The sequence below is a fragment of the Chenopodium album genome, chromosome 5 (assembly GCF_948465745.1).
Source record: "Chenopodium album chromosome 5, dcCheAlbu1.1, whole genome shotgun sequence".
NCBI lineage: Eukaryota > Viridiplantae > Streptophyta > Magnoliopsida > Caryophyllales > Amaranthaceae > Chenopodium > Chenopodium album.
The window spans coordinates 53,488,342-53,560,430 of NC_137838.1; the positions used below are offsets into that span (position 1 = coordinate 53,488,342).

Genomic DNA, 72,089 nt, shown 5'->3' on the forward strand with positions numbered 1-72,089 from the left:
GGAACACCTACTTGAGTACGAGAGGTGACCTCCTTAAAGGGAATCTGTGTTGTTGTTTACCATAAGTACTCATGAGAGCCCAATGTGTTGGCCAAGACTGGAGGAATTGCTCAAGCTCAAATGGTGAACTATGTGATACAAGTTCCTTCCTTGCTCCTGGGAGTTCAAACCTTTTGATACTCATCAGAAGAGTGTTGAATACATGTGTCAATAAGGCACGCATTAGGTCAAACCTTATTGATACTAGTGTTTAAGTACCTAACCTTTCATTTTGCTGGTCAGATTTCATGATCTCATGTCCGTTTGCATTAGTGGGGGATTGTTGGAGTTGGTAATGCTACCGGAGATATTTGTTCTCATTTGGTTGTAGAATCGTTTTGCAGTAATTAATACATGGTCGTGTGTCTAATAGTACACGATCGTGTGATAGCTCTTGCATATAAACCCGACTACACGGCCGTGTGTTATTTCCTACACAGACGTGTTTTTCAGAGGACAAGTATTTACTACACGGTCATGTACCCTCACCTACACGACCGTTTAAGACTGCAGCAAAGAGGAAGTTTATATTTATTAGTTTTCTTTTGGAGACTTTATAAATATACTACTACTACTACTTTTCACGTACGTTCTTTTTCCAAGGAAAAAAGGAAAAACCTAAACACAAAAACACAAACCTACCCTTTGAGATCTAAACAGTTCTTGAGTAATTACACTCTTCGGATTCGGGTACACAAATTACGAGGAGAGTTGTGTTAACGTTGGGGGCGTGCGTTATTAGGAAACATGTACCAATGGTGGCGTATTTCGCTTCTAATGCAGTAGATTTTGTTCTGCGACACAAATGTGTTATTGAGATCTTCAATAAAGTATTTTCCTTTCATCTTCTTTATTTTGTTATTGGAATTGATAGATATTTTACCAACATTGATAAAAGAATAAGGAGATTCATTTGAAGTGGAGACGAAGAGAAAAGAAGAATAAATCTTATTTCTTAGGAAAATTTACAAAATTTGAGAGAGTTGGGGGCTAAGTATCAAAACGGCAAGGCCAAGCAAGCTAATTCGGCCTTCTTGACCAAATTGGGGTGGAGAGTCCTTACCGAACCTAACGCTTTATGGTTTAGAGTACTCTAGAGTGAGTATTGCAAGGGGATTGGAGGTAGGTGTGATGTTGACATGTTTAAATCAAAATGAAATATGTCTAATTTTTGGAGGAGAATGCTCATGTAATTGGTAAAGAGGCAAGAGTGGCAGTAAGTGATGGCGCATATACTCTATTTACGGATCATCATCGGGTTGCTCTAAACCTTTAAGAGAGCTTATAATAACTCACATTCCTCTTGACATTGATGCTTTTTTTGGATAGCAAAGAATAAAGGAAAAGAAGGGGAGGGAAAATGGAGGAAGGGAAGGGAAAAGAAAGGGAGGGGGAGGTCAGCTCCATTTTCCCTCCAAATCTCTCCAATTTTGGAGAGATTATGCTTATTAAAGAGAGAGAAAATGGAACCATCCCTCTTCTTCCGCTTCCTTCCCCCAATCCTTTACCCAAACAAGAGAATTTATCCCCCTCAATTTCTCTTCTCGTCTTTTTCTTCCATTTCTTCTTATCCAAACAAAGTGTGAAGGCGCCACCGTAGCAGAGATGTGAATGAAATAGAGGCCTAGAAATGGGTAGTGTTCGCTGACCTATTACCACAAGAAACATTGCGTGAAATCAAAGCTCATGCATGCCTTAATTAAAAATCCTGACAGAGGGGATCTGCTCTACTAGAATGGTGGCTCTAAGGGCAGGTCTACTACTAAGTCAAATACAAAAATTATAAGGCAATAAGAGAGTGAACAAGATGATGGTTTATGGAGTTTGATTTGGAGGCTCAGAGTTGAGCAAAGAGTAAGAGTTTTCCTATGCATTGTGTTACACGATAAAATTATGTGTAACACTAATAGGTTCAAAAGATCTCTTACTAATGAGCCTTATTGTAAGCTATTCCCTAAGGTTGGAGAAAACACGCTTCAAGTTCTAAGAGGTTGCAAGGTCGTAAGGGAGGTTTGGCGTCAGGTTGGAGGTCTAGCTAATGCATCAGATTTTTGCACTGGTTAGTTCTTTGAAGCAATGGCTAAGAAGGAACATAAAAGTACAAAAGCATAATGGAATATCCTTGAAAATTTGGCGTACGTATTTTGATATTGCTGTTTTGTGGATATGGAGATGGAGAAATGAAGTGGTCTTCAATAGAACAAATGAGATTCCTATTGATGTTCGACAATTCTTGTTAGAAAGGTTTGAAGAAGTGTAGACGAGTAATGGGGATGGTATTACAAGTTCCACACAACTACCTATTGTTAGGAGGGAGTTATTTATTAAGTGGGAAGCACCACCTACTAGATGGTTCTCTGTGAACACCGATGGAGCAGCTAAGGGTACTCCAAGGCCTACTGGAGGCTAATGAGAGGTTTGATCAGTTATTCTACAGGGAGGCTATGCTATGCCTGTTCACTCAAGCTAGAAAGCTATTAAGCCTTAGTTCTTGAAGTGGAGTATGGGATTAAGTTGGCCAGAAGAATGGGTGTGAAGAAACTGCAAATCCAATAAGACAATCAAGCAATAGTACATATTCTCAATAGCTTGAAAGGTTACAATGGTGGGTGCATCCACGATATTCTTTATTGCTGAAGCCAAATTGAAAATCATGATTGGGAGGTAGAGGTGAAGCATATATTATATATATATATATATATATATATATATATATATATATATAGGAAAGCGAACCAAGCGCGGCAAATTGGTTAGCCAATCAATGAGTCCATAAGAACAAAAAATATTAGTTGATTTAAGTCACCCCCTTTTCTTTAGGGTGTGTCTTACTTAATGATGTTATTAGTGTGGCTTAGCCACGTCTAGTTCCCCCTTTGTTTTGTTTATTGCTTTTTCCTTGTGTGGAGACACACACACAAAAAAAAAAAAAAAAAAAAAAAAAATCAAATCAAAAAATTACTTTATAACATATGAATTTTATACATAAGTAAGAAAATGTGGTTGAAGTTAATACACCAATAAAATAAAAGAAAAACTATTTCAGGTACTTAGAAATTAAGGGAAAATAAAAGATAATTTATCACATAACAAACCTTATTGGAAAAAATAGCATGCATATAACATAATGTTCTTAAAATTTTCAAAATATAGCATGCCAAACATTGATCGAGAATGAAAAGGACAAATTCTTGTGCCTGGGTAAAGTAACACTATTCTTGATGGTTAGACTTAAGTAACACAATACATAAAAAAAAGTTTAATGTTCTTGATGAAATATTGCACAAGTTCTATCCTACATTTCGAGAATATATTTATAAATACTCGAGTATAGAATGACACCCTGCACTAATCGGATCACCATAGAGAACCATGAGTATTTTAATGGCGCCCTCTGCCAGGGTTATGAACAGGGTTAGCTCCGGTTTCATAGTCTTGAGTTGTAAAAGCCATCATTTTGCGTGGAGTAGTTCCATCAGGTTGATTTTCTAATTTCATATTTTCTTCCACTGCCAAGTCCATGTTCGCTTCCTGTATAGTTGTCCATTGATTATTTTCGTAAATATTAAATAAAATGGAGAATCCTTAGCCTATAATATATTTGACTAATAAATACTAACATAATTCTTTACCTATCAAAAAATTTTCAAAAAAATTATTCTAAAAAATAATAATTATGTGAAAGTAGTCTTATTATGTTTTTAAGAAAATTGTAACACTATACATTTGTGTCGAAGAAGCTAAGAAAGTGAATCTCACCCGATGTTCTTTGCATGATTTTCATGTTTTGGAGCCCATGAAAACTAAAAGCTTTGTACTATGAACTAGAGCTGTCAATTCGGGTATTCAAGTTGGGTTCGGGTTAGGTTAAATCAAATTTCGGATTGAATTAGGATCCGGTTATGTTGGGTCAATTTAGCCTCAGATTAGGTTCATGTTCAGGTCGGGTCAAGTTTGGTTTAGATTATTCTGGATCGTTTACCTTTTCGGGTGTAGGTCGGGTTTGATTCGAGTAAAATTCATATCAGGTTCAATTTCAGGTTCGGGTTGTGTTGAGTCAGGTTAATAGATTGGACATTCGGGTTCGAGTTAGGGTTGAGTCAAATAATTATTTTGTCGGATAGTCTTAATGTTAGATCATTCTTGGTTTTGGTTCAAGTTCAATTCGAATAAATATCGATTCGGTGAAGCTGAACCTATATAATTACGCCTTTTATAATTAGATCAAACATTATCAACATTTTATTAAGCCTATGTGCGACGAAATAGAGAACAAAAGGTATATAAGCTGAACAAATTGTACCAATATTTTGTTACAGAACTGTACAAGCTGAACGAAAGGTGTGCAAAATTTTATTAAACCTTTCATGAATCGAGTCAATAGCAGGTTGTGTTGGATTATAACCATTTTAAGGCTTTAATTGGGCCGAGTACTAGTTCGAGTTTGGATTATTGTTGGGTCGAATTAAATCGTTTGGATTATTGTCTGGTCGAATTAAATCGGTTAACGGTTATCATCAAATCGGTTGCAGCTTCGGGTTCAGGTCATAAAGTATTGGATCAAATCGGTTGTTGGTTAACATTAGATTGGGTCCAGGCCGAAATACAGGTCACTTGTTTCACCCCAATGTTCGGGCACATATCAGGTTAAGGTCGGGTTCTCGGATCTGGTTAGTTTTTGACAGCTCTACTATGAATAATAACTTTTGTGCATGTGGGGATGGCCTGGGAAGTGGGAAAATGGTGATGGGTTTTAATTTATTTTATATATGTCAAAATTATTCTAAATGAATTATCATTTTTATAGCTAGAACCCTAGGTAATAATAATAGAACATAATAATGGGAGTAACATTATAGTAAAGGGAATGAAAAAATAATCAACAAACAACGAGTAAGCTAGAGAATTATTAGAGAGTGAGATGTAGCTCAAGTGATTAAAGCATCCCTTCCGATTTCAGGAGATCTTGAGATCAATTCTCATCACCCGCCGTTGTGGCTCTCTTAACAAAAAAAAAAAAAAAAAAAAAAAAAAAAAAAAAAGGTAAGCTAGAGAATTAGGAGTGTTCTTTGCTCCTTTGTTAAATACCCTAGACTAAAGGCCTACTAATATCTTCTACCCTTTCCCACATTAAGGAAAACTCATCACTTGTCGTTCCTCAAATCACCCAAGAATATAACATAAATTATATCTATATCACCTATACTAGAGTCTTGGAAACTTAATTATTGAATTATTTATTATTATTATGATTAACTTTTGTATTACATTTTTCTAAAGACTTATACAATTGTATTTCAATTACCATTAGTTATAATTTAAAAATCGAGCATAGCTTGGAAATCATCTAGTTCTTAACAAATGTATTTCAACAAAATCTCTCTAAACTTGAAATTAATATCTCAACTTCCCACCAAAAATATCACAGATCCTCAACCCAAAATACAACGATTAAAAATAAAGATTATCTGACCTGCAATCAACAACTAACTTTTTGAATCTCAACTGATTTTAAAATAAATTTTTTTAATTTTTTTTTTATAAGATTTAAAGATTTTATTCTCTAGAGCATAATTGAAAATTAATCCTTACAATTTTGTTTCCAACCTATTTTCGTGGATCAAAACTCATGAAAGTGAAAGGAAAGCGTCCTCACCTAGGCACTTGTCGTTGAGATTATCTAAATTCGTGACCTCAATTTTTCATAAGTGGTATATAAAAACGAATAACATCAAATTCTTGTTAATTATCAATATAAGTGGTGTATTGCAAGTAATTAAATAATTTAATTTAAACGAAAGAAGTGTATAGACCATCATCAAATTCTTATTGTTTCACTTGAGGAAAAAAAAAAAAAAAGTATATAATGAGTTTATTCACACACAATCATACAAATGCATGTTCATGTAATACTATTCTATCTAATAATCCCACCTTTGGCTCGTTCACTATTTATAATAACACCTTTAGATTATTATTTAATAATCCCACCTTTATAGAGGATCTTCTTCTATTGGTTCCTACGTGTCACAAAATAATTAGTAAAAAAATAGTCAATTTTTTTTTTTAAAAAAAAAACTTAATTTTTTTTAAAAAAAAACCAAGCCAGCCTCAAACAAACACCCGAAGGTCCCTAACCCCAACTCCGGCAGCCCCTCCTCCACCGCCGAACCCCCATCCCCACCGCCGGAACCACATTCCCACCTTAACCCAACAAAAACCGGTCCGATTCCAACCCTCACAGGCTCACACGGTCACACCCACGAAAACCATCGAAGCCCTTAATTTCAATGAACTAAAAAAAAAATTCAATTAATCAATTTGAAGGGATGGCGTGAGGTTGAATTTGGATAAGAGTTTCAGGGATTTTCGGTGGCTTTTGGCGGTTAGAGGGAATTTTCGGCGATTAGAGGGGAGTTTCGGCGGTTGGGTGGGGTTTCTAGGGTGGTGGATGTGGTGGTTTTGGGAATGGTATTCGAGTTAGGGGATAATCTCGGAGGTTGCTTTTGGTCGGTGGGTGGTTTTCGGTAATGGAGGGTTCTGGCCGGCCATTTTCAGGGGTGTAGCGTGGCGGCCGGCCGGTTTTTGTGGGGCTAAGGCAAGGTTAGGTTCATGGTGGATGGAGGTGGCTAGTGGGTTTTTTTTTTTTTTTTTTTTTCAGTTTTTTTTTTAGGTTTTATTTTTCAACCAATTAAAAAACAACACATAGCATATTAACCTATCATAACTGGTTAGCAACATGTTAGAGACCAACAGAAGAAGATCCTTTATACAGGTGGGATTATTAACAGCAAACACGTCAAAGGTCCATTATTAGAATCAATTTTTCTTAAATTAAATTTAGGGTTACTAAATTGATTAATACTTTTCGTATACAAGTTAGACTAATTATTCTAATATGCAATGAAATGAACTTTAAACAAACTAGCATAAACAATAAACAAAATTTGATGGGGGTAAAATGGAGATCATAATGAGTAAATAATACCTGGGTATTTAACACTCCATCTGACGAATCTTCCTCAATGAAACTTCCACTTTCTAAAATATAAAAGCATTTCATTAGAATAACATAATTAGGAAACAAATTAAGCTTCTTTATCAACAATATCGATTATTCGAAAATTATAAAAGTATGTAATACTAGCTAGTATTAACAGTATATTTATCATGGATGATTAAGCAACAAATAATTTAATTTATAAAATAAAAACTTACTAGAAGATACAGAAACTATTGTTATTTTGCAAAGAACAATGGCCAAACCAACAAATAGGAACACAATCGTAGCCTTTTTCTCCATCTTTAAGATCATATGAATACAAATATGATCGTTTTTGTAGATTTTAGTAGACAAATATTAGCTAACATTACATAATAAAAGTTTATAAAAGGAATTTTACTAATGAATTTTATTAAAATTATATATGTAGCATCGTAGTCAATAATGTTTGTCCAGTTGTAAAAACAAAGACATAGCTGTATGTGTTAGTAATATAATTATACCCATTTGCACTAATTTAACATAATCATACTAAAATTCAACCATGAATTTCGCATTCATTATATTGTTTGTAAATTTTAATGTAAAGTTGCATCATATAATAATCTATTATTCATAATCAACGATTTCAATTAATTATTATATGTTTTTTATGATAAACTTCAATTAGTCAACTAATAAGCTAGTTACTTGATCTACTACGTGGACAACACAACTGCACAAGTAATGCATGTTTTAAACTATTAAAAATGAAGATACGGAAAAAAGTGTGGTTATAATAACCTTTTGAATTGTCAACCCTTACAACTGAGTTATTAGAGCCTTAGAGGGACAACCTCATATATGTATAAATGTATAATAGTTTACATAGAGAAAGATGTCATATATTCCATTGTTGTGGATAGTTTGACTAGTAAAATAAACCTGTTTTGATAGCGTAGTCCAATGATAATAGAGTCAATGTCAAGTTTTAAAGACCTTTAATGTATAAGTTTTGTGACGGACATGGCCTTATTATGTAGTGTTAATATAAAGCTAAAATATTTATCCAATTTGATTGATAATTAAATATTTTTGTAATAATATATATACTTAATTATGATTTTGTCCTTTACCTTAAAAACAAAAAGTTATGACTTTGTCCTATATTCTTTTTAATTGATCAATTTATTGGCACATCCATTATCAACCTACAACCCACATTGCTTGACCCATTTTAGGCCCTATAAAATGTGACCATCTTTGACCAGATCCACCCAATAACTAGGTCTAATTAGATGTTGTTTAGGGTAAAAATACCCTAGACATGTGGACCAATTAGAGAGGACCACAAATCAAGCCTGGATAGGTCCACATGGGCCACTCAGCAGTTAACATGTGTCAGCCTCAGATATCAGGTGGAATTGCGGCCTTCAAGGCCCAATTTCTGAGAATGCCGTAAAATGGCGTAGCCCACCAAATCTAGGCTAGAGTGACCTAAGAGGGGGCACTTTTCCCAATGAGCCTATAAATAGGGAGATATCCCCCATATTAGGGCACGTTCATTTATTACAATTACCCTACATTCTCTCACATCGGAGAAAACACCTGATCTAGGAATCCGAGAAGATCTCACTTTATTTTCCACAGCTTTTCACATTCTCCTACGATTTCTAACTTGATCGTCGGAGGTTGAACTCTAACCACCCGGAGTCCCCCGTTGTCTTGCAGGTATAGGCCGCATCAGACAAGTCATCGAGCTGTAACTCGATCTCCCGAGGGACAAAAACACCCAAAACATTTGGCGCCGTCTGTGGGGAGAGTACCTTAAAGATGGTTCAAGAGTCTGTACCAATTTCTGATCCCAAAGATCACCAACCGGATCATCAGTCGGAGGTCTTTACAGACCAGGATGACGACAACCCTCAAGTCGGAACGTATGTGGCCAAAGATGGGTCATTCATCTCTAAGCGTCTCCGTCCCAAGGACACAGTAGTGGAAAAAAGGCCATCCGTAACGGGCAGCGTCTATTACGTATGCGGCCGTTACGGATGGCCATTATTATTCGTAATGGGCACCGCCCGTTAGGAATAAGTACTTATTCGTAACAGGCAACTGAAATGCCCGTTACCTATCTCATTATTTGTAAGAGCATTTCAAACACCCGTTACAAATAACCCCGTTATTCGTAACGGTCACATGTTTTGTAGGTTCTGCCCGTTACGAATAACGGGGGTTATTGTAACGGGCAGAACGAATACTGTGAGATCTAATTAAAAAAAAATCCAGCACATGCTGGACAGCTAGCTAGCTTACACAATTATGTGTGTATAATATATATATATATATATATATATATATATATAACTAGCTAGCTTACACAATTATTTTATTAGTCAATTATTACATACCAAGGCTTTCAGCCGGTGAGATCTTTGATTGCTCTTCTAAAATTAAAAATAAAAATATAACCAAGCATACAATATCAATATTGAATGACCGAGCTACGACAATTACGGTGTGTTTGGATTGAAGGAAATGGAGGGAAAGGAAGGGAAGAGAAATGGAGAGATGGAGACTCTTTCATTTTGATAGCAAATGAGGAAGGGAGGGAATTGGAGGGGAGAGAAATGGAAGGATTAAATTGTAGGAAATTGATCCCTCCAACAATGGAGAGATTTGGAAGGAAAACTCATCCTTCTTTTCTCCCCTCCCTTTCCCTCCGCTCCTCTTCTCCTCCCTCCCCTTCTTTTCCTTCCCTTTTCTTTATCCAAAAAAACCATTAAAGTCAAATTCTTAACCACTACACGAAAGGAAACGAACCGGGATCATGAGGCGACCAATTCATGGCAATTAAGTTCTTGAAATGAATACTAGCAACCTATATCACTGCCATATCGTAATTCCCATCAACTATTATCTGTAATAGCCTGACTGTATCATAGATAGAATGACTAACATTGCAATAGGATCATAGATAGAATGACAAACATTGCAATAGCTTAACATATTATCTGTTCTTGAAAAAAATATAGAAATGCATAGATAAGATCATAGATAGAATGACTAACATTGCAATAGCTTAACATATTATCTGATATCATCTATTTCAAGGACTAACATATATAGTAACATTTCATTAGCTTCTATCAACTACAGAAAATCGATCTACTAGTGATTAAGTTGACAAGCGACCATTAACTACTACAAGGAATAGACATAATTCACATAAAATAAGCCTTTTATTCATCAATACCTAGAGATGAAAATAGTAGTACAAATTTGACACATACCCAAATCCAAATCGAAGGCAGCCTCTAAAGTTCTTTTTTTAAAAAAAAAAAAAAAAAAAAATCAGAAACTAGTGATTCAGATATGTGCAAGGATTGAAAAATGCAAGTCATACACTTAACAAAACTCGAAGAACCCTAGAATTAATCAACATGCCACATCGGATTTCTTAGTTCTCTCTATAAACAAAAAAAAAATTACAAAAAAATTCGGCAATCAGGTATTAATCGACAAAGATTATCAAAATTCATTACTGATTGCATGTATTACCCGTTTCAATTGAAGAACATATTGTTTTTAGATTTATCATTTGTTTAGACATTCAAAGGATAATCGAACCATACAAATGCCAAAAATGAATTAAATACAAATTGCATGTTAAAAAAAATAAAGCAAATTAGAATTCACAAGAACAAATTCAAGAATTTAAACAATTAGATGCTCAGAAATCAATTCAAGAAGAGGAAAAAACAATTGAAGGAATTCTTACCTCACTATCTAAAATGGTTGATGTAACACCCTAGAAATTCCTTTCCTTTAAAAATACCTATTTTACTCTTTAAAATACGATTTAGGAATATCTAAGACATTACCGCCATCGTGAGAACGGCTATGGCAATTATCAATGACACACAGCGGAAGACTTAAATCAAAACCATTCAAAACGAGTCAACTTAAAAATCAACCAAACGAAAGTAAAGTTATAACCAAAGTCAAACGAAGTCAATTAAAATCAACCTACAACTTGGAACCATTGAAGACCCTTATCAAAACCAATTAAATTACAAAAAACTTTGCGTTAGTCTCATAAGCGTAACATAATATAATATTTGAAAGCAATAAACCGCATCACAACTAATAGAAACTAGCATGATTCGCTCTTCACTCACCCCGTCATGAATATGCTTCAACACCTGAAAAGATTATCTCCACTTGTCCCCACTACTCTCCATTAAAAATGGGTCATCATAGGGCCCAGATAAAGACATGGCCAAACACACAAACACACACAATCAGCAAAGTTGAGTACATAAGCGTAATTAAACACACTAACATGCTTTCACCTATCAACACACACCTACCTCAATGCACCTGTTTACAAGCACACACAACAATCAACAAGACACTTTAACTAGACACTAAATAATTCATTTAGCGTTGATTACACATCGAACGGGTTTCCAACTATACCTCCCCCAATAAATTGAGGTTAACTGACACGGGAGCTAACCGTGCTAGCGACAAACCTGTGCCACACATAGGTGGCGGAATTCCAGCGCATAATAATAATAAAAAGGAATATACAGCGTCTTGTACTCCGTTAGAAGTTATGATCAAATATAAAGTCACATAACTCCCCCCATATGTTCATACTCAAGGTATATACGTTCCAAGAGTTTTGGTGCGTAATCTCTTTCACTTTACGTTATTTACATATTATTAGACTTGGTGATGACTCACAAAGCATAACTATTCAATCATCAATAATTATTCAATCAACAAACATACCAATTTAATTCTTGAATATTTAGTGACCACATAATATTTAATGTTGAGCCCTTTTTAATTCTACCTCAGTGTCAAAGACACCTTAAACGCATAAAGTGCCAAAAATCCTATCCCTCGGTGTTAAAAACACCTTAAGTGCACAAAGGCACCAACATACAATTTATTCCTCGTGTACATAGACACTTATATAGCTCCATCCTCATGCTTAAAGCATCAATAAAATTTATATGAACCATAATAAAATTCCTTTTCAATATTCCAAACACAATTAAACAATTAGTTTGATTAAACATGCTCTCTATCAAGCCATAAATAAACATGTGGTTCATAAATAATATTCTAAACTATAAATTTCCATTCAATAACTCATCACAAGTAAATCATGCTTCTCAATTCAATCATTAATAACATCCAAATCACAAATTTCCATTCCAAACCTAGCATGATACAATTTTTAATTAATCAAACACATTTAGCATGCTACTTCATCAACATAACTATGCTAAGTACGCGAATGTACCTCAATAAAGCCCTTAAAGTGGCCGAAAACACTACAACAATTCCCGAATCAAGTCTCCTACATAAAGGGACAATAATACTAAATTAATTACCCCTGGATACACAACTTCCAGCAACTTAAACTCACTTTAGACTACTTAAAATAATCTGAAAATTTATTTAAAAACCCCTAATTAAACTCTTCTTTATTGGGTAATTAAACCCTTTTCATAAAACCATCAAAAGTAGTACTTTGGGCAAAAATTCCAGCATTATAGTTTAATTAAAAACTCATCAAAACTCCATAAAGATTCAATCTTTAAGCTTGATTAATACTTCCAATCAATGGGTATATAAAACCCCCAAATTAATTGCAAGTTAGAGCCCTAAAAATCAATACTTTAATAATAAAAACCCTAACTTTCAATGCTTTGTAAAATCTGAAATTAAAACACTTCACACTCTAAAATTTACAATCTTTAATTATCAAAACATAATTATAAAACATACTAATCATATTTAAACAATTAAAATCAAAAACCCAAATACAAATTATTAGAACAATAATTAAAACAAGAGGAGAGAGAAGGCAGGAAGAAAGGTGGTGCGGCGGTGCAGTTTGGGCGACCACCGGCAGGTCGCCGGCGACAGCAGGTGGCTGGCCGGCGACGAGGCTGGCCGGACAGCAGGGGGGTGGGGCTGCTTGTTTTTACGGGAAGGATGAAGGGGAAAGAAAAGAAAGAAGAAAAAGAAAAAGAAATAAAAGAAAAGAAAATTAAAGGAAAATAAGATAAAGAAAATAAAGAGAAAAGAAAAGTAAGACTAACCTCTTGTGTGGGAAATTTTTTGGGGATTAAAGGAGTATATATAGAGTAGGGTAGATTTAAGATATTTGGGCTTCATAAAAGATGATAGGAGGGAGAAACAATTGACCCAAATAAATAAAAGAATGATTGGGCTTGTTATATATATATATATATATATATATATATATATATATATATATATATATATATATATATATATATATATATATATATAATTGTAATTTGGTAGAGTGAGTATTAATCAAATTAAAAACTCAATTTATTTAAATCCCATAATTAAAACAAGGTGACCCCAAAATATACTTTATAAATAAGTAAATAATTTATAAAATACAATAAAAATACGGGGTATTACAGTTGAAGTTTTAGGCAAAGATATCCCAAATTATCTAAGAATTGTTCTTTAGTAGTTTTTGACAATTTGTCGCTATCTAGATCCAATATCTGGAATTCCCTACAAGAGGAATAACAAATTAACACTGATTTCTTTTTCTTCGCACTGTGCACCGCCCGTAATAAAATCTTCGAACACTTTTTCACATGCCCATCAACCATAATTTCTCTGTAAGAGCTTAAAGAGAGAGGAGGAACAAGGGATAGGAGGACGGAGGAGGAGAGAAAGAGCACAAGTGTTTTGAAAACTCAGATTGATGGAGGAGAGGAGAAAGAGGTCAGTGAATGACGAGGAGGAGAGGAGAGGAGAGAGAGAGGGAGAGAGGGACTGATGAGAGAGAAAGAGGTGTGACGGCTATTATGTGGAACCTTCAAGAGCCAAGTATAGGCTCCTCTCATCAGTTGGGTTTGTTACTTGTAATATAGTATTCGTAACGGGCAAAATAGTGTCCGTTACGAATACTTATTTATTCGTAACGAGCACTAATTATGTCCGTTACAAATACATATGTATTCGTAACGGACACTATTTTACCCGTTACGAATATATAAGTATTCGTAACGAACACTATTTTGCCCGTTACGAATATCTTAATTGTAAGGGGAAAAGCTTTGCCCATTACAAATAGCCAGTTACAAATGAGACTTTTTTCCACTACTGACACCCTGGAACAGGGCGAGGGTCAGGCGGGTCCAAGTAGCCGACCTGACCAACCGTCTGATACTCAGGCGACAGGATCACCTCCCGTCACCCGGGATGAGATCATGAAATTCATGAGTAGCTTCAAGGGTGAGATCAAGGATCTGATCAGCAAAAACGAGGCTGGCTCAAGCAGGGGTTAGTCGGCTAAGAAGACTCCTCAAGCTGAGAGGAGGAAGCCAGTTAGGGACAGGCAGCCCACTCTACATCCAAAAGAGAAGGTCTTCGCAACACTTGACTTGTCTAAGATCCTTCTATCCCAGACGGTTCCAAAGAGATACCCCAAGCAGGACCAGTCGGGTAACAACAAGAAAATAATCTCTTACGCTCGAGAAATAATCGAGCGCAAGAGAAACAGCAGCTGTCTGAGTCAACCTCTACTTCGAGCTAGCTAGACAGCTTCAAAGCCACATCCGCCAGGAATACTCAATCCTTGCATGAGAGCCATATAGGCGGCAAGTCCGTCCATACTGTTCCTCAGATGATTGGGTCAGCCCCGTATGCGCCTCAGATGCCGAACGGGCAATATGTCCTTTAATATATGCAGCCGCCCTTCTATGGAGGTCAGGCGGCATACAACAATGTCCAGCCACTAGATTGGCAGCTTCGTTTGCTCAGACTTGGTGAACAGCCTTATACGTTCACTAGGGAAATAACCGAGGCGGCACAGCCGTTCGAGGTTAAGAATGTGTTGGTTGGTACTTATGATGGTACAAACAACCCTAAACACCACCTCATGGCATACACCAACCTCATGTATTTACAGGGGTTGGATGATGTCGCGTGGTGCCGTTGGTTCCCGGCTATATTGAAGCGCACCGCCCAACAATGATTAGGTAACTTGCCAGCCGGTTGTATTGACAGGTTCAAGAAGCTTGCGTTTTTGTTTGCGTCCAACTTCTTCATGGACATCCCTGCGAAGATAACAAGTTTAGACTTGAGCACCATTAAGTAGGGGGGAGAATTCAAATTTAGGGGTTGTCTGACGACGTAGCTTTTGCAGACTTCTTCAAGGGTCTGAAGGACGAGTCAACTTTCAAGTTCGACCTCGTCAAAAAGAGGGTTTCACCCTACAAGCAGCGTTGATAGAGGCGTAAAGCTTTATCCAAGCTACAAACTTCTGCACTTCGGCAATCAGTCAGACTCGTAGAATTTTAACAAGAAAAAGGATAGTCGGTTTGCTCAGCCGGCTAAGAAACTAGAAGAGAACAAAAAGAGAAAAGAAGTATGGACGGTCAATGACTCTGATCAGTTGTCCTAGAAGAAAAAGAAAGAGTTTAAACCGTACCTCCCCAAGTACGAGTATAATAAGGACTGCAACTCCATCCTCATAGAGATCAAGGACCAGCTGACTCTTGAGAAGCCGAATCCTATGAAGAGTTCCATCTAGTAACGGAACAAAAATAAATCTTTCCAGTACCATGAGGAGGTTGGCCGTCACACCAACAACTGCTTCAATCTTCAGCGGGCGTTGGACCGTCTTGCTGACAAGAGGATGTTGAAGTCCTACATTACTAAGTCCAAAGGAACTAATAAGAACCCGGGACAATCATCCAAGACTTCCCAGCATAGTAGTAGCTCGGACACTAAAAAAGAGCCGGTCAACACCATAGCAGGCGGGTTCTCATGTGGTGGCCCGACCATCCGGGGCACCAAGGATCATCTGAAAAAGATGGATAAGGCTGCTAATGATGAGCAGGAGTCTGCCTACGGTAACTTCCCAGACGTCCTTATTACTAAGAAGGACCGAGGCAGTGTCCGCCGTCTGCATGACGACCCGTTTGTCATTGAACGTAAGGTCGACAATCAACTGGTTGGGCGGATCCTAATAGACACCGGTAGCTCCTCGGACATCATCAGCTACAAGTGCTTGCAAAAGCTCAAGTACAAGCCTAGCAGCATGCTCCCGGTTACTCATCCCTTAGTTAGTTTTGGGGTGGAACGGTGTACCCAGTTGGCAGGATTGACTTACCTATCCGGCTGGGAGATAAAGGAGAAGGGCGGCACCTAGTCGTCAAGTTCTTGGTAGTTGAGGAGCTGATCGCCTATAACATCATTTTAGGTCGTCCAACTCTTAACGAATCTAAGGCTGTCATTATCCCTTCCCTCATGCTATTGAAGTATGAAAGGGATGATGGTTCTGTTGGTTCCCCGAATGGGGATCAGAAGATAGCTCGAGAGTGCTATATCTCAACCGTCATGTCCACTGTAGCCCCAGCCGGCCAAGGGAAGGAGCCAATAGACCTTGACAAAGTCAAGGATCCCAATCCAGCCTGACCAGCTTCCGGAAAGAAAAGAAAAGATGATCAGCTGGTGAAGGTAAAGAAAGAAAAGAAATAGCAATCACTAATTGGAGAGCAGTCAGATGAACTCCGTCCCTAGCCGGCTGGTGAGCACATTGATCTCATTCTAGACGACAGCCATCCAGAGCGTATTGTTAAGGTAGGGAGGCTACCTATACTAATTTGGGTGCAGACTTACACCTTCTGTTGAAAGAATTCAAAGACATTATTTTAGCCTTTGAAGTGGAAGAGATGCCAGGCGTCAGCCTAGATCTCACTGTCCACAAATTTGTCGTGGATCTAAAAAAGAAGCCCATCCAGCAAAAGAGTAGAAATTACGGCGAGGAAAGAAGTCAGGCGGCAGCTGCAGAAGTAAAAAAGTTGTTAGACGCCGGGTTCATTCGACCATGTAACTTCCCTGATTGGGTTACAAACGTTGTGCTCGTAAAGAAATTTAATGGTACCTGGCGCATGTGTGTTAATTACACAGACCTCAACAAGGCATGTCCAAAGGACAAATACCCGCTTCCAAAGATCAACAGTCTAATCGACTCTACAGCCGGTCATGCCTTGATGAGTTTTATGGATGTTGTAAGGAGGGTGTTCCCATCATAGGGGATCCTTCTCCTAAGATGCTCATGGCCCTTTAAAAGCCTAGGACTTTACACTTTTTTAGGGTGTATTAGGATTTGAATTCCTGAATGTTTAGGGGACCTTGAATTAGAATCTATTCTATCATCACACTTTTTTATAAGAAACAAATAGGGAGTTGCCAATGAGTTTTAGGAAAACTCATAAACCTCGTTCATGCCTTTCTCCCATGTGGAGTTCATGGGATAATTAGCACAAATTGTAAGTTTACCCATACCCAAATTGGTTTACATAAACCAGAAATGAGTTCAGGAGCGAGGGTACTAAAATAACATTCCTTTAGGGGTGAATCGCTATCCTAGCCCTAGTGCGGCCTCTACTAGCTCTTCCTTTTTCACAATTTCATCACCAAACAATATATGCAATGTGATACCTAAAACTAAGTTAGTTGATTTTATTTACATTAATCACGTAGGAATTACATTGCAACGTCGTTATTCTTTATTTAATCAAATTCGTGAATAGGACAAGAAATAAACAATATTCGTCTTTGCTTAAGTGATCGACCAACAATTAATTATTCAATTCTAATCTTATTTAATGCAAGATACTATGTGGAATTTATTAATTAAACCTTTTAAGCTGATCAAGCTACACTAATTAATTAATTAAAGTTCTTTTAAGCAAGATTACTTCACCAAGTGGGTGGAGGCAGAGGCGGTTAAGAACATCAAAACAAAGGATGTCATCTCTTTCATCTGGAAGAACATCATCACCCGGTTAGGGGTACCTATGTCTATAGTGTTTGACAATGGCACTCAGTTTGAAACACCTCAGCTCAAAACTTGGTTGGGAGACCAAGGGATCTCAATTTGTTTTGTATCAGTCGGCCGACCCCAAGCAAACGGCAAGGTTGAAGCCTTCAACAAACTCATCTCAGACGGAAACAAAAAGAATATGAAAAGAGCCGATGGTTTATGTCGAAAGAGTTAATTCATGTCCTATAGGCCATCCGGACAACTACAAAAGGGGCAACCAATGAAACCCCATTTCTCATGGTATACGGTGTTGAACTCATCTTGCCCATCGAGCATTATGAGTCGACTCTACGTGTCATGCTATACGATGAAGAGGCAAACTGGGAGGCCATGCGGCTAGCATTAGACTAACTCCCGCAACGCAGGGGCAATGCCGCCTTGCGTCATGAGAATTACCGTCTGAGAATGACAAGAACCTACTGAGAATGACAAGAACCTACAATAAAAAAGTACACAAGCGCCCTTTGAAAGTTGGGGACTTTGTGTTACGAAAAATAGAGGCAATCGGTAGAGCCAATGAGCTTGGAAAGCTAACTCCTAATTGGGACAGACCCTACCGAATCTATGATAAAGTACAAGACGACACCTACCACCTGGAAACACTAGACGGAAGGAATCTGCCTAGAACTTGGATTGTAGATAACTTAAAAAGGTACTACTTCTGAGAATTGTAAATTTTTTTAAACATGAAGTCTATCAATAAAAAGTTGCCTTTTGTTTTCAATTATATTATTTGTTGCTTTATATTGCTTGAGTAATTTATCATACACCGCCTGTGAAATGCACAAACGGCCCATCTCTATCCATAAATGATTAAGCTAAGTTAAAAACTTAGTGGCTAAACTAATGTCGAAGTGACGAGAGGCTGATGACTGGATAATAAACTAAGGTTAAAAGCTTAGTGGCTATACAACCGTTTTGAAAAAGACATGAGGCCAATGGTCGGATGGTTATATATTTTATAAATTCGCCTGCTCCAATGTGAAATATGGAGTTCGACGACACCTCTACGGGTGTTATTGTCAAAGTGGGCATTCTATCGTTTGCTCTACAAACGCATGCAGACAGCAAAAATTGAACGACCTAATTTGTTAACTCATATCCATCTAACCAGAATAATCTAAAGAAAGACCAAGTTTTTGAAAAATCGGATGTCCAAAGACATCAACCAGTGACCGACAGATGTTCTTACTTAGATTATTTATTCAAAAATTATGCAGGTCCTCCCTATGGGGCAAAGGGACATTGAGCGTAATTGTGATGCAAACTCCCCTGTAACAATGGACGGATATGCACTTGGTTTGGAACAATCACTATTGTGATTGATTGACTTAGGAAACATCTCATACTCCTTAAAGTATCAAACGTTCCCAAGTCAATCAATCAATCTAACTTGAAACCAATCACACAGCCACCTAGGGGCAAGTACAGCCGGATAATTATTTGCCGCATGTTATTAAAGAGTTTGGAAAAAATTCAGTCGGTAAAATACAAACATACTTGACACACAGGCCGGAGAAAAAGAAGTAGGCATACTGCCGCAAAAAACGGAAGGGTGGCTGAACTAGGGGTGCTGAGTCTGCTCCGGTTAGTCCTGGCCGGCTAAGAGGTTCGCTTCGTGATCGGAGGTTGAATTAGGTCGTTGGGACTACTAACCCTAACCAAATTAGAAATTTATAATACCTAAACTTACACTAAACTAGTTAGTGGCAAGAAAAGGGTTGAACCCAAAAGGACTAAGTGTATCAATTTGTGCTAATTAGACTACTAGGAAAGCTTGTGAGATAGAGAGAGGTTCAACTAAACACAACTGAGAACAAATAACTAAAACTAGGGAAAGTGGAATCCAATTACATTAATACATTCAATAACATCATACAATTAGATGAAAATGATCTTGATTAGGAACAATCAACACATTTAACTCACTCTCGCACAATTAAGCATGTTAATTATCCTACTAAACTAATTCACTCTCATGCAACTAGCCTAGCAAAGGTATGGAAGAAATTAGGGTTCTCAACCAACTCACTCTCGCACAGTCGATTGAAAGCACAATTAAGAACATAGAATTCAATTAGCTAGAAAGGTTCTAATCCATAAAAGCATCATCCCTACACAATAATCAAGAAACAATTCCATACTAATCACAATCAATCATTCAATTTATTAACATAACCTTCATCCATTTCCCTAGAACAAAATCTAAGCTAACATAATGAAGAAAGACATGGAAAACAAGGTAAAATAAGAATAAAAACAAGATTAAACAAATAAACTAATTAATCTACTCAAATCAATAAACAAAAAAAACAAAAACTAAAAATTAAGAAAGAAATAAAGATGAGAGAAAGTTAGAAAATGCACATTGAATAGATGAGAAGAAGTTCCACAAAGTTGCTTCTTCAACCTCTCAAAAACTCCATTGAAATCCAAGCTTTCTCTCTCTACACTACTCCTAAACTAACCCTAAGAGAAAGAAAGTAAAGGCTAAACTAATCTAATCTAAAATAAAATGTTCATTGATAGTCTTTTTAGAAAATAACCCAAAGAGGGTATTTATAATACAAGCTAAAGTAAAATTAAAATAAAAGAAAGAAAACTAAAAAGAAATAAAAACTAAACTAAAACATTTAAAATAACTAAACTTAAAAACCAAAAAAAAAAAAAAAAAAAAAAAAAAAAACTTAAAATAAAATAAAATAAAAAGGAAAATGAAAAGGGAAAACAAAAACAAACCCCAAAACCCCCAATTCCCGTACAAACCCCACGATTTTAAATCAGACCCCCAAAACTCCTTCACTTTCGAATTCCTTGGCTGCTTCAATCTTGGGATGTAATCCCCTGCTTCACGCCACACCAAACTCCATCATCAATCATCACGCAACCATCATCACCGTTCATCAGCATCATCGCCATCTAGCATCCAAAATCGTGGCCGTCCAATTCTCATTAAAAATCACGTGAAAAGCTCGTGATTGACCCACGATTGCGTGCCCGTACAGAAGACGCACATAGGTCGCGCAAAGCTTCTGCCTCGAATCTGATTTAGGACTCCATTTTGTGCGCTTTCTGACAGGGTTGTGCGTCCGCGTTTGAGGCTTGAGATGGTGAGTATGGGTGTGACTATGAGGTAAGTAATTTAGTGGCTGCTCTGTTCGAAATCACTGCTCGCAGGTGGTTGTTGATGGTGGTTCAGTGGCGGGGAAATAGCCGCGGTTTGTGAGGGCTGAGAGGTGGTGTTGAAGGTGCAATTGGTGGTGGTTTGGTGAGTGTGTGACGGTGCTGTGTTGTGCTGCTATTGGTGGTAGATTGAAGGTTGTGGGTAATTGATTGGGTTTTGGTTGTTGATTTGCGTGGGTGAGTTGGGTGTTTGTTGCTGAGTTGGGAGCAGGGCAGTGTGGTGTAGGATAGGGAAATGGGGTGGTGTAGGTTAGGGTGGCAGCAGGGGTTGGCTCAAGTTTTGTGCCTCAAACCTTGGACCTCCGAACACGAATATGACTTCGAAACCCGGAACACCTACAACCAAAAACACGAGGGTGAATTGGAAGATAAAATAAAATAAAATAAAATAAGAAAAATAAAGTAAAATAAAATAAGATAAATAAAGTAAAATAAAATAAAATAAAATGCTAAAACTAAAGAAATAATAAATTAAATGAAATGAAATAAAATAAAATAAAATAAAACAAAACAAACTAGAAACTAAAAGAAAATAAATAAAATGAGAGAAGAGGGAAATTATTAACTAAAACTACAAAAATAAACTAAAAACTACTAAAATACTCAAAATAAAGATAAAAGACGAGAATAAGCAAATAAAAGAAATAAAGGACAAATAGGGTTAAATTATTGGAAAATAAGCCGAAAAACGACTCAATAAACACCTTAAAAGTGACATAAAAGTCACTTATCACTTCGCTCTACCTAGCTAGGACCTGATCAGTAGGGACTTGATCAGCTTCATCCTTATCCGTCTCTTCCTTACCATCCGAAACCTCATAACCTTGTTCCAAGGCCCATGATTTAAAAGGAGGCGGGGCTTGCTCATTCAAAACCTAAGCATCATACATCGCAGTGGCGTAATCGTATCTCAGTTTGAACACCTTAAAGTTGACGGTTGGGTGGAGAGGCTCCAGGCAATCCTCAGCGGAGCTTTAGTGTCTCGTTCGTTCTCATCCGGCTTTGCTCCTTAGAAATCTCTTCTTGGTGCTTGAACCTCATTTGAACAAGCTCAATCCCCAGCCGGCTAACATCCTCCCTTAGTTTAAAATTCTCCTTATCATCCCTCTCCAATGCTTTGAGGTTGGATTGTGTATTTTTCAGTTCCAGCTCAAGGTTGGACTCTCGGTTGTTGGCGAAGTCATTAGCAATCGTCAGGCTCATAATCAGCTCCTCCTGTTTTAACTCCACTACTTTAATTTCAATATCACACATAATTTTACCATATTCAGCAGAGTCGAGAGCTTGAGTGGTGATGTGTCTATTTTATATAGTATTTTACCCCCGTCCCTTGGTCATAATTAGTAGTGTTTTTGTCTCTTTAGAGCCACTTTTATTACTAATTGGTGTTTTCTAGTGTTTTCGTAGATTTGGTTGACTTTTGCAGGGATTTGCACTTTTGGAGCATTTTCCCGAGATATTATGGAGCAATCACGAGCATTGAAGAAGCACGACCAGATTTTCTAGCCCAAGGCCGGTTAGAGCCATCGAACAAGTGATTAAGGGCTCGGTATAGGTGATACCGGGGCATTTGGACCAAGTATTCAAGACTTGAAGAGGAAACCCAAACCCGAAGAATTGGAGCCTAATCGTAGTCCAATTAGTGGCCCAAGAGAGCCGCCCGGCCAAAAAGGCTGGCGCCCAGAGGCGCGCCTGGCCGGGCGCGAGATTCAACCTTGGAGGAAAAAGGCGCGCCCAAACAGGTGGTGCCTCGCCCGATCGGGCGCGTGTTATTGTTAGGAGACGATTAGCGTCGTTTAAGTTTGTTTTAGTTTAGGATTTGTACGGAGCATAAATACTCCTCCGTAAAATGATTTTAGCATCTCTCTTTTTCTTTTACTCTCTTAATTATTTTCTTAGATTTTCTCTCTCTACTTAGCTTTTAGATTAATTCTTCCTCTTATACTTTTGTTCTCTACTTTATTCTTAATTCTAGATTTATTTTGGTAACTATTTCTCTTCTCTTAATCTTAGTTGTTTATTTTATTCTTTTGATCATGTCTTACTTTATTGCTTTGATTAGTTTAGTTTTTATTATGTGTGAGTAGTTCTATTTCTAGGGTTCATAGGGATCCATAAATAATATGAAGGGGTAAATTATTGTTGTTAATTGTCAATGCTAGATTAATTTCCTATTGATTGATTTAATGCTCTGTGACTAGATTAGGCCCGATCTTTTATGCACGAGTTTGACAATATTGATTCGAGATTCGACAGATGAGAATTGATGTTTAGGTCTAGTTTCAATAGGCAGGTTAATTTATAAATGATTAAGTCGAGATTCGAAAGATGAGATTTAATACCGGTAAATTAATTGTGTGATTATAATACGTAGAGAAAGCCCTTTATAATCTGATTAATGTATGCATTGATGAATGATTATTTTATTCTACCCTGGAATATTATTTACTGGTGAACCTATGCCCTAGATCATTTTATTCATTGTTTTCTCCCTACTCTTAATCTTCGTAGTTTAGTTTCATATTCAAATTCACATATTGGTTACTTTATAATTTAGATTACATTAGTTAATTAGGAATAGAAAGACTTGTTTCTCTGTGGATACGACCCTACTTCCCTATCTAAATTAGTTAGAGGATTTAGGAATTACTTTTGGTTTGGGGATACGACTTTACCCTGTCAAAATTTGGTGTCGTTGCCGGGGAAACGGTTTTATTTTAGTTTCTGATTATTATTGTAGTCTAGGTTATTTCTTTTTGTCTGAAAGAACGTTAGTTCTTTGAGGCAAATCTCATATTTGCTTTTAGTATTTTTTGTTTATGCCCAGGTGTTCCAGATCAGGGTACATCCCATTCGATCCTGAGATCGAACGTTCCTTCCATAGACAGAAAAACCTTTACAAGCAAATCTTGGCGGACTCTGGTGATAATAATAATCACCGAGATCCTCTAACTGGTTCTAGCGATTCAGAGGTATCATCAGATCCAGAATTAGAGATGACGGCTCCAAAGAAGCTTAGTGATTACTCACAACCAAAGCTTACAGATTTTCCACATCCCACTCCCACTCCGGCTCTTGATGTGGTACAATTTGAGATTAAACCCCAATTTATAACGATGATAGAGAGGAAGCAATTTAGTGGAGCTAAGGGTGAAGACCCAAATCTTCACATTGCCGACTATTGTCAATATTGTAATACCATCAGGCAAGATGGGGTCACACAAGACCAAATCAGGGAGATTCTCTTTCCTTTCTCTTTAACTGGAAAAGCTAAATTGTGGTTTAATGGACTAAACAGAATTGCACTTGGTATAATTGACTGGGAAACTCTTGTTTTGAATTTTTATAGCAAGTATTATCCTGCAGAGAGAACAGCCGTACTACGGAGTGCAATTCAGAACTTTGCCCAAGAAGCCGATGAATCTTTATATGAGGCTTGGGAGAGGTTCAAGGACCTACAAAGAGAATACCCCCATCATAATTTAGCACAATGGAAGTTAATCCAAGCCTTTTACAATGGCATTGGAAATTCATCTAGAATAATTTTAGATTCTGCAGCTAGTAGGAGATTTATGAATCTTAATGTTGATGATGCAGGTTAGGTTATTGAAGATATGGCGATACATAATTCCCAATATGGGAATCCTAGAGGCTTTGCTAACAAGGGGAAGCATAGTGTTGACTCTGTATCCATTTTGCAAGCTCAATTGACCTCTATCTGCCTAAAATTAGATAATCTGAGCACTGCTAATGTAGCTAATGTTTCTGCGATTAATAATAATGCTAATGAGACTTTCTCTGAAAATTGTGGAATTTTAGGTCATTGGGAACAAGATTGCAGGAGTTCCGTGGAGCAAGTTAATGCCTTCCAAGCTTATAGGCAAAATAACCTATACTCCAACACCTACAATCCATGGTATCGGAATCATCCGTACCCTTCCTACCGGAGTACTAATGTTCAAAATCCACCACCACAAGAACCACAGGCGCCACAACAACAGCAGTAGAAATATTACCATCCCAATGCCGGCAAGAAGAACCAACCACAACAACCCTCCTTATCTTCCGATCCTGCTCTTGTAGAGATTAGAACGATGCTGGTCAATATGCAGAAGCACATGGAGAGTAGAGATGCACAAATTGATTCAATTCTAGCACATAATAAAATTGTAGATAATCAAATTGCGCAACTTTCCGCTACTCTGCAAGCTCGCCAACAGGGAGCTTTGCCAGCACAGCCGACCAGGCCTATAGATCAAGCCTATGCAATTACTCTAAGGAGTGGTTGTTTTATTAAATAATGCTAATCTTGATTCCGTTAAACCTTACAATGTAGCTAGTAGCCCTGCAGGGCTAAAGCATAGTACTAACATATCTAATTCTACATTGCAGGGTACGACTCCAGAGAAGATGGCCACTCCAGATAAGAGCAATAATGTTTCAAAGCCAGTTATCAAACTTCCATTCCCCAATCATCACTTGAAGACTAACTTGGATAAGCAGTTTGGTAAGTTCCTGGAGATGTTAAAAGATTTGAAGGTAACAGTTCCCTTCACTGAATTAATCACACAAATTCCTTCATATGCAAAATTTATGAAAGAAATATTGACAAGATAAAGGTCTATTAGTGAGGTAGAGACAGTAGCTTTCACTGCAGAGTGTAGTGCCGTACTTCAGAATAAATCTCCACCTAAATTAAAAGATCTGGGTAGTTTTTCTATCCCTTCTCATATAGGCAATCTAATGATTGATAATGAATTGTGAGATTTGGGTTCTAGCGTTAGTGTCAAGCCATTATCTGTGTGTTCCAAGTTGAACATGGGTAAATTAAAATCTACTAATATTACTCTACAAATGGCCGACCGTTCTTTCAAGTATCCCTAAGGTGTTTTAGAGGATGTCCCCGTTAGAGTAGGTTAATTTTATATACCTGTTGATTTTGTTGTTCTTGATATGGCTGAGGATATGCAAACCCCAATTATTTTGGATAGACCATTCCTCAACACTGCAGGAGCAATCATAGATGTGAGAAGTGGCATGTTAACACTATCAATAGGGGACGATAAAATTATTTTTAATCTTAATAATACCCCTAAAATCCCCATGACATAGGAGAAGTGCTTTAGTGTTAATGTGGTTCATAATTATTCTGACAAGCCCGAAGCTCTTGAAAAAGATCCCTTGGAGGCGGTATCTTGTGTTGCATCCCTTTCACATGAGATAGAGAAATGGCAGAAGGAAGTTGATGCAATAGAAAGAGCCCTCTACATTGTCGGTCTTGGCTCTGAGGACGAAAAGGTGGAATCAATCAAGCAAGTTGTGCAATTTGAGCCTACGGTAAGTGTTCCGCCAGATGGAGTTGCAAGTGTTGAATGCAATGACAATTCGAAGCAACCCTCGATCAAAGAAGGATCTTTGGTGCGTAGCATTGAAGAACCCCTAACCAAAGTTAAGGAGGATCCGCCAGATAAGGTGAATTGGCGTCCCAAAGGGCATGTTAGGAAGCCGCATCATAGCCAAAACACCGCTCGACCGGGTGAGAAACCGCCCGATCAAGCGTTAGGCCAAGGATCCTAGCTCTTGTACTTGGTAAGAAGGTCGTGCGGGACCTAGATAAACCAGCGCTTTGCGGGACGCAGCCCGTATTTTTAATGTTTTTTTAGACTAGTTTTTTTCTTTCTTTTTCTTATGGGAGGAGAGATGAGGGAATTTAATGAGTTTTATGAGTATTTGTACAGTTTTGAAGGAAAAGAGTTAGCAAAAAAAAATGAAGAAAAGAAGAAAGCAAAAAAATCGAAAATTGGCCTCGGGCCTGACCGGGCGAAGCTCGCCCAACCGGGCGTGAGAGCTAGGGTCCAAAAATCGAGTGTTTTTGCCTGACCGGGCGATAGGCACCCAACCCGGCGTGAAACTCGTCGTATACGGACATCTTTGTCCGCCCGATCGGGCAAGACTTGCCCGACCGAGCGCGAGAAGAAGCGAAAATTACATCATCAGATAGCCCGATCGGGCAAAGGGCGCCCGACCGGGCGCGAGAGTTGAGGAAAATCGGGCTATTACATCGCTCTATCAGGAGAATGGTGCCCGACCGGGCGCGAGAACCATTCAAATAAAACGCCCAGATCGCCTGAACGGGCGACAGACCGCCCGACCGGGCGCGAGATGCACGTCCGCTTCTTCTTCTTCTTTCTTTTTCTTTCTTCCTTCATTTCTTCTTTCCTCCATAATTTTCTCTCTCTAAAACTTAAATTTCCTCTAACTTCTCTCTAAGTTTTCTCCTTCATTCCTCAACCAAATTCAAAACTTTTTACATATTTTTAATCCCCTCTTCATCCTCTACATTTCTATATCAAAATTTTCGAATTCAATTCAAATAAATTTACATACCCATTTTTACCATGGCTTCAACGAGGGCTCGGTCTATTTTCGGTAGGAGTTCTAGTTCGAGAGAGGAATACGATCCTGATTTGCAACTCCCGTACTGGCCGACGATCCGTATCGCTAGCCAGAAGCAAAAGGAGCGGCTAGAACACCTAGTCGAGCGCGAGGTAATTCCTTCACGGTGGTTACACCGCCCTACTTTAGAATCGTATGATTTGTATGATTTTGTGAAACGATTTTTAAATGACATAGGCATGAGAAAATTCATTGATATGCACTATCCTACATATCGTGAATTAACCTGTGAATTCTTGTCTTCTTTAAAAGTTGTAAATAGTAGAAATGGGCCGAATTTAATTTTTAGGTTGAACAATAGGAATATTAGTTTAACTTATGTAGAATTTTGTAAAATATTTGAATTAAATTCTGAGTTACCTCATCAATGGCATGCGGACTATAAAATGGGTGACATTTATTTTGCTTTGACTAGTTTGCCTACTCCCGACCCCCAACATGCTAGTACCAAACCTATTCATCACCCTATCCCAAAAATCTGGCAAAGATTTGCGGGTTTGTGTTTTTTAGGTAGGAACGAGCCCCCATAACGCCCAAACTAACGAGTTAGCTGTTATAGGTCACTATGTGTATGGGTTTGGGAAATTGAACATAGGTAGGTATATTATTCACCATTTGAGAAGACATGCCAAGGCCAGTACCTAATCTCGCACCCCCATTCGTATAGGAGGCCTTTCATTAGAATAGCAGTGAAAAAGGTCGGCTTTGTTAAGGATGGACCCCACCAACTGACCAACTGTGCACCAGATACCTATATGACTGCTAGGTATTTTGAGGAGTTGGGGTGGGTATGACCGGATAGTGAGCAGACACCCTTCTGGTGTATTAGGACGGGGACCGAGCATCCTTTGCCCATTTTTCCCCTACCCAGTCCTAACTTGACCGCCTTTCCCCCAGGGCAACCATCCTACACGTATGACCTATTAGTTGCCAACGCTAGGGGACAAGAACCACCACCACCAGTTCCACCACCCCAGCCTCAGCCTTAGCCCGAGGTGGCGTTTTCTCCACCTCGCATGTCTCACTTCGTCTCTCATGCTGACTCTGACCTAGTTTGGGACCTTCAGAGTAAAGGTCAGGCCTTAAGACGTATCGAGCATTCCCACACTGACCTTAGGATGATGGTAGGCTCTATAGACCAGAGGTTAGGGTACCTGGAGAGGAACCAGGGTTGAGCTCTCTACCCTATGTACGATGATTATGCTTGTCGGGGCAACATTCTCGACGACGCTATTTACCCTGACTGGTTTCAGCCTCCACCCCAGGGATAAGATAGGGATCCCACTGCCCATGGTATTTATACTGACTATTCTGCCCCATGGGTACGGCCAGGACATACTTTTCGGGGGACCGGCGGGGGGGAGTTTTCATGCTGATTATTTTGGTGGTGGCTCTTCTGGTGCAGGTGGTGCAGGTGGCAATGGAGGTGTAGGGTTCGGCTCGATGGATGAGGATGATCGGGACTAGCTATGCTGGGCTAGTTCCCGAGCCAATGAGGACATTGTCTGATTCTAGCTTGGGGGAGATTTTGGATTAGGTATCTTTCTTTTTCTCTTTTCTTTTATTTTTGGTGTGTTTTCTTAGGTTAGTTTTATTGCTTTCTAGGTTATTTTTATTGCTTTTTTTTTTTATGAAAAAATACAAAAAAAAAATCCAAAAATACGTTCCAATGAATTGTAAATTATGCTTCCCTGTGCCCCTTACTTGAGAAAATTTTTTTGATTCTTGGTATATGATGATAAGAATTGTGGATTAGTTTATCATGATTTGATGTTTGATTGCCTTGAAACCCTAACATGCGTCAATTTTGCCCAACTACTTGTGAATATAGTGCTTGACTTGTTGATTTGGTTAGGAATGTGTGTTAGTTCCTGGTATGTCAATGAATTTGAGTATTGGTTTGCAACTATAAGTAATGTTTATATGATTCATTATTATGCACATTGAGGAGGACGAAAGCGTTCATTCTTTTAGGTAGCCTCCAGATGATTGTAGATACATTTGTTCCCTTCTTGCTACCCATGTTATTGCCTTGACTTTTTGTTGTTTATTAGCCACATTACAAGCCGATTTGCCCCGTTGGTTACTAGTCCCAAGCTTGGCTTGGGGGAGCTATTAGTGAGTGAGGTGAGGGAGTTTGTAGTGTGCTTGTTATTTGCACAATTTGGGTGGGTTTTTGAGAAGTTGTTTTGTTTTTATCATGTTTATTTTTGATAAGTTTGAAAGTTATATTTTCTTGAAAAAAATAAAGCATGATGTTATGAAAAAAAAAGAGAAGTTCAAGAAAAAAAAAAGTGAAAGAAAAAAAAGTGAACTTCAATAGAAAAAAAAAGGCAAAAAAGAAAAAAAGTGTTCAATGTTCAAATGTTCTAGTTGGAGGCTGATCAGAAGAAAAATATAAGAACTTCAATGAAAAATTCAAATTTGGAAAATAAAGTTTGTTTATTCACTCCACTTCTTCATTATTATATCTTATGAGTGATATTGTAAGTGTTGGGATTGTTTATTATGTTTGGAGTATATTGGGTTGATGTTATAGTTTGTTATGTAGGAGATGTTGATCATTATTTATTTTGATCACGGGCTTTATTAGGATTTGCTCCCTTAACCATAGCTTTTCTCTCACTTGTTCCCAAATGATTCCTACCCTTTACCGTAGCCTTACATTACAAGCTTTAAAGACCTTCCGACCTTTGTGCATAGAGTTGTATGAATGTGAAAGTGTTGTTTATCAATGCAAGTTATGATTTGACATATTTCGAGTCGACTAGTAGGTTGAGCGTTCATTGTTTTATACACACGAGAGTGTGAGTTGGGAGGGCATTGTTCACATAAAGGGGTTGGTTGGAGAGCGATCGAGTACATCTTTTACTCGCCACATAAATGAGAGTTGAGTGTGTGAGCACTAGTCTTGAATTCTATATGCTCTTGTGGTTTGCTCTATTTGACAATTGTTAGGGAGGAAAGGTAATTGGATGGATTTGATTGGTTGATTTTGAAGCATGTTTATTTGAATTACCCTGAATCGTTTGTGCTTGATTTTTACCTTTTGGGGTGAAGAATATTTATTGATTCAATGATGAGATCTTTGCTTAGGGACAAGCAAAGGTTTGGCTTGGGGGAGTTTGATGTGTCTATTTTATATAGTATTTTACCCCCGTCCCTTGGTCATAATTAGTAGTGTTTTTGGCTCTTTAGAGCCACTTTTATTACTAATTGGTGTTTTCTAGTGTTTTCGTAGATTTTATTGACTTTTGCAGGGATTTTCACTTTTGGAGCATTTTCCCGAGATATTATGGAGCAATCACGAGCATTGGAGAAGCCCGACCATATTTTATAGCCCAGGGTCGGTTAGAGCCATCGAACCGGTGATTAAGGGCTCGGTATTGGTGATACCGGGGCATTTGGACTAAGTATTCAAGACCCGAAGAGGAAACCAAGATTGACCCAAAGAATTGGAGCCCAATCGTAGTCCAATTATTAGCCGAGAGAGTCACCCGGCCAAAAAGGCTGGCGCCCGAAGGCGCGCCCGGCCGGGCCAGAGAAGCAAAGGTCGGCGCCCGGTGACGCGCCCAGCCGGGCGCGAGATTCAACCTTGGAGGAAAAAGGCGCGCCCGATCGGGCGGTGCCTCGCCCGATCGGGCACGTGTTATTGTTAGGAGACGATTAGCGTCGTTTAAGTTTGTTTTAGTTTAGGATTTATACGGAGCATAAATACTCCTCCGTAAAATGATTTTAGCATCTCTCTTTTCTTTTACTCTCTTAATTATTTTCTTAGATTTTCTAACTCTACTTAGCTTTTAGATTAATTCTTCCTCTTATACTTTTGTTCTCTACTTTATTCTTAATTCTAGATTTATTTTGGTAACTATTTCTCTTCTCTAAATCTTAGTTGTTTATTTTATTCTTTTGATCATGTCTTACTTTATTGCTTTGATTAGTTTAGTTTTTATTATGTGTGAGTAGTTCTATTTCTAGGGTTCATGGGGATCCATAAATAATATGAAGGGGTAAATTATTGTTGTTAATTGTCAATGCTAGATTAATTTCCTATTGATTGATTTAATGCTCTGTGACTAGATTAGGCCCGATCTTTTATGCACGAGTTTGACAATATTGATTCGAGATTCGACAGATGAGAATTGATGTTTAGGTCTAGTTTCAATAGGCAGGTTAATTTATAAATGGTTAAGTCGAGATTCGAAAGATGAGATTTAATACCGGTAAATTAATTGTGTGATTATAATACGTAGCGAAAGCCCTTTATAATCTGATTAATGTATGCATTGATGAATGATTATTTTATTCTACCCTGGAATATTATTTACTGGTGAACCTATGCCCTAGATCCTTTTATTCATTGTTTTCTCCCTACTCTTAATCTTTGTAGTTGTTTCATATTCAAATTCATATATTGGTTACTTTATAATTTAGATTACATTAGTTAATTAAGAATAGAAAGACTTATTTCTCTGTGGATACGACCCTACTTCCCTATCTACATTAATTAGAGGATTTAGGAATTAGTTTTGATTTGGGGATACGTCTTCACCCTGTCAAGTGGACCTTTGTTTGTCATCATTTACCTCGTCCTGCTTCCGCCTGAAGGGGTCTCTCAGCCCGTCTAACTTCATCATTGTCTAAGAGGGAGCAGGCGGCAAGTTAAACACTTGAATAAATATGAAAAGAATAGAAAGAATGAAGCATCATTTGAATGTTAAGTTACCTCATCCAGCAGACCCGATACCTTGTCGAAATCCACCACCTGCAATTTAGGCACTGAATTCTTCTCTGACCTAGTCAGAGACCTCAACATCCGCTTGGCAAACGCTTGTACATCAGGCGGCTCTGAGGTAACATCTGCACCACAAGAAGTACTTGGTGAGAAGGCAACATAATCGACATTCATTATCTGTCGACTGCTGATCGAACCTCCAGAGGGGCTGACCTGAGTCTTGACTCGCATAAAGTCAAGCAGCTAAGGGAGTTTAATACGAGTCTTACCTTGGGCCTTAGTGTTAGAATCCAACCCCTTTCTTATGTATTCTTCTTCCTTTTTCCTTCTATTTTCCTTATGTAATGTCTTTTAAGTCATTATTTTTGCTTTCTAGGCGCTAGGTAGAATTATTGTGTTACTGTCGTTGTAGCGTTCACTAGTAATTCTCTATGTATTCAATATAAAGTTCTTTAAGGAGCGAATGGTTAATGAATCATAGCTCCTTACCCCGTTGTTATTGCTTTAAGACTTGTGTGTTGTTTTAAGCCTTTATACATATTGTGCTTACCTTGTTTTAAAGCATCCCCCACCAAACCAAGAGACCCTCAAAAGACTCTCTCATCTTGTCGGTTCTGCTTGTGCCCGCTTTGAAGTATCGGTGTCACAAGCCCCGACTCCGCACTCGTTGTTGACGAGTGCTTCCTTAAGATACCTTGGGTCTGTGTTGCTGTGTGCTCACGAACCACTTTCATTCTAGGCTTACCTCCTTATTGCCAAAAGACAAGAGTGTGCCGCACGATCCGTTGTCAGAACTCTCAGACCGTGACAGTTGGTATAAGAGAGAGGTAGCTCGAAAAATGGTGCACGACGAGACCCCTGAATATTCATGGGAAGAATGACTTGCTTGGATTGAAGGCAAGTGGGAAGAGTGGGCTGTGCTGGGAGAAAGGTTACCCAACCTCGAAGATATTGTGATAAAATAAGCCGAGCAGATAGAGAGGCTTGCTTCGACGGTAGATGGGTTGACAGAACAGCTTAACTTTGTGCAGGGCTTAGTTGATGAGGCATAAAATAAATGTGCAACCTTGATGCATGCCTAAAGAGGGCTCGAGGGAAGTGGAGGTGCTAGAATAAAACCTCCTAAACCTCGGACCTTTAGTGGCACGAGAGATTCAAAGGAAGTTGATAACTTCAACTTCGACAAGGAGCAATACTTCCGCATATGTCAGTTGGAGGATGGACTAAAAGTAGATACTGCCACGATGTATTTAGTGGACGACACTAAACTTTGGTGGCGCACTAAGTATGCCGACATCCAAGCTAAGAGGACGTTAGTAGACACTTGGGAGGACCTAAAGGAAGAGTTGATGGCTCAATTCTACCCGAAGAATACTAAGGCCCCGTTCTTTAGAGCTGCTCTGCTCTGCTCTACTTTGCTCTGCTCTGCTCAAAAGAAATCTGCTTCGCTCTGTTTTGCTCTACTCTGCTCTATTTTCAAATAATAATTAATAATAACAATAATAATTAATATTCAATAATAATAATTAATATTGTGTTGATGATAATAATTTATTATTTTGAATAATTATAATAATTATTTATATTAAAAATAATTTATTATTTTGAATAATTATAATAATATTTAATAATTCAAACTATTAAGAATTAATATTTAATAATATTATTAATTAATAATTTCTAATAATTATAACAATTATTTCAAAGAAATAAATAATAATACTAAAAATTAATAACAATTTCATTTATAAAAATTTGATATATATTAGAATCACAATGTGTAGAAACATTTTATGTGGGTATTGATTGTTAGTTCATTGAGTTGAGTTATTTTTCAAATCTTTCCATACAATTTAAGAATTAAAAAAAAAGAGGTTGTTTTCAAGTAATACTTTGTATATCATTGTTATTTTTAGGGTTAAAAATATATGATTAAGACAAATTTTTAAGTAAAATCATTATTACTCATTAAATTATTTTATTTTAAAATTTTTGTGAAGTAAATATAAGTAAACTGTTGTCTTTTATTTTTCTACTATAACATATGTTGATATGGTACACTTATATTTATGTTTTCACTCACCTTAATCAATGGTATATGCACTTAATAATAATAATAATAATAATAATAATAATAATAATAATAATAATAATAATAATAATAATAATAATAATAATAATAATAATAATAACAATAATAATAACAATAATAATAACAATAACAATAACAACAACAACAACAACAACAACAACAACAACAACAACAACAACAACAACAACAACAACAACAACAACAACAACAACAACAACAACAACAACAACAATAATGATAACAATAATGATAATAATAATAATAATAATAATAATAATAATAATAATAATAATAATAATAATAATAATAATAATAATAATAATAATAATAATAATAATAATAATAATAATAATAATAATAATAATAATAATAATAATAATCAACAACAACAACAACAACAACAACAACAACAACAATAATGATAATAATGATAATGATAATAATAATAATAATAATAATAATAATAATAATAATAATAATAATAATAATAATAATAATAATAATAATAACAATAATAATAATAATAATAATAACAACAACAACATCATTAATAATAACATTAATAATAGTATTAATAATAATGTTGAAATCAGCTCTGCTCGGCTCTGCTTAGCTGAAGTTTAATTTGCTTTGTTCTGCTGACCCCTGCCCTGCTCTGCTCTACTCTGCCCGGAAGCTCAAAAGAACAAGGCCTAAGTTCATTACTCGCAACAAGCTTGCAACCTTGCAACACAAGACCTCCATTCGAGAGCATGTAAAAGAATATTCGGCGTGCATGTTGGAGATTCATGACATGTCATAGAAAGACCGTCTATTCAACTTCGTGCGAGATCTTAAAGATTAAGCCCAAATGGAGATATGGCGCTAGAAAATTGATACCTTGTCAGGTGCTATAGCTGCACCTGAAAGGTTGATGGATTACTCATCAGAAAGGGTGCCTAGCCAGAAGAAGGGAAACATTGGGTCAGCTCCAAGTACCCCAAAGAGTACTAGTCTTAATTCTCAGGCTAGCTTGAATAGTGTAGGGAGATATAGGAATGGGGGAGAGGACTCGCGGAAGAGTAGAGTCGTTGCGTCCACAAAGAGAGGTGGGTCCTCCGGCTCATCATCATGGAACAAACCTCTCACTTCCATACTCTGTCGTGGGCTGCATAAATAGTTCGAGTTGTAGCACAAGTCGGAAATAGACAGCCTCTAGAAGAAACTCTCCTCAATGTCCTCAAAACCTACCAAGGGGGATGACAAAGAGGAGGAGGTAGTCAGCGAAGAAGAACCCTCTAAGTTGGGGGCAGTGTACTATATGTGTGCATTGGGAAAAGAGACGTCAGGAGATAAGAGTCGAGCCACCAGCCTGATGTACGTAGATGTCTTGATTAATGGGAAGAAAGCCCGAGCGACGGTTGATAAGGGAGCTACTTATAATTTTGTCACAAAGCGTGAGGCAAACAGATTAAGCCTGAAAGCCATGCATAGTAGAGGTCGAATGAAGACCGTGAACTCTGAAGCACAACCGACGTGCGGGGTGGAAAGGAATGTGAACACTAAGATTGGAGAATGGAGTGGGACTCTAGACTTCACGGTGGCAACAATGGATGATTTTGACCTGGTCCTTGGGATGGACTTCCTACACACCAGTAAGGCTGTCCCGATGCTCTACCTAAGGTTTTTACTTGTGACAAGCCAACAACCATGCCTCTTGCGGACACACGCTCGGCTAAAGAAGGAAAAGAACTGAAAGGTCCCCTCCTCTCAGTGATGCAACTCTGTAGACACCCATTTGTGTCTCCCCAAAACCAAACCCAGTGATGAGTGCCTTTCACGTCGAATCATAATCGAATGAAACGAAAGTGTGGAAAGGTCTAGTGTTGCGGAAAGTTTTATTTCTTTTCTCTTCTCCCTGTTTTTGAAAACTTTTTTTTAAGAAAACAGCCAATCCAGTTTGGTTGGTCCATGATATGGGTCCAATAGTGGTGTAGTTGGATGGGGCTTGCAAAGACCTTTCCAACGATATATTATAAACCCAATTCCGATGAATATTGAGGAAGTTATGGCCAATTTACTAAACTGGGCCCGGTTTGAGCTTTAAGTACGACCTAATGATCTAGGGGAGGGCCTAATATAATTTATCATTCCTAATGTAATTAGGAATGGTTTTAGTCTTCTAGAACATTCTAGAAGGTTTTATCATTCCTAATTCAATTAGGACTCTTTAGAGTTTTAATCAAGATCAAATAGCATTTTCGATTGGAATTATATTATTTTATCTTCCAGTACAGGAAATTTATCGGATTTTCGAAAACGCGTTAAAAATCAGTTTGGCGTCCAACCCCAGGCCTTGGCGCCTGGAACCAGGATTGGCGCCAGGCGCTAGCCATTGGCGCCTGGCGCTAGCCACTGGTGCTGGCGCCAACTAGCCAGGGCTGGCGCCAAGGTTGTTTTTCGATCTTCAGACTCTGTTTTGTTAAATTATCTTTTTTTGGATGATTTTCTCTATAAATATCATATCTAAAACTCCGTTTTCATTCGCCAAGAATCATCAATTCTCTTCTTCATTCATCAATTCAATTCTCATCTCATTCATCAATTCAATTCTCATCTCATTCATCAATTTTCATTAACAGTCATTCTTTAGAATAAATATTCTTTCTTTGCTTTTTAACACAAAATTCCGCATTCATTAGATCTTGAAACACCTAGCCATATTCGAAGTTGCCTTCGCCCTAGACGTGAAAGGTTTAATTTCTGAGGGTTTGGTCCCAAATCTCTCTTTCAATTATTTAATTTAATTGCTTTGATTATTATTTTCCTTGAAGTTACTAACGTGTGTATTTTGTTATTAGAAAGAGGTACGAGGCATCCAAGTAAGTACTTTAATTGATTTATTGATATTATGATGTAGAAATCATGCTTAGATTGTTATTTTGATTCCTAGTATCATGTCTAGGGTAACTTTAATATCAAGTATGATTAAAAGTACGATGCTTCCTATATTCTCCCTAATATTTATTCATGTTAGTATCATGTTAGGGTTAAAGATTTGATTTTTATTGTTTAGTGACATGCTAGGGTTTGTTATTAATCTTGTTAGTATCATGCCTAGGATCTTGCTATGCTCTAACATGATTATAATTATAATTTATGATTATCATTATTTTTATGGTGATTGTGATTATTTTATTATTGTTATTAATGATGTTAATTATTATTATGTTGCTTGATTTTTAATATTTATTGCTTGATCACCTTTTATTGCATGTTAAAAGGAATTGGTACTTGCAATCACGCTTAATAAGATATTTAATAATCTTGTTTAGGGTTAATTGTGATTATAATTCAAGTGATCGCCAATAATAGTCTATGTGTGCATTAATATTCAACCAACATAGATAAACAGTTTTAGGGTTAATCCTATTGATTGTATGTTAGTCAGAAAGCGCACATGAATACGAGCAGAATAAAGTAGAGGCCTATTATTAGGGCAGGTTCAATCTCTTTTAGGTTGGATTTGTACCATCATCTCCGAACCCTATTTTGGTTCATGACCTTATGGAATTGACGATCTCTTGGATCGTTAAGGGGTGTAACCTTCACCTCGTGAACGGTTTACAAGTTCCATAAAAACTTGTTGGCGACTCTTTTGCTCTATCTTCTTCCCTTTTGGACGCCACCGTACTTTAGTGTATGATCACAGTGGGGTTCAAGCTAGTGGGATTTTAAAAGCTTGAAATTATTCCCTACAGTTTTTTGCGACTCCATTGGGGACGATTTCTATTTTAATTCCTGAATTTGTTTCGGCAATGATCTAGAATGAGTGAATGAGACTCGAAAAGTTTTAAGTATTTCATGTGCGTAATTTTGATCAACATTGTGTCATATGCATAAAAAGGTTCTCATTGGAAAGACCATCTGTAATGAGTCAAAAACATAGGATTTTACACGTAGGAAATTTGAGAAATGTCTTTCACAACTAGGACTGAAATAACACCGCGCGAAACTGGATGATTTTATTGAGCACAGAAAGCTGCTGAGGCATGTGGGAAGTAGCGTCAGGGGCCAGAGCTTGGCGCCAAACTTTTAGCTGTAGCGCTAGACGCCAGTATTGGCGCCAGGCGCTACAGTTAAAAGTTGGCGCCAGTCTCTGTTTGCTGGCGCCAATTTCCCCCAATACCGAGCCGGAAATATGCGTTCTAATTTCGACCGGTTTTTCGTATTGTTTGCTCGATCCTACTTCCTGATTAAATTTTTTCTCATTTTTCTGAAACCCATATGTGTTCTACATATGGACATAACCCTCTGGGAATTCATGCTCTATCTACCCGATTGAACGCTCCTGGCAACAAAGAGTACATCTGAGAGGTTGAATTCACCAAACCATGGAAGTGAGTTTTTTCTAAAAAAAAAACTCGCGGTGTCCTTTCCACACGCGTTAACCCTTCACGGTTAGGCTTCTACGCAGTGCATCTGGACAATTAACCATGGACCCTATTTGACTAAACCATATCCCGAACTTTAGAGAACTAGAGCCATGGTTAGGTTGCGAACTCATTGCATCATATTGTGCCTACTTGACTAATTGTGCATTATTGGTTGTGCATATATATTCTATGCTCCCCTTAACCGTTTGTTGATTTGTGTTGAGACTAAAATTAATGACTTAAAGAACTTTGCCGAATTAATTAATTAATTAATTAATTTGAGTCAATAAAGTTTCTTTTTAATCGGAATGGACCTAGTACGACTTTACGCATACCCCAGTTGACTAATAATACCGAAAACAGTCCCAGACCAAAGCTCCAATGTTGGTGCCAAAGTCTGAGCTATAGCGCCACTTTATGGTGTGTAGCACCAGACATTTACTAAAAAGTCTGGCGCCAATCACTATGTTGTGACGCCAGTCCTGTCGCTTGGCCGACAGTTCAGATTATTTGTCGAGTCATCACCTAATGTCTAATTAATCAGTTTTCTGTTCAATTCGGTTAATTTTGCTGACTATGATGCTTAATTAAATTAATGTTCGAGTCTAGGCACTAAGTCCCATGGTCTTACACAAGAGTCCAAACATGTCACTCACACTCAATACACACACCAATACACATATCTTGACCATGATTAAGAGAGTCTTGTATGCGCGTGTTTTTTCGTCATTTTTTTTAGGGGAGTAAGTCGGATATTAATCCTCCAATAAATAATAATACTTAGTTCCCTAAACACATGTACATTATTGCTCCCTAAAAATATGCATACTTTTTTAAAAAAAAATAAAAAAACCATAAAGTTAAATTGATTCGAGTCAAGTAATTAAAACGCAAATTGGCTAAATTTACAGCGCGTGGTCAAGAAAAGAAGGACGATTAATCAAAGATAACCTCTTCGTACAATTCCAACTTTTCGACAAACCTATAGCCGGCAAGAGGAAAGCAAGAGTCACAATGGAAACTCAAGAAGAAGTCAATGATCTCAAGAACCAACTGGCTACTGTAACTGAGACACTGAAGCTTCTCGCACTCAAGATCGAGGATCCCGTGAAGCAACAACAAATAGACCTCATGCAAGAGAGCCTAAGCAAGTTTTCCAGCGACTACAAGTTTCAAGAACTCACATCCCAAGGGGTCTCGGTGGATAAAGATCTTCTTCCGCAGAAGTTCAGTGCCAACGACATCCCAAAATTTAGGGCAATCGACAACCCCTACTTTCATTTAAGAGCATTTGAAACAATAATGAGTATCAAGGGTATCGATAAGAAAGTCTTCCCTTCCCTGTTTTCACTATCTCTCGAGACCGTTTGGCAACAATGGTTCTTTTCTCTTGAAAAAGAAAAGACCTCTACCTGGGAATCCATAGCAAATGCTTTCGTTGATAGGTACAAGTGCAACATTCAAGTCGAAACTGACCATAGAGAACTTGAAATCCTCAAACAGAAAGAGAATGAGGGCTTCACTGCTTTCTTTAACAAATGGAGAGAAACCTCAGCTAAAATGATCGAGGTACCAAGTGAAAAAGAGTCCGTGAGACTGTTCATTAAAAACCTCCAAGAAAAATATTCAAAACATCTTAAATATCAAAATAACCTTCATACCTTTAAGGCTGTTTATGATATTGGGATTAATATTGAAGATGACTTGGCTAAATCTAAAGCTGCCAACAATAACTCCAACAGTGGCTGGAAAGGGAAGAAGAGCGACAAACCTTCTTCTTCCAAAACTGCCCACTCAAATAATGTTAGCACCTTTAATCTAGGAGAAGTTCTCGCCATGAACAACCAAGGACAAAAGAAACCATTTAGGAGAAACTTCACTCCTATTGGCATGAGTTATGACACCACGTTTGATCGATTAAATGCAAAAGGTCTTATAACTCCCATTGGACCATTTGGAGATCCACCAGTTGAGAAGAGGTCGCCTAACTGGAACCCCAACGCACATTGCAAATATCACCTAGGTAGGGGCCATTCTACTGAAAGCTGTTGGAAGCTTAAGGAAGCTATCCAAGACCTAATTGATAATAACAAGCTGCCGTTGCCCCCTGCCAGTAAGAAGCCAAGTATCGACAATGCACCTCTAGCTCATACTTTGGCTATTTCCGATGAAGAAAGCGAAGTTGACCCCTCATCTCTCATTAAGCCTGTCAAAGCAACCAATGTCGAAGAAGGAGGAGAAGAGATCTTTTTCGATGTCGAAGATAACCTTCCAGAACCAGCAAACGAGAAAGACATACGAGTGCTCACACTGTTTATGAGGGAGACATCGCAACTGTTACGTGAAACTCTTAAAATTATGAACGAACTTCACAAGAAATATGATGAACTTCCTAAAAAAGAGTCCACACCAGTGAAAACGACTTATGAGGCAAAGTATTTTCCCTTACAAGTCACCGAAAGACCCAAGAAGAGCAGTAAAGTTTATACTCCAATTGGGATCCCGTATGCACAAATGTTCGAAATGCTCTCCGAGAGTGGCAAGGTCAAACCTCTCGAACCGAGACCATTTGAATCATTAAAAAGGACAGATAGATATTACTGTCAGTACCATCAGTCAAGAGGGCACACCCTAGAAAACTGCTTCAAATTCAAGGATTTGGTGCAGAAAATGATTGATAAAAAAAAGTTAATCCAAGTTCAACAAGAAGAGGACATAACTGTTAATGGAGTATGGGACAGTGATGAAGAAGATGTCTACCTAAAAGACATAGTAGGACCTTCACCTTCTGTATCATACACCACAGACGACATTTGGGCTGAAGAAGATTCATCAATAGACGTCCTCACAAGATCTGGGAGAATGCAACCTCCCATTTCAACACAACCTATGCCTACTGTACAACAAGTTCCCATACCTATTATCGAAGACAATGATATCGTTAAACAATTCAAGAAGACAAAAGTTGAGATGAATGTATGGAAGCTTCTAGCAACATCTCGAGAACATAGGTTGGCTGTGATGAATGCCTTGGATAAAATCGGGATAGATTCTGACACCACTCCTGAGGGACTAGCTAAATTCCTCACGAGTGACCTCCCTAGTCCAATTAATCTAATCACCTTCTCTGACAAAGATTTACCTCCAGAAGGTGACAAACACTACAAGGCATTAAACCTCACGGTAGTCTGCAAAAGGATGAATGTTCCCATGACTCTTGTAGACAATGGATCGGCTACTAATGTCTGTCCACTTAGGACTGCGAGGATGCTCGACATAAGGGATGAGGATCTAACTTCGTCCACACAAGGAATAAGAGCTTACGATAATACTCGTCGTCAAGCTCTTGGCAAAATAACCCTAAATGTGACGGCAGGAGCAATAGAACATGCTACTACTTTTCAAGTGGTAGACATCAAAGCCTCATTCAACCTATTGTTAGGACGCCCTTGGCTCCATGATCTAAAGGCCGTCCCTTCATCTCTCCACCAACAAGTGAAAGCCATAGTTGGAGGAATCCCCATCACTATTGACGCTTCGCCAATGAGGATCAAATCAATAGAAAATCCAATCATCAACGTGGAGCACGACGAAGATGATGAAGACCTATGGGGCTTTAACGAAGAAGTCTCCTTAATCCAAGAGGATGAAAGGACATCTCTTTGCCACGACCCCCATTCCAACATGATTATCAACACCATGCTGAAGAAACAAGGAGACTTCCCTGGGATGACCTTAGGAAAGAAGAAGGGGATAGCAAAATCGATGGAGTCACCTGGCCTCCCTAAACTAGATACTTTCGGACTTGGTTTCGAACCAACTTGGAAAGATCTCAAGCAAGCCCAGGAGAAGCTGAAAGCACGTAGGGACGCTCGCATTCAAAAGAAAGCAATTCCAATGGATCAGTACCCTCTTACGCTTAATGGTCAGTTTATAAAAGAAGGAGAGGACTATCCATGCCATGAATTTCCCGAACCATTTGTTGTAAATGGCATACGACAACCAGGATTCGAGATTTTCTTGGATTGCTACTTCACTGACGAAATCCCAACTCCCGTCCATAAGGAGAAAGCACCCCCATGCTTTGACTTTAACATCATGGGATTAATGTTCGGGCGAGAAAAGAATGAGCCAGTTTATGAGGAAGATAACTCCTCCCTCATTCAAACGGTCCTACAAAGCGAAAACTTCGACCCCTCAAAGCTCATTACTCCTGCTGAAGGATTACTGCAAGGGTGGCGCAAGACTATTAAGGTGATTACTCCGAGTGGAAGGAAGATATCAATCACGACAGGACAAGGGCCGATGTTTGAAGAATCGTCAGAGTCAGAGTCAGAGTCTGAGTCAGAGTCTTTCCCTTTAGAATCTTCTAAGTCTTTAGCTATAGTGTCTCCCCTTCCTGTTTCTTCTCCTAGGATAGTTAGTGATCCAGTCCCTGAGGACATATCACTCTTTGATGTAATGATCTCAGAGTATAATAATATTGCTCATTCTCCTTACTTCTCGTGTTTTTCCCTAACCCAAGATAACGAACATTGCTTAGCTAACGATGAAAAAGATAAAGAAATTACTAAAGCAATGGAAACACTTGAAAAGAAAACACCAGTAATTGAAGAGAATGAAACAGTTGACATCTCAAATGATTCAACTCATAAAAGAGAAGTTAAAATCGGACTAACATTGAATAAACAAGAAAGAACCGATTTAATTAACTTGCTTAAAGAATTTATCGATGTATTTGCTTGGTCATATGAAGATATGCCAGGCATTAACAGAGAAATAGCTCAACACACTATACCATTAATCCCAGGAATGAAACCTGTAAAACAAAAGTTGCGTCAAATGAAACCCGACGTAGCACTTAAAATAAAAGAAGAAGTTCAAAAACAAATAACTGCAGGTTTCATCAAGGTATCCAAATACCCCGAATGGGTCGCCAACGTCGTCCCAGTTCCAAAGAAAGACGGAAGGGTAAGGATGTGTGTCGACTATCGAGATCTAAATAAGGCAAGTCCAAAGGACGACTTCCCTTTACCACACATCAATATTCTGGTAGACAACACTGCAAATCACGCGCTTCTCTCATTCATGGACGGATATGAAGGGTACAATCAGATTCTCATGGCAGAAGAAGACATGGAGAAAACGACCTTTATCACACCATGGGGCACTTACTGTTACACGGTAATGCCATTTGGGTTGAAAAACGCAGGTGCTACTTACCAACGTGCAGCAACTGCCTTACTCCAGACATGATGCACAAAGAAGTTGAAGTATATGTCGACGACATGATTGTGAAATAAAAGGACCGTCCAGGCCATCAAGTAGCCTTAAGGAAATTTTTCGAAAGGCTAAGAAAATACAATATGAGGTTAAATCCATCAAAATGCACTTTTGGAGTCACCTCAGGCAAGCTCTTGGGATACGTCATAAGCTCTAGAGGAATAGAGATAGATCCCACCAAGATTAAAGCAATCATGTCGATGCTACCGCCCAAGACCGAGAAACAGATTCGAGGATTCATTGGCCGGTTGCAATACATAAGTAGGTTCATATCAAAACTGACAACGATATGTGAACCAATCTTCAAAAAGCTCAAGAAGAATGTACCAGTAATATGGGATGATGAGTGTCAAAAAGCCTTTGACAGGATCAAAGCCTATCTCGTAAATCCTCTCGTATTAGCGCCAGCACTTCCCGAAATACCTCTAAGGTTATATTTGACGGTTACCAAAGAGACAATGGGAGCCATGCTAGCACAAGAGGTAGAAAACAAAGAGAATGCAATCTATTACTTAAGTAAGAAGATGCTCGAATACGAAACACGCTATACACCACTCGAGAAATTGTGCCTCGCTTTGGTGTGGGCCACAACTAAGTTGAGACATTACATGTTGGTGCATACCATTTTCGTAGTATCTCGATTGGACCCACTCAAATACTTGTTCGAGAAATCAACACTCAATGGACGTATTTCAAGATGGATAGTCAACTTAGCCCAGTTCGATGTGCGGTTTATGCCACAAAAAGCTATTAAAGGATCTGTGGTGTCAGACTTTCTGGCAGACTTTCCAATAGAAGACTCGACGCCGATACAAGACAATGAATTTCCAGATGAAGATTTGATGGTCACCGAAGATGATACTTGGACCTTGTATTTCGACGGAGCCTCAAACCAAAAGGGATGTGGTGTTGGAGTGCTACTAGTATCACCTAAAGAAGAACACGTCCCAATCTCAATAAAGCTTGATTTCGACGTTACCAACAATGCTGCTGAATATGAAGCATGTGTGGTAGGCCTTGAAACATCCCTGGCATTGGGAGTAAAGAAGTTAAGGATATTCGGAGATTCTTCTTTGATTATCAATCAGATATCTAAAAGGTGGAAAGTAAGGAGCGAAAGCCTAGCCCCTTACCAAACTTATCTGGAAACTCTTACCGACCAGTTAGAGAAGGTAGAATACACATATCTACCTAGAGAAGAAAACCAATTTGCTGATGCCTTGGCAAGATTAGCCTCGATGGTTAGGATTCCCACGGATATCGAGCAAATGCCTCTAACTATCGAAAAAAGGCACAAACCAGCATATATACAGGCTATAGAAGACGACGACCCAGTCCAAGACGAGGAAGAAGAACAAGAAGAAGAACCATGGTACACAGACATTCTCAACTATGTCACCAATGGAGAATACCCTCCTCATGCTGACAAAAGAGCAATACGAGCATTGAGACTTTTGGCTTCTCAATATGTACTCATAGACAACGAGCTACATAAAAGGATACCTAAAGGTCGAGCTCTCTTATGCGTAGGAAAGGTGGATGCACAAAGAATAATGAGAATGGTCCACAAAGGAATCTGTGGAACTCATGTAAATGGCAAAATGTTAGTCCAGAAAATAATGCGAGAAGGGTATTATTGGACTACCATGAATAGGGACTGCCATCAATATGTGAAAAGATGCCCTAAGTGTCAAATTTATGCCAATTTACAACACGTTCCTCCATCTTTGCTCTACACCTACACATCACCATGGCCATTCTCTACATGGGGAATTGACATAATCGGCAAGATCACTCCCCCAGGAACAGGAGGCCACGAATTTATTCTAGTAGCAATTGATTACTTTACGAAGTGGGTTGAAGCGCAATCATATGCTAAACTCACTGCAAAACATGTAGCACTCTTTATCGAGAGAAATATCATTTGTCGATATGGGGTCCCACATGAAATGATAAGTGACAATGGAACTTACTTTCAAGCCGAATGCGAAGAATTGCTACATAAATATGGTATCCAACATCATCTTTCGTCCCCTTATAGACCTCAAGCAAACGGAGCAGTCGAGGCAGCTAATAAGAATTTAAAGACTATCATCGAGAAAATGACAGAAAATTATAAAGATTGGCCTGACAAGCTTCACTTTGAACTGTGGGGTTATCGCACGTCAATCCGTACGTCAACAGGAAATACACCATTTTCTTTGGTATATGGAATGGATGTCGTACAACTTGTCGAACTAGAAATACCATCTCTACGCATTGCGTTAGAGAGTAAACTTGATGAAGTCGAATGGACTAGGGCACGATATGAAGAATTGATCTTACTCGACGAAAAACGACTAGAAGCTCTACATCACACTCAGTGCTATCAAACTCGTATGGCTAGACATGTTAATAAGAAGGTCAAGACAGGAAATATCAAAGTAGGAGATTTGGTATTAAAAGCACTAAGAAGAAATGTTTTAGATCCAAGGGGAAAGTTTAGACCCAATTGGTCTGGCCCCTACATTGTCAAAACAATCCTGTCAGGTGGTGCAGCAAAATTAACTGATATGGATGGCAATGAATTCTCAAACATGACCAATCTTGACCAATTTAAAAAATACTACCCATAATTACTTGAGTAGGACACTCAAGAGAGCTACGTTCGGCCTGATTCCTTAGGAAAGGATACGTAGGCAACCCTTTACGGGTGCGGCCACATTATTTTTCGACATCAACAAAAAGTCAACAAAAAAAATCGGAAAAGTTATTGGCATCACATAACAGAGTCTGGCGCCAGCAACAAGCTATTAGCGCCAGACGATGGAATTGGCGCCTGGCGCCAGACCTCAATAGTTAGCGCCAATCTGAAATTACTGGCGCCAATTCAGTAATAAAATCTGGGCGAATTTCGGTGTTTTTCGGAAAATTTTCGACTTCCGTACTCGAAGAACTTCTGGAAAATTAATTTTTTTCGGTTTTTCATTGCTTTAATAAAATAAATTTAAAGTTACAATTTAATTGAAAGCTGAAATTTCATTAATAAAATAAAATTACATTGTTAATGGAATTTAAATAAGGCTGAAATAAATTAACTTTAAATAAAAAGTCAACAATCTAATAAATCTAAAGCTAAGCAATGTTCTAATCTTTCTTCTCCTTTTTAGCTCTTTTCCAATTCTTTTCTATTTCCTCCTCTTCATCCATTACTCTAGCTAGTAGGCATCCTTTAGAGGACCTACATTCAATTTTGGAATAGATTGTTTCCCCTTCCGCTAGCACCCCATGCTTCTTTTCCACCCAAACATTTTTGTCTGTACTGGTAGCTTTCCTTTTCCCCTTGTCTTTAGTAGAATTCTTCTTCTTAGGCATTGTAGGTGCTTTGAATTCAATTCTTGCACCTAAGCGTTCTTTGGCCGGTGTCACCCTGTCACCTAGACGATTCTTCACATCGGTTTTACCCTGATCAATTGAGGATTTCTTCAACAACCACTTCTTTACATCATTAGGTAAAGAAGGGGGAACCTTTTGGGTAATCACTTCCCATAAAGGTCTAGCACTCCAGTAAGTGTCAAATTTATCCACTTCTTGAGACACGGGGTACTCATAAGGAGGACGAAGATCCCCGGAAGGAATATTTTGAAGCAAGCCATATTGTCTCTTTACTCTGCAGGGATAATAATATGTAACACGAGACAAGCTTGGGAGACGGCAGAAAGGTTGCTTGTTAACACCAACCATCCTTTTTATTTTCCACCATGGGATGACCCACTTGATAGCAAAATCACGTGATTCAAAGACTTTTCTCCACCCATGGCGCCCAATTTTAGGGATGCGTTTTTTCCTTCTCACAAAGCAAGTGGGAGTATAATTTTCAATGTCATCCGGAGGGCTAATCAATCCTAGCCTCTCCATTAGCCACATCTGTAAAAAATTGCAATGCAAATAAATTAATATTACAATACAAAAATATATTTTTTGATTTCTGTAATTAAAAATATTATTTTTCTACCTGTAATAAAATTGGAGAGCCGCGAATAGGTGCTTTTGGGTCCCTTTTCAATTCATCTAGACTAATCATAGTCTCTCCAACTATCAATGGCATTGGATTTCTCCCTGATTCAATTTGTTCTAGCACAGTGGTTATAATTGATTGACCCTCATTAATTTTACCACTACTAAGACAATATTGATTAAGCATGCAGAATAAGAACGCCCTTCTTCTATATATGTGAAAATATTCGGAAAGAGGTTTATCAAAATAATAGCGTGCGAATTCTTTCAAGTTAACCACATTGCCATCTACTATTTTTGATAAATCCCTTTCCTTCAAATTAAAGAAGCGCTCAAAATCTTTATAGTAATATGCATCTACTCTAGGGATTACTACCAGGTCTATTGCAGAGAAGCCTAAAATAGCACCAAATTCCTCTGGCAAAGGGCTAATTTCATCATACCCTATTCTAAAACAATGTGTATCGATGTTCCAAAACTCTAAAGAGGTATGTATGAAGTCTATGTCTAAATCTACCCCTTTGATGCCATAAATTCCCCCCAAGTGGAATAAATCCAATTCTTTTCTTTCTCTAGCATTAAGAGATCGACACCATTCATGAGAATATTGGGTGAAGGTTTTAGTGGCTAAAGACATGATTATTATTTTTTCTAAAGAGAAGAATATTTTTCGCTGGTATTATGAGAAGAATCGGCTGAGCAGGGGCTATTTATGCACAAATCGCGAGGAATTTCAATCTGACTGAAATACGGAGTCAGCGCCAATTGGCGTCGTAGCCTCGACATTGGCGCCACCCATCAGTGCTTGGCGCCACCCATAAGTGCTTGGCGCCACACGCTAAGTGTAGCACCTGGCGCCACGCGCCACAGGCTGGCGCCAGCTGGCGCCAAGTTAGCAGAGAAGTTGCGCGTGCTCAGTTGCGTTTTGATACTACACTTGAGTCGGTTAATGACTTTATGGCCCCGTTTTATTTATTTTTTTTCTAAATAATCTTTTCTACCCTTTTCCGTTAATTAATTAAATATAGCAATTATTTTTAATCACTTTTATTTCTTTTTGGATTTTATATTAATTTTCAAAAAAACAGCTTTTTTTCCCTTTTTATTTTTTCTTTTGGGGGGAGAGAGTCGGATTATACCCTCCATCAATAATAAAAATGACGGAATTTTTGCGCAAAATTGTTATCACACTTGCACACACTAACATACACTAGCATAATAATAGATAATAATGAATTTATAATAACATAAAGTACAAAGTGTCTAAATAATGAGTCAAAGGCAAAGTTCTATAAAAAGTCAAAATAAAATGCATATACAGAAACAAACTACGGCGCCGGGGGACGTAGGCCCATCATGCCATAAAACTGCGCCGTCCGAGGAGTCACCTCTCCACCAGCTCCGCACCAGCTCCAGTCTCCGTAGGAGGAGGAAAACTCAAGACAGGACCGCTCCAGCCAAGATCAACCTGAGGTTGAGATCGCGGAGGCTGCTGCGATGACGAGCCAACCTCGTACATCCCACCACCTCTGAAAGCCGAGGTAGCCTCTCCTACCGGTGCAGCAGGAGCACCGTCAGATGAAGACCCTGAGCCCTCAGCAACGTCGGCCCGAGCAGCCTCGGAACGACCACCTCTACCTCCTGACGAAGTGCGACGACGTCTCGAGCTAGACCTAGCAAGATCTCTCCGCCCCTCAGGCCTCGTACGGGTGTGAGAAGCGATTGGTTGACCCTGCAAAAGGAATTAAATCAGAAACAAGGTAAAACTGAAGCCATAATGCAGAAATAATAAGCGAAGAGAAGTTACCTCTCGGACAGCGTCGTCCCGACGACAGGTAGCCGCGTTCCTCATCAGGACGAGCTGGCTCCGGAAGGCACCTATACATCGTGCCATAGCCGAAACCACCTCGCGTGGGAACTGTCAGAAAAAAAAGTCAGTGAAAATACATGATAACTGAATACAAGATTCTGTATTAAAAACTAGGCTTACCCTAGTCTGGTGACGAGGAATCGATCGCTCCACGAAGCGCTCGCCCTCAGGAGCCGGAGAAATCATCTCCTCGATCGGCCCGTACATCCCCTGGTAGTGGATGGACATACGGGGTGGAACAAACTCAGTGGGACCATCCTGATAAGACGGAAAGAAATCAGTAAGGTATTACTTGGGGGCTACTCAGCGAAAGATAAAAGCTAAGGATCTTACCCTCACATCCTCGGCCGGTACAGGGGCTGGAGCCAACAAAGGAAGTAGCTCCCCAGCGTAACTCCGCCCAAGGATCACATGGGACCGCCAGAGGGAACCAGACTCCTCAGCCATGCTCGACAACTCTCTCTCGTCGAACATGTTACGTGGCGGAGGGGCAGGAACAACGAAAACATCAGAAGAGTGCTGTCTAGCAACTCTCTCTCCTAAGTATACAACCGCTCCATAGGTCCCCAGAAAGTAGCGGCGCTCAGCAGAGTACTGTGCGGCTAATCCAGGGACCGTCCAACCGCCCCATGGTCGGTATACTACCTCAGGTCCCTATAAAAAGCACCAATCGGGTAAGAATATGTCCAAAACATCACAGAAGAGCAAGATAAACACTAAGAGTCGTTCCGAGATGATCCGACTCCGGACACGTGCAGTAGACAGGTCCACATGGTGGCCGCCCCAAGAGACGCTCACCGGATACCCCCTCGGCGATGGTCTCGCCGGCGCAATAGAAGGAAAGTACTCGTAGAACCAGATCTACAAGAAGTTAAAAGCGTGAGTAAATGCTAACTGGCATGTAGGGCTAAACTTTATAGGGAATAATGTTTACCTCTACGACCTTCCAGAAAGCAGACAAAGCGACGTTCGTCCTAAAGGACCGGTGGCGACACGAGTCCCTCAGCGCGCGAACGAAGTCAGTGTAGGCCAAGCTGGCCCAGTCATAAGTCCCGATCCGCCGGAGATCGCGAACAGCAGGGAGGTAGTAAAGCAACGCCCTACTACCCCTGTCCGGGGAGAATGTCCCTGACAACAACATCAGCACGAAGATGCGCACCCGCTGCTCTCAGGTAGTCGCATCGTCATCAAGAGTCGCTGCCAGCGTCGAGCGGCGAATCCCCCTAGCACTGAAATGAGTCGTCTCGACCTTAACAGTCGGCCCCAACAGCTCCTCGACCTCTGGAGAAAAGTCGTCGATCCCGCCGTCGAACGGCAGCGGCACAGAAGTAAACTCCAGTCCTGTGATGAGACTGAGTCTGTAGGGGTGACCATCATCTCGCCCCAGGGAAAATGAAAGGTGTTTGTGGTGTCCCAGAAGAACTCCACCAAGGCGCGTACTACGTGATGACCCCCGCTGGAGGCGACCATAGCCTCAGAGGTCTCGAACAAGGCAACTAGTCCGTAGGACTCCCATAGGAGTCTCGTCTCGCGGTCTCTGGCGATGTGCATCCTGTACAAATCGCCTAGACCATCGCAGCCAGAGCCGTGATGTCGTGTCCTCCCAGGCTCGGTTCCCCGTCTCACCCTCTCAGAAATGTGGTGGACAGGGGCAAAGAACAAAGTCTGCTCATCCCACTCTGGGAACCGACCAAGCGAAGTGGACGGTGTGGTGTCGTCCTCCACGGGCTCATGCTCCCGTCTGGTGTTTCGGGACCGTGAACCCGAGCCTCGTTGTCTAGCCATACTACATTGTGCAGAATCATCATAAATTAAGGTTCTATAGTATCTAAGGTTCGCCTAGCCGCATGATACTATGTTCGTAGAAAACAGAGTACGTAGTACTAAAACAGAGCACAAATTCAAATTGAGCATGACAGCTTTTTTTCAAGCAATCAAACAATTTCTTGCAACACTATAGTGATTATTGTGACAAATTGAACAAGAATTGCTAGCAAAAACATCAAGAACAAGCCATATTGTTCTTCACGACCTTAAGAGGTCTAACAATGGCAGATTGCTCATTTCTTCGCCAAATTGAGTCAAACAAGTCTCAAATTACTCCCAAGGCAATATACAAACATAAACAAGCAATTTCATGGCATAAAACTTGATAAACAAAGCAAATTGAGCATTGTAAGTTTCGAATTTTCATGAAATTCGTGAATAAACATGCCAAGAATTCATGAAAACCGGTGTGAGTTTGAGGAAAACTTACATAGATCGGGAATATAGATGAAAGGAGCTTTTATTTGCAACAAATTTGAGCAAATTCGGTTGAAAAATGAGCAAGCAACGATCAAATGAAGCTCTCGGTTTCTTCGAGCAGCGTTCGCGACAAACCAGAGCAAGAAAATGAACGAAAACGGGAATTTAAGGAGATTCCCGTGCTGGCACCAGCCCCTAGACATTGGCGTCACGTTTTGTGCTTGGCGCCTGACGCCAACACCAGCGCCTGGCGCTAATGCCTTTAGGCTGGCGCTGGTTGATTTTCAGTGACGCCAAAGCAGCCAGCCACATGTTGGGGTTGTGCTAGCCTTCTGCAACATATTTTGGGTTCCTTGATACGCCAGTTAGCCCCTCTAAGCAATTTGACATGATTAGGTAATCGGCTTGATTACGTAAAGTGATCGACCTGATGAAAAGATCGTTTCACTTAGCTTAAAGCGCCTAAGCATTGGCTCATTAGCAAAAGGCACCGACATATAGGTTCAAGAGCATAGGGCACCGAATTACAAGTTCAAGAGCAAAGGGCACCGACATACAGGTTCAAGAGCAAAGGGCACTGCCATACAGGTTCAAAGTAAAAGAGCGCCGACGTACAGGCATAGCAAAGGCAAGTTCAGGCGAACTTTTAAAGATCGGCAAGCGTGGATCTTCGGTAATTTCCTTGGGAAAATTATCGCATAAAATGAGGATGACTTCAAGAGAAGATGTCTTCGGCATCACTCCCTAGCTTGCGGAAAGTTGTCATAAACAGCTGAAGGTAATTTCGGGCGAAGTTGTCTTCGATCATAGTTCCTGAGGCATGGAAGATGATCATAATGCGGATGAGAATTATTTCAAGAGAAATAATTTTCGAAGATGTTCCCTTGGACGTGGAGTGTTATAATTCCGGAGGAGGATAGTTTCAGGCGAAGCAATCTTCTATTTTGGAAGCAATTACAGGCGTAGCGATTTTCAAGCGGGATGGCATTCTCTAGCTTGCAGGAGGTCATCAAAAAAAAAACAGCAATACAGCAACAATCGGTTACTTCCAGAGACGTGTGCTCGACGGTGCAAGATACGCGTTTCTTAACTCTTTTATCTGTTTAACTAATGCTAGTTTTGCAGGTATCGGTGTTATAAGATTGATTTAGGATCGCAGAACGTTATGAATCATTCTCCGTCCCTATCGCTACTTTGACTTTCGTTTTCGAAACTTGCGTTTCTCCAAACTCAGTCAAAGTGGGGGCTTCTGTAGACACCCATTTGTGTCTCCCCAAAACCAAACCCAGTGCTGAGTGCCTTTCACGTCGAATCATAATCGAATGAAACGAAAGTGTGGAAAGGTCTAGTGTTGCGGAAAGTTTTATTTCTTTTCTCTTCTCGCTGTTTTTGAAAACTTTATTTTAAGAAAACAGCCAATCTAGTTTGGTTGGTCCATGATATGGGTCCAATAGTGGTGTAGTTGGATGGGGCTTGCAAAGACCTTTCCAACGATATATTATAAACCCAATTCCGATGAATATTGAAGAAGTTATGGCCAATTTACTAAACTGGGCCCGGTTTGAGCTTTAAGTACGGCCTAATGATCTAGGGGAGGGCCTAATATAATTTATTATTCCTAATGTAATTAGGAATGGTTTTAGTCTTCTAGAACATTCTAGAAGTTTTTATCATTTCTAATTCAATTAGGACTCTTCAGAGTTTTAATCAAGATCAAATAGCATTTTCGATTGGAATTATATTATTTTATCTTCCAGTACAGGAAATTTATCGGATTTTCGAAAACGCGTTAAAAATCAGTTTGGCGTCCAACCCCAGGCCTTGGCGCCTGGAACCAGGATTGGCGCTAGCCACTAGTGCTGGCGCCAACTAGCCAGGGCTGGCGCCAAGGTTGTTTTTCGATCTTCAGACTCTGTTTTGTTAAATTATCTTTTTTTGGATGATTTTCTCTATAAATATCGTATCTAAAACTCCGTTTTCATTCGCCAAGAATCATCAATTCTCTTCTTCATTCATCAATTCAATTCTCATCTCATTCATCAATTTTCATTAACAGCCATTCTTTAGAATAAATATTCTTTCTTTGCTTTTTAACACAAAATTCCGCATTCATTAGATCTTGAAACACCTAGCCATATTCAAAGTTGCCTTTGCCCTAGACGTGAAAGGTTTAATTTCTGAGGGTTTGGTCCCAAATATCTCTTTCAATTATTTAATTTAATTGCTTTGATTATTATTTTCCTTGAAGTTACTAACGTGTGTATTTTGTTATTAGAAAGAGGTACGAGGCATCCAAGTAAGTACTTTAATTGATTTATTGATATTATGATGTAGAAATCATGCTTAGATTGTTATTTTGATTCCTAGTATCATGTCTAGGGTAACTTTAATATCAAGTATGATTAAAAGTACGATGCTTCCTATATTCTCCCTAATATTTATTCATGTTAGTATCATGTTAGGGTTAAAGATTTGATTTTTATTGTTTAGTGACATGCTAGGGTTTGTTATTAATCTTGTTAGTATCATGCCTAGGATCTTGCTATGCTCTAACATGATTATAATTATAATTTATGATTATCATTATTTTTATGGTGATTGTGATTATTTTATTATTGTTATTAATGATGTTAATTATTATTATGTTGCTTGATTTTTATTATTTATTGCTTGATCACCTTTTATTGCATTGTAAAGGGAATTGGCACTTGCAATCACGCTTAATAAGATATTTAATAATCTTGTTTAGGGTTAATTGTGATTATAATTCAAGTGATCGCCAATAATAGTTTATGTGTGCATTAATATTCAACCAACATAGATAAACAGGTTTAGGGTTAATCCTATTGATTGTATGTTAGTCAGAAAGCGTACATGAATACGAGCAGAATAAAGTAGAGGCCTATTATTAGGGCAGGTTCAATCTCTTTTAGGTTGGATTTGTACCATCATCCCCGAACCCTATTTTGGTTCATGACCTTATGGAGTTGACGATCTCTTGGATCGTTAAGGGGTGTAACCTTCACCTCGTGAACGGTTTACAAGTTCCTTAAAAACTTGTTGGCGACTCTTTTGCTCTATCTTCTTCCCTTTTGGACGCCACCGTACTTTAGTGTATGATCACAGTGGGGTTCAAGCTAGTGGGATTTTAAAGGCTTGAAATTATTCCCTACAAACTCAAAAAGGGGATTATGAGGAATGAGCCTACGTTCCTCGCAAATCTCTCGATGAAGGACGAAGAGGATGAGGGGGACATCCCTGAGGTCATAAGAGAGTTACTTGGGGAATACTCAAATATCCTTCCCAAGGAGCTCCCGAAATCTCTTCCCCCTCGAAGGGCCATAGATCACATTATTGAGCTGGTGCTTGGTGCTAGACCACCCGCGAGAAGTCCTTATCGGATGGCCCCTCCAGAGCTTGTAGAGTTGCACAAACAATTAGATGGGTTGTTGGAAGCCGGATTTATCCGACCTTCCAGAGCTCCCTATGGTGTACTGGTCCTTTTTCAAAAGAAGCATGATGGGAGTTTGAGATTGTGCATCGACTACAGAGCCTTGAACAAGCTTACGGTGAGAAATCACTATCCGATTCCCTTGGTGGCAGACTTGTTCGGCCAACTAGGAGATGATGTATACTTCACCAAGCTTGATCTAAGGTTCGGCTACCATCAAGTTTGAATTGCTCAAGGAGATGAACCAAAGATGGCCTGCGTCACTAGATACGAAGCGTTTGAGTGGTTGGTCATGCCATTTGGGCTAACGAAAGCTCCTGCGACATTTTGTACCTTGAAGAATTAAGTCTTCCATGACTATCTTTACAAGTTTGTGGTTGTTTACTTAGACGACATCGTAATCTTCAGCAACACCCTCGAAGATCACTTAGAACACCTGAGGAAGGTGTTTGAGAAATTGAGACAGCATCATTTGTCTGTGAAGCGAGAGAAATGTACTTTTGCGAAGAAAGAAGTAAGCTTTCTTGGACATTTTGTAGGAGGAGGCCGCATAAGAATGGATCCTAAGAAAATCCAAGCCATTAGTGATTGGCAATCTCCAAAGAACGTCTCGAAATTAAGATCGTTCTTGGGATTAGCTAATTACTATCGTCGCTTCATTCAAGGGTACTCTGAAATACCAAGCCCCCTCACGGAGTTGTTGAAGAAAGACAACAAATGGTATTAGTTAGAGAAACAACAAGGGGATTTCCTCAAGCTCAAAGAAGCAGTATTGAAGGAGTCGGTTTTAGCACTCCCAAACATCAACAAACCGTTTAAAGTTGATACGGACGCATTCGATTATGCTTTGGGTGGGGTCTTACTCCAAGAAGAACACCTAATCGCTTACGAAAGCCGGAAGTAGAGTGATGCAAAAAGGAGATATGCAGCACAAGAGAAAGAGATTTTAGCTATTGTTCACTGCTTGAAAGGGTGGAGACACTACTTGTTGGGATCAAAATTTATTGTTCGCACCGATAACACGGTAGCTAGCTACTTCCTCACCCAACAAAAATTAACGGGAAAGCAGGCTCGTTGGCAAGAGGCACTTTCCGACTTTGATGTGGAGTTCACTTATATACCGGGAGCAAGCAACAGAGTCGCTGATGCCCTGAGTAGACGTGCTGATCTTGCCCTAATGTACAAGCTAGCATCAATGACCGCAAGTAGTATTGCTTCATCTGTTAGGGATCAAATACGAGCTTACATACCAGATGATTCGATGACAAAAACAATAATGAAGATGATTGAAGAAGGAAAGAAAAGATGTTTTTGGATGGAAGATGGCCTCATCTTCACTAAAGGTACAAAGCTTTTCATCCCTAAAGCATGGGGATTAAGGAAAATGTTGTTGAAGGAATGCCATGACACACTATGGGCGGGACATCCAGGGTGGTAGAGAACCCTCAGTTTACTCGCAATGGGGTACTACTGGCCAGGAATAAAGGAAGATGTCATGAGCTACACCAAAACTTTCCTTGTGTGCAAGTAGGACAAGGTCGACAGATAAAAACCCGAGGGCCTCCTAAAACCACTTCCAGTACCCACTCGGCCTTGGCAGAGTATTTAAATGGACTTTATTAGTAGTCTCCCGAAGGTCAATCAGTTCTCCTCTATCATGTTGGTGATAGACAGATTATCTAAGTATGCCATGTTCGGTCCCATGCAAAAGGCTTGTGGAGCAGAAGAAACGCCATTAATCTTCTTCAAACACATTGTGAAGTATTGGGGATTGCCAAAGAGCATACTGAGTGACGGGGATACTAGGTTCACGGGCATATTTTGGTCTGAGCTATTCCAGATGATGGGGTCCCACCTCATTATGTCCTCAAGCCACCATCCGTAATCCGATGGACAGACGAAGAGATTCAATGGTCTGCTAGAAGAATACTTACGTCACTTCGTAAGTGCCAACCAGAAAGATTGGGTGAGACTTTTGGACGTAGAACAACTTTGCTTCAACGCTTAAAGGAGCTCCTCCTCCAACAAAAGCCCATTCGAGCTAATTATGGGACAATAACCCCTTCTCTAACACATAGTGGAAGACTGAGAGGGTGGAAGAAGTGCTTAGGCTCGAGATTTTATAACGGAGTGGAAGAAAAACACTGACAGTGCTAAAGCCTACCTGGAGCGAGCGTCTCGTCGGATGAAGAAATGGGCTGATCAGAACAGAAGGCCAATTGAGTTTGTAGTTGGGGACATGGTGATGATGAAGGTCCTACCAGAACAGCTAAAGTTCCTCACAAAGGCCCCATCCGTATAACTAAAAGGATTGGGAGGAACGCGTACAAGATTGAGCCACCGGTGTGGATGCGGATTCACCCCATCTTCCACAATAGTTGTCTCAAACCCTACCATCTAGAACTCAAAGACAATAACCGCAATGTCAACTACTGCGCCAACATCAGAATAAGGACAAGAACCACTCATGTAACAAAAGATTGAAGCTGCTAGGATCTTTTAGAGTATGTCTTGTAAGTCGAAGAGGACATCGACGGCTTAATTGGGGGAGGATGTTAGAATCAAACCCCTTTCTTATGTATTCTTCTTCCTTTTTCTTGTATTTTCCTTATGTAATGTCTTTTAAGTCTTTCTTTTTGCTTTCTAGGCGCTAGGTAGAATTATTGTGTTACTATCGTTGTAACATTCACTGGTAATTCTCTTTGTATTCAATATAAAGCTCTTTAAGCAGCGAATGGTTAATGAATCAAAGCTCCTTACCCCATTGCTATTGCTTTAAAACTTGTGTGTTGTTTTAAGCCTTTATAGATATTTTGCTTACCTTGTTTTAAAGCATCCCCCACCAAACCAAGAGACCCTCAAAAGACTCTCTGATCTTGTCGGTTCCTCTTGTGCCCGCTTTGAAGTATCGGCCGTCACAAGCCCCGACTCCGCACTCGTTGTTGATGAGTGCTTCCTTAAGATACCTTGGGTCCGTGTTGTTGTGTGCTCACGAGCCTCTTTCATTCTAGGCTTGCATTGTGTCCTTGTCGCCAAAAGACAAGCGCGCCGCATCGGACCGTGACACTTAGGTTGAGAAGTCCCCCCCTCTCCAACCATTGCAGCGTCGATTGCAACAGTGAGTGGATCGCCACCCTTCAATGCCGTAGAGGCATCTGACTGTTTCTCGGCTCGCTCAGAGCTTTCGCTTAGAGCCTTCAGTGCAGCTGGAGTTTTACCCCGGGTTGTAGGTCGATCCGGGTTGGTTGAAGAGGTTGTTTGCGAAGAGTTCTTCCTCACAGTCTTAGTCGAGGTTTTGGCTAGGTCATCCCCCGGTCGTTTGAATAATTTAGAGATGGAGCGTGTAACGGATCTGTTCCCACTTTGAAAACGAAGTAACAGGTTTACAACCGGCAAAAAATTAAGATTAAGTAAAAAGCTAGGAAGTATGATAGGCGGTCTTACCCCACTTTTTTAGCATCCTTGGCCTCCAAGGCTGCCTGCTTCTCCAGCAGCTGTTCTTTTCTCTGTTGCGCGACGGACTTAGTCGGTGTTTTATTTGGATCAACCATGTTCAACGCTTCTTCTATAGAAGCAAGAAAACAGTTAATTAAATAAACTCAAAAACTCAAACAGTGCATTAATAGAGACGGCAAATTGCAGGATGTATAGTAAATCTACCCTCTGTGAACATGGTGCTAAGCCCGCAAGCGGAAAGGAATGCCTCATCCTTCAAAAAGTCCGGATGGGGTATCTAGTTCTTAGGGAAAATTATTTGAGTCCCATCATCCAGGAGCTCATATAGTGCAATTGAGCAAAGGCTGCAAAACTTGGCTCTATATTCTAAAACTCGCTGGCGGCGATGTAGCTTTGAATATTAATCCAAGAATTCGGGGTGAGCTACCAGACGCCCAAATCGTATCCCTTCAGAATTTTCTTAATTCCCTTGTGGAGGGGGAAGCGGAGACCGGATTAAATCACGGCCTCATAGCAGACGAAATTATTGTCGGCATTATCTATATCATATTCCCAGGCAACCGTCGCCTCCATAGGCAGAACCTCTATTTGACATCCATCCCCTATGGGATATGCATCTTGGAAAGCATCAAAAGTACTTTTGAAGAGTTCAGATCAAGAGGTCAATGTCTTTAGGGAGAATGCCAATCAGCAAAGGATCTGGAAAGACTGGCCCCCTAGCCGGCTGTTGATAGTCAGCCGCAAAGTTATCTTGACCACGCTTCTGATCCAGATCGATTAGCGGCCTCTTCAACGCCTGACTCCTCTTCTGAGCCTTGGGCAAAGGCAACATCTTCACCGCCTGACTCCCTCAATATGTTATCGCTCGGGGTGGAAGGGCGCCACCTAGAGAACCTGCTTGCTCTTCTGACCCCTTATACTCCTCATCCAGAGTAACTTCATTGGAAGGCACTTCCTGAGCACACCGCCTCTTTGGCTTGACAACCGTTTGTTTTACTACAGCCATTGTATCCTGCACAGACATAGAGATAGAGGATTTAGAGATGAGCAAAGAAGGTCCGAATGTCCAAAAAAGGCACCCCCGGTTCTAGATTCAGCCATACCAGGAGATCGGCTAAATGACCTAGGCAGTGCCGTGTAAGACGATGGAGTGTCCTTTTTTATTTTTGGAGACTATGTATACAAACGGAAAAAGTATAAAAAGCTAGAAGAGGGTAGAGGCGGTTACTATTGTCTAGAACTTTGAAAAATCTGAAAACAGCCTCAGACGGTGACCGGATGTGTTCGCCTAGAACATAGTTTGAAGCTTTAAAAACTCACTACAGGCGAGGGCAGAGTCTCTCTCTCTAGAAATCTCTTTTTCTCTCTCTAAAAATTTCAAAGTTAAATATTAAGAGAAAGAGAGGAGTAAAACCCTATTTATAGAGGGGTAAAACGGGGGCATCCTCGTCACACCCCAGAAGATGAATAGTTGTTTTTACTTTTCACCACTCGCAGGGACACGCGTGTCACAGGCGCCACATGGCCTGCCACGTCACCCCTGTGAGGGGCAAAGAGGAAGTACTAATGCATAACTGTGATATATGAGAAAATATATAATGAGTCCAACTGCGAATCAAACTAATATCACTACAGGCCACAGTGATATATTTTAAAGCCTTAGTTGCACAAATTAGTTATCGTGTAATATTAAGATATTTATCAGTAATAAAATCATTTAAAAACTTCAATCTTCCGTGGTATGCTTAATAGTTCTAGTAATAGAAAATTACTATCCAGAGATATAAATTCAGTGTTCAGTAGTAGACTTTAAGTAAATAATCTTCAAAGCTAATAAATTCTCTTATCTTTATAAAACCTCTTTATAAATTCTCTTAATAATTTAGTAGCTGTGACGATTGGTATTAGAGCCATACGGTTAAAAAGCCAAATTAAGTTATTAATAACTAAGTAAAACTGGAGAATACTAGGCCCTCTACGGGAGGAAGTACTAATGCATAACTATTATGTATGAGAAAATATATAACAAGTCCAACTGCGAATCAAACTAATATCACTACAGGCCACAATGATATATATTTAAGACTTAGTTGCACAAATTAGTTATCTTGTAATATTAAGCTTTTTATCAGTAATAAAATAATTTAAAAACTTCAATCTTCCGTGCAGTGGTATGCTTAATAGTTCTAGAAATAGAAAATTACTATCCAGAGATATAAATTCAGTGTTCAGTAGTTGTAGGGAATATTTCAAGTGTCAATCCCCTAGCTTGAACCCTTGTGTGATCATACACTAAAGTACGGTGGCATCCAAAGGGAAAGAAGATAGAGCAAAAGAGTCGCCAACAAGTTTTTTTTAGGAACTTGTAAACCGTTCACGAGGTGAAGGTTACCCCCTTTAACGATCCAAGAGATCGTCAACTCCATAAGCTCTAGAACCAAATAAGGGTTCGGGGATGAAGGTACAAATCCAACCTAAAAGAGATTGAACCTGCCCTAATAATAGGCCTCTACTTTATTCTGATCGTATTCATGTGCTCTTTCTGACTAACATGCAATCAATAGGATTACCCTAAACCTGTTAATCTATGTTGGTTGAATATTAAATGCACAAATAAAACTATTATTGGCGATCACTTGAATTATAATCAAATTAACCCTAACAAGATTATTAATTATCTTATTAAGCGTAATTACAAGTACCAATTCCCTTTAAACATGCATAAAAGGTGTGATCAAGCAATAAAAATAAATATCAAGCAACATAATAAATCAATAATAATAACCATATTCATAATAATAATCATAATCATCATACTTAAAAATATTCATCATAACAATAATTATAATCATTATAATCATAAATCATAAAAATAACCATAATAATGTTAAAGCATAATAATGGAAAAATCCTAGGCATGATACTAACAAGATTAATAACAAACTCTATCATGTCACTAAGCATATAAAAATCATATATTTAACTCTAACATGATACTAACAATCACAAATATTAGGAAGAACATAAAAGGCATCATACTTTTAATCATACTTAATATTAAATTTACCCTAAACATGATACTAGGAAGCAATAAAACATCCTAACATTATACTAGGAATCAAAATAACAATCTAAGCATGATTTCTATATCATAATATCAATTAAACAATTAAAGCACTTACTTTGATGCCTCGTACCTCTTTCTAATAACAAAATAGACACGTTAGTAACTTCAAGGAAAATAATAAAACAACAATTAAATTAAATAATTGAAAGAGAGATTTGGGACCAAACCCTCAGAAATTAAACCTTTCACATCTAGGGCGAAGGCAACTTCGAATTTGGCTAGGTGTTTCAAAATCTAATGAATGCGGAATTTTGTATGTGAGAGAAGCTAGTTTAGAAAATAGAGAGAGAGAGTAATCAAGAAAATCTTGATGAGAGTTGGTAGATGAATGAAAATTGGTTAATGGAAATTGATGATTGTTGATGAATGAAAACGGAGTTTTTACGACGTTATTTATATAGAAAAATCAGCCAAAAAGATAAAATATTAAAACAGAGTTCTGGCGCAGATAAATCAATGTTAGCGCCAACGCTGGCTATTGGCGCCAGACGCCAACATTAGCGCCAGGCACTACAGCTGGCGTTTGGCGCTAATCTGGAAATTCACGCTTTTTCTTAAAATCAGATAAAAATTGCCGTACAGGAGGATAAAATCGTATTTCCCTTCAAATATGTTCTTTGATTCTAATTAAAACTCTGAAAAGTCAACAAAAGTCAATTTATCAATACTAATTGAATTAGGAATGAAAAGAACCTTCTAGAAGAATCTAGAAGACTAAAATCATTCCTAATTGCATTAGGAATGATAAATCTATATTAGGCCCTCCCCTAGATCATTGGGTCGCATATAAGGCTCCAAACGGGCCTAGTTCAGTAAATTGGCCATAACTTCCTCAATATTCATCGGAATTGGGCTTATAATATATCGTTGGAAAACTCTTGTCAAGCCCCATCCAACTACACTACTATTGGACCCATATCATGGACCAACCAAACTGGATTGGCTGTTTTTCTTAAAATAAGTTTTCAAAAACAGAGAGAAGAGAAAAGAAATTAAAACTATCCGCAACACTAGACTTTTCACACTTTCACTTCATTCGATTATGATTCGACGCAAAAGGTACTCATCATTGGGTTTGGTTTTGGGGAGACACAAATGGGTGTCTACAGAAGCCCCCACTTTGACTGAGTTTGGAGAAACGCAAGTTTTGAAAACAAAAGTCAAAGTATCGATAGGGACGGAGAATGATTCAGAACGTTCTGCGATCCTAAACCACTCTTCTAACGCCGATACCTGCAAACTAGCATTAGTTAAACAGATAAAAAATTTAAGAAACACGCATCTTGCACCGTCGAGCACACGTCTCTGAAGAGTAACCAATTTGTTGCCGCATTACCGTTTTTTTGATGACCTCCTACCAAGAGAATGTCATCCCGCTTGAAAACCGCTACGCTTGTAACTGCTTTTGATATAGAAGACTGCTTCCTTGAAATGATCCTCTCCCGCTTTGATAATATTCCACGTCTAAGGGAACACTATCGAAGATTGCTTCACTTGAAACAATCCCCTTCCGCATTGATAATATTCCACGTCCAAGGGAATACTATCGAAGATTGCTTCGCTTGAAACAATCCCCTTCCGCATTGATAATATTCCACATCCAAGGGAATACTATCGAAGATTGCTTCGCTTGAAACAATCCTCTTCTGCTATGTGACCATCTTTCACGTCCAAGGGAACATGATTGAAGACAATTTCGCTTGAAATCACCTCCAGTTGTGTGTGACAACTCTCCACAATCTAGGGAATGTCGTCGAAGATATCCTCGCTTGAAGCCATCCTCATTTGTTGCGATAAATTTCCAAGGAAATTACCGAAGATCTCCTCTTGTCGATCTTTAAAAGCTCGCTTGAACTTTGCTTCCGCTATGCCTGTACGTCGGCGCTTTTGTTTCTTTTGAACCTGTACGTCGGTGCCTTTTGTGAATGAACCAGTACGTCGGTGCCTTTTGTTAATGAGCCAATGCTTAGGTGCTTTAAGCTAAGTGAGACGATCTTTCATCAGGTCGATCACTTATTGCGATTGTAATCAAACCTACTACTTAATCATGTCAAATTGCTTATAGGGGCTAACTGGCTTACCAAGGAACCCGAAATTGCTGTATAAGGTCAAAATCACCTTTCAGAAAGGCTTCGAGCTCTTTCGCTGCTGAAATATCTCTGGCGCCAAGAATTGACTCTGTCGCCAAACGCTGAGATCTAGCACCAAGCGCTGAAATCTATTTCCAGATGCTAGATGTTGTCGTCTGGCGCTGGAGTAGGGTCTTCCCTATTCTGCTGCACCTGTATTTATTTTTTACTATAGAACTTTGCTAATCTCTTTAATTATGTTAGGGTTGACCTAAGGTTTAATGTCGCTTGACTCATTGATTTAACATGACTCAAGGTATAAACTTGACTCGCTGTGATTGACTCGAGGTTGACTCGACTCAAAGTGTTTGACACATGTGTTATACTCGAATCAAGGTGATATGATACGACATGACTCGATGTGTACATGACTCATGTGTGCATTGTAATGTGATCGTGCGACTCGAAAATGCAAAAATTTTCCGTCATTTTTGTGGAGGGTACTGACTTTCTCCCGAAAAAGAAAGACGCGAAAAGAATTGAAGTTTTGAAGGTGCATGTTGAATGAGCTTAGTCAAATGTTGTTTCTCACAATACAAGGATTGTAACATCTTAGACTATCCTAGTTGACTCGATAATGAAAGTATTTAGGTAACTTAGGCACGGAGGCTAAGCACTTCATACTTCGATATGCAATGATGATTATGAGTGATGTTGGGCATTTTGACATGACAAGGAATGCGTCAGTGTTATGTTAAGATTTCATGACAAAGGGTTTCTAAGGGAAGTATATTTGGTCATGTGTCTGGGCGGTGTGTGAAAGTGATACTAAATTTAGGCCGCAAGAGATAAGTGTGTGGAAAAAGATATTATTTCAAGAAGAGTAATGATGGTGACTCTTAGGCTAGGTAGGCTAATGATGTAGGGATCAAGCCCCCAAGTCTAGCTCTAAGTAAATAGGGATGAGCATAGGAGATCCCTTGATATGATCATGGTGTGAGAATGTGAATGTGAATGCATGTTTATTACGGCCGCACCTCGATGTGAGGTTGCCTACGTATCCGTTAGGAATTAGGCCGAAAGTAGCTCTAGCCGAACCTCACACAAGTGTGTATACCTCAAAAAGGTCTTTTTAAGGGTTGTAACGTGGTTAGGCTAAAGGTTATAGAAGAAGGGGACAAAGGCTCAAAACCCTCGATAAGCCCCCAAGGTGTGCAACCTTGCTTTTGAAATCTTTATATTTTCATGCTTGAGTTTCTACTCTTTTTAGCTCTCTTTTTTTTATTTATTTTATTTTAATAAGTCTGGGAAATCCCGATCATGCGGTCTATCACTCACTTGGCATTCATTTTTCTCAGGCACGGTACCGAGCACTCGATAAGAGACGCAATCTGAGGCGTGTTCTTATCAAAGATATTTTCATATCAAAGTTATTGGAACACTTGCCCTTTTGTACACTTTTATTTATTTTTTATTGCTTATTTTTGCTATTTTAATCTTTTGAAATCACTCAAGCTTTTGAGATTGCATAATTTACACACCATCCCATCCCAAGGTTAGGTAGATGTAGGTTAAAGAATAAAAGGTCTATCATTAGATGAGGCGAAAAGTGATTTATCAAAAAAGGATTGCATATTTGAAAGGTGAAAGGAGATACGATGTGGCTACAAGAGGTGCCTCAAATCATTGGTATACCTTGTGCTTAGTTCGGCATGGATTTTTTTTTTTTAATGCAATGTAATGAAATGATCATATGTAAGAAATAAATGCTCATTTTATTAAAAGGGAAAAAGAAATAATCTACAAAATTAATCTAAGGGAAAAGAAAGGTGCCTATGCTAGACTTATTGGGGAAAGGGTAAATAAAGAAAAAGAAAAAATGATGTCATGAAATCTCGTCGTTGAAGCTCGCCTCTTGTCTTGTGTTGTTTGCTTTATCATCACTCGCTCTTCTTGTTAACTGGAGGCATGGGAATCTTGTTATTATCAATTAAATGTTGGATAGCCTCCTTTAGCTTCCAACAGCTCTTAGTAGCATGACCCCTACCTTGGTGGTACTTGCAGCGCATATTTGGATTCCAACTAGGCACTCTCTTCTCAAGCGGGGGATCTTGAATAGGTCCAATAGGAGTAATGAGTCCTTTGGCATGGATTCGATCGAAAGCATCATCATAGCTAATTCCAATAGGGGTAAAATCCCTTTTTTGTTGCTTTCTAAATCCTCGATTATCCATGGCTAAGATCTCATTAAGGTCGAAAGTACCAACACTGTTGCTTAAGTTAGTGTTTTCGGAAGAAAAAGGATAGTCGTTCTTCTTTCCTTTACAGCCACTATTGTTATTGTTACTAATATTAGCCTTCTTGTCGCGCGGAGGAACATGAAGGAGATTTGAATCAATGAAGTCTTGAACACGATCCTTGAGGGCGAGACACTTTTCAGTAGTGTGACCGCGACCTCTATGGTATTGACAATAGGAATTTGGATCCTAATTGGGAAAACGTTTTTCAGGTTAAAGGTCTTGACTGGGACCAATGGAGTGAATATGACTTTGATCATGAAGACAGTCAAAAGCTGCATTGTAGGTTATTCCTATTGGTGTGTATTCTTCAATGGTCCGTTTTGCCTGTGGCTTAGGAGCATTGAGTTCTTCATTAAACCCTTGGAGAGAATTTTGTTCCGTGGCCATCACTCGATTTGCTAATCCTTTTACCACATTCAAGAGCATGGCAACGACATCTTACAGTTTTCGGACGTCCACTTTTAGACTTGACGAGTCTCCCCTGGTATTATCTAATAAAAGACTTTCATCCTCCTCAATTATGGCCACTTAATCAAGAGAGGTTATATAAGCTGTCTCGATCATGGGCTCTCCTAAAGGTGTGATAAGAAGTGATGGATCGAAGGATGTTTGATCTTCTTCAATGGCTAGAATCTCGGAAGTTCCATTGTTATCAGTCAGATCTTGAATAGCTTCTTTGAGTTTCCAACACTCCTCAGTGTTGTGACCCTTTCCTTGGTGATATTTGCAGTGCTTATTAGGGTCCCACTTAGGTGGCCTGGCTTCCGGAACTGGATCTTTGATGGGCCCTATGGGCATGACTAGTCCTTTGTGATGTAGCTTCTCGAAAGCTGTTTCATAACTCATACCAAGTGGAGTGAACACCCTTTTTGACCTTTGGATTCGCGATTTAGAGGCGTTCGTGGCATGTACCTCATTAATGGGAGAGGAAGAAGAAGGATGGTCATTCTTCTTTCCTCTCGCACTATTATCTTTCAGAAGGTCATCTTCAATGTCAATGCCAATATTATAGACAGCCTTGAAAGTATTCAAGTTGTGTTCGTATCTTAAGTGCTTTGAATACTTCCCTTGAAGATTCTTGATAAAAATCCTCACATATTATTTTTCGGCAGGAGCCTTGACCATATTAGCGGAACTTTCCCTCCATTTATTGAAGAAATACATGAACCCTTCATTTTCTTTTTGTTTTAACATCTCAAGTTGTCTATGATCCGTCTCGTCTTGGATGTTGCACTTATATCTATCTATGAAAGCGTTTGTTATCGACTCCCAAGAAGAGGTTTTCTCTTTGTCAAGGGAAAATCACTATTGTTGACAAACGGTCTCAAGGGATAGTGAGAACAGAGAGGGGAAACCTTCTTATCGATACCCTTAATGCTCATTATAGTTTCAAAAGCTCTTAGATGAAAGTAAGGGTTATCTGTTGCCTTGAATTTAGGGATGTCAGTGGCGTTGAACTTATGCGGAAGAAGTTCCTTGTCCAGCGAGACCCCTTGTGAACTAATGCCCTGAAATTTATAGTCACTAGATAACTTGCTCAAACTTTCTTGCATAAGGTTCATTTGTTGTTGCTTCACAGGGTCATCAATTTTGAGGGTTAAAGCCTTTAACACCTCAGTCATGTCATTCAATTGATTCCTAAGTTCATTGACCTCTTCTTGACTTGCCATTATCTTTTTAGCCTTCCTCTTTTGACAAACTGGTATATCAAAAAGTGAAACTTGAATAAAGAGGTTGTCCTTGATTAATCGCCCTTCTCTCCTCGACCAAGTACTGTGGAAAAGGAATTTGGGGATATCTATTGTTAATTATTTGGATCAAACTTTATTCAACATGCAAGGGATATAGGAAGTGAAGAAAAATGGAATAGAAAGTGAAGAAAAACGGTGGAGGTGGAGGGATATGAAGAATTAGGAATAGGATGTACCCCCAACTTAAATGGCGGAAAAAACCGACTTATGCATGAACCTAAGACATGGTCATGGTGACACATACTCAAAGTGTGTACTAATACTAGTGAGTGTAGGTGACATGTTAAGACTCGTGTCATGACCATGTGGCTAGACTATGTGACTAGACTCAATTAATGACTTAACAGGGTATTATTGACAGTAATATTAACCGAATTAATTATCAAAGTGGTTAATTAGACACTAGGTGATGACTCGATCAATAATCCGAACTGTCGGCAAAACGACAGGACTGGCGTCGCACTGTGTAGTGTAGCGCCAAGCGCCACACTCCACAGAGTGGCGCTACAGTCTAGACTTTGGCGCCAATGCTGGAGCTTCAATCTGAGACTGTTTTTGGTGTTATTAATCAACAGGGTATGCCTAAAGTCTTACTAGGTCAATTCTGATTAAAAAATTAGACTTTATTTACTCAAATTAATTAATCAATTAATTAATTCAGCAAAGTTCTTTAAGTCATTAATTTATTAAATCTCAACACAAGTCAAACAAACGGTTAAGAAAACATATATATGCACAACAAATAATGCACAATTAGTCAAGTAGGCACAATATGATGCAATGAGTTTGCAACCTAACCATGGCTCTAGTTCTCTAAAGTTTGGGATATGGTTTAGTCAATAGAGGGTCCATGGTTAATTGTCCGTATGCACCGCGCAGAAGCCTAACCGTGAAGGGTTGGCGCGAGTGGATGGGACACCGCGAGTTTTTTAGAAAAACTCGCTTCCATGGTTAGTTGAATTCAACATTCTCGGATGTACCCTTTGTTGCTCAGAGCGTTCAATCAGGTAGATGGAGCATGAATTCCCAGAGGGTTCTGTCCATATGTAGAACACATATGGGTTTCAGAAAAGTGAGAAAAACTCAATTAGGAAGTAGGATCGAGCAAACAATACAAAAAACTGGTCGAAATTAGAACGCATATTTTTGGCTCGGTATTGGAAGAATTTGGCGCCAGCAAACAAAGGTTGGCGCCAAGATTTAGCTTTAGCGCGTGGCGACAGAGCTGTCGTATGGCGCTATAGTTAAATGTCTGGCGCCAGCTTCTGTTCGCTGACGCTAATTCCTACATGCCTCAGCACCTTTCTGTGCTCGATAAAATAATCCAGTTTCACGCAGTGTTATTTCGGTCCTAATTGTGAAAGATATTTCTCAAATTTCCTACGTGTAAAATCCTATGTTTTTAACTCATTACGGATGGTCTTTCCAATGAGATCTTTTTTATGCATATGACAATAATGTTAATCAAAATTACGCACATGAAATACTTAGAACGTTTCGAATCTCTCCACTCATTCTAAATCATTGCCGAAACAAATTCAGGAATTAAAATAGAAATCCTCCCCAGTGGAGTCGCCAAAAAACTGTAGGGAATATTTCAAGCGTTAATCCCCTAGCTTGAACCCCACGGTGATCATACACTAACATACGGTGGCGTCCAAAGGGAAAGAAGATAGAGCAAAAGAGTCGCCAATAAGTTTTTTTTAGGAACTTGTAAACCGTTCACGAGGTGAAGGTTACACCCCTTAACGATCCAAGAGATCGTCAACTCCATAAGGTCTTAAACCAAATAGGGTTCGGGGATGAAGGTACGAATCCAACCTAAAAGAGATTGAACCTGCCCTAATAATAGGCCTCTACTTTATTCTGATCGTATTCATGTGCGCTTTCTGACTAAATGCAATCAATAGGATTACCCTAAACCTGTTTATCTATGTTGGTTGAATATTAAATGCACAAATAAAACAATTATTGGCGATCACTTGACTTATAATCAAATTAACCCTAACAAGATTAGTAATTACCTTATTAAGCGTGATTACAAGTACCAATTCCCTTTAAACATTCATAAAAGGTGTGATCAAGCAATAAAAATAAATATCAAGCAACATAATAAATCAATAATAATAACCATATTCATAATAATAATCATAATCATCATACTTAAAAATATTCATCATAACAATAATTATAATAATTATAATCATAAATCATAAAAATAATCATAATAATGTTAAAGCATAATAATGGCAAGATCCTAGCCATGATACTAACAAGATTAATAACAAACTCTAGCATTTCACTAAGCATATAAAAATCATATATTTAACTCTAACATGATACTAACAATCATAAATATTAGAAGAACATAGAAGGCATCATACTTTTAATCATACTTAATATTAAATTTACCCTAAACATGATACTAGGAAGCAATAAAACATCCTAACATGATACTAGGAATCAAAATAACAATCTAAGCATGATTTCTATATCATAATATCAATTAAACAATTAAAGCACTTACTTTGATGCCCCGTACCTCTTTCTAATAACAAAATACACACGTTAGTAACTTCAAGGAAAATAATAAAACAACAATTAAATTAAATAATTGAAAAAGAGATTTGGGACCAAACCCTCAGAAATTAAACCTTTCACGTCTAGGGTGAAGGCAACTTCGAATTTGGCTAGGTGTTTCTAAATCTAATGAATGCGGAATTTTGTATGTGAGAGAAGCTAGTTTAGAAAATAGAGAGAGAGAGTAATCAAGAAAATCTTGATGAGAGTTGGTAGATGAATGAAAATTGGTTAATGGAAATTGATGATTGTTGATGAATGAAAACGGAGTTTTTACGACGTTATTTATAAAGAAAAATCAGCCAAAAAGATAAAATATCAAAACAGAGTTTTGGCGCGGATAAAACGATGTTAGCGCCAACGCTGGCTATTGGCGCCAGACGCCAACATTAGCGCCAGGCGCCAAGCGTAGTGTCAGGCGCTACAGCTGGCGTTTGGCGCTGATCTGGAAATTCACACGTTTTCTTTAAAATCAGATAAAAATTGCCGTACAAGAGGATAAAATCGTATTTCCCTCAAAATATGTTCTTTGATTCTAATTAAAACTCTGAAAAGTCAACAAAAGTCAATTTATCAATGCTAATTGAATTAAGAATGAAATGAATCTTCTAGAAGACTAAAACCATTCCTAATTGCATTAGGAATGATAAATCTATATTAGGCCCTTCCCTAGATCATTGGGCCGCATATAAGGCTCAAAACGGGTCCAGTTCAATAAATTGGCTATAACTTCCTCAATATTCATCGGAATTGGGCTTATAATATATCGTTGGAAAGCTCTTTTCAAGCCCCATCCAACTACACTACTATTGGACCCATATCATGGACCAACCAAACTGGATTGGATGTTTTTCTTAAAATAAGTTTTCAAAAACAGAGAGAAGAGAAAAGAAATTAAAACTATCCGCAACACTAGAATTTACACACTTTCACTTCATTCGATTATGATTCGACGCGAAAGGTACTCATCACTGGGTTTGGTTTTGGGGAGACACAAATGGGTGTCTACAGTAGTAGACTTTAAGTAAATAATCTTCAAAGCTAATAAATTATCTTATCTTTATAAAACCTCTTTATAAATTCTCTTAATAATCTAGTAGCTGCAACGATTTATGTATGAGCATATACATAAATAACCTCCCTTGGAA

General features: G+C 38.9%; 1 long non-coding RNA gene and 1 other non-coding gene across 2 annotated transcripts; both read right to left on the reverse strand.

The window, feature by feature from the left end:
- Nucleotides 1-3,273: 3,273 nt before the first annotated feature.
- Nucleotides 3,274-7,388, reverse strand: LOC145630742 (uncharacterized). Its single transcript, XR_014112226.1, has 3 exons — nt 7,258-7,388; nt 7,028-7,080; nt 3,274-3,570 (listed from the first exon to the last, which is right to left on the reverse strand). It is a non-coding gene; the product is annotated as an uncharacterized LOC145630742 (long non-coding RNA).
- A 17,102-nt stretch (nt 7,389-24,490) lies between these two features.
- On the reverse strand, nt 24,491-24,597 carry LOC145633491 (small nucleolar RNA R71). Its single transcript, XR_014112815.1, has one exon. It is a non-coding gene; the product is annotated as a small nucleolar RNA R71 (small nucleolar RNA).
- Nucleotides 24,598-72,089: the final 47,492 nt, after the last annotated feature.